Source organism: Podarcis pityusensis (genome assembly GCF_964106645.2).
Source record: "Podarcis pityusensis genome assembly, chromosome: 4".
Classification (NCBI taxonomy): domain Eukaryota; kingdom Metazoa; phylum Chordata; class Lepidosauria; order Squamata; family Lacertidae; genus Podarcis; species Podarcis pityusensis.
In genome coordinates, this window is record NC_138027.1 from 96679152 (window position 1) to 96738759 (window position 59608).

General features: G+C 44.3%; 2 long non-coding RNA genes across 2 annotated transcripts; both read right to left on the reverse strand.

Moving 5' to 3' along the window:
• Positions 1-10018: 10018 nt before the first annotated feature.
• Positions 10019-44563, reverse strand: LOC308475940. The gene is made up of 3 exons (XR_013985562.1): positions 44352-44563; positions 12590-12762; positions 10019-10309 (listed from the first exon to the last, which is right to left on the reverse strand). It is a non-coding gene; the product is annotated as an uncharacterized lncRNA (long non-coding RNA).
• LOC308476006 lies at positions 22661-23528 on the reverse strand. Its single transcript, XR_013985634.1, has 2 exons — positions 23421-23528; positions 22661-22950 (listed from the first exon to the last, which is right to left on the reverse strand). It is a non-coding gene; the product is annotated as an uncharacterized lncRNA (long non-coding RNA).
• Positions 44564-59608: the final 15045 nt, after the last annotated feature.

Sequence of the window (59608 nt, forward strand, 5' to 3'; positions counted from 1 at the left end):
GGGTTTTGGAACTTCTGCCACTAGGCTAAAGCCCTGCCCGGTTGATATCAATGGGATTTAGTAATACCTAGCTTTAGCCTTATTGAGCCCCATCATTCAGAACTTTCACTGATTTCACTAGTAGATTAATCTACTAAACCTTTAGTTTATTCATCAATGGGATGGTTTGAGATCATGGAGGCACATATTTCTTTGAGGCTATTTTTTTTTTGTCCCAGTGCACTTCTGTACTAGGAAGTACACATTTGTACCACTAACCATTCGTCGTAGTTTTTATTTGATGAATTATGATTAACCACACACTTATCCCAGCATCTCAGGGGACGCCTATATTGAGATTTTGGTTATATGCAAATTTGTTTTTATTAAGTAATCAATTGGTTAAAAGGAAGGTGATTAATCAGCTAAAATTATTTAATCAGAACATGTTTATAATCTAATTGCAAAACTGGGTAAGAATTGGGTTGCAATGCCATATTAATGAATTAATGCAACTATTACATAATTTTTCAATTAGCCATCTCTTCCCCTGAGTTTTGTTTTTTTTTTTTTTAATAAAATATATTCCTTCCTGTTTGTGATGTTCTGGTTGAGTTCTCCTAATTTCCTCCCATCCTACAGTTGTTCCTAGAAAGAATCAACCTTCCAGTATTTTTAATCAGGCAGTTGCAAATTATTCCCTAAACTGAGTACACAAGGCTAGCACAAGGGAATTCTATATTGGCCGTCAGACTAGATTGCAATATTAGTTACCGGAAGACGAAAGCATAATTGCCTTTTCTTGTGGTGTGTGTTTTATACCTGCGCTTTAAAAACATTTGGCTAAATAATGACCTACTCCTTCTGTATCAGTGCATTGGCTTTCTGTTCCAAACGATTCAGGAAAGGGTTTATTTTGTTTTGTTTTAAAGAAAGCTCTGCAATAAGGCAGCCTCTCTATCTTCCTATCCAGCTTCAGAGGACAGAATCTCAGCCTGGCTTAAATATCCAGGTGTCTTGAATGCCCACGGTAAGGACTTTTCTTATCATGAACTGATATCTAGCTTGCTTCCAGGCAGTTCCTATTTTTGGAAGGGATTCAGCCACATACCAGCAAATACATGTGCAATTATGGTTTGGTGCTCTTGCACAGCAAACTCGCTTCTCCTCAAAAATCAGACCTTTGTGATATGGAAAGTAATGGGAATAACTGCACTAGAAAATGTGGGGTAACAATTATTGGACATGTCATTGGTTAATTTCCCAGTAAGTTAACCGCTCAGTAAATATAGGGCTGCCATACGTCCGAAATTACTGGGATGTCAAAGACGGAATTGACGTCCGAAAGGTGGCGCTTTGTCCTGGAACTTAGTCAAGTCAATTGAAAAAGCGTGGCTATTTTGCCATTTTTGTAAAAAAATAAAGCTCAATCATTTTGGAATTTTTGGGTCTTCCTAAAAAAAAGCTCAGCCACCCTAGTAAATAGCCAGAGCCCTCTAACCTCCTTGCTGGCTGACAGAGGAGAGAAGTATCCTCTTCCACACCCAGCATAGAGAATAGTGGGCATTTGGGGGATGGATAGAGCTCAACATCCCTCACCTGTCAGTCCCCAGGAGGCAAGTGAATTTTGCTTTGCTTTTGTGAATTTTGCTTTTGCTTGGAGTCAAGTGTGAATTTCATGTTCTTTATTCAGCTCATAGTAACAATGAATGAAACTTTCCCCAAAACATCTAGCTATATATACATTATTTACACAATGGGCCCTGTGTGATTGGCTAACTCCAGGCTGCTCCTGTAGGCCAATCAGGTTGCAGATTCACCTCCTCCAGAAACCTGATTCGCTGCTCCTGCAGGCCAATCAGGTCACTGATTCACTTCCACCTGGAGCTGGATTGGGTGGCTCCTGAGGACCAGTCAGACTGCTGCATTCTGGATCCTATTGTTCTAGGATTCAGCTCAGTACATAACAGCAAGGTAGCAACTTTTGTGGGTTTATTGACGGGGCCACACTATTGCATCACTTCAGAGTCAGCCCTGTTTGCTGCTAGCAAGATCATGCTATAGAGGTATCTCTGGTGGTGATCAATCTTCTGTGACATGCTGCCTATTCTTTAAAAAGTTACCTTTTAAACCTGAATATCATACTCACGTGCCTGCTAATTTAAGAAGGAATGAATGGCATGATGCTACTTAACTTTAAAATGAAGGATTCTGAATGTTGCCAAAGTACCAAATATATATTGCTGATGTGTGACTCTGGTGCAAGATCCCTTTGTCTCAGTACAGCTGCCCCTGGGAGCCTGCAAACTGCTGTCAGGGATGGGGTGATTTTGCCCATTTATACTTGTCAAAGCCAAGGCAATTTAAATGTTGATATCCCGCTTCCATTTCCCTCTTTGGAGATCCCAGTTTAATCCTTCTTCTACGAAAAGGGGTGGAAGAGACAATGACCCTCCAAATGGACTTTCCCTAGTAAAAAAAAAAAAGGATTAAAAAAGCAAAATTACTTACAGCTTCTAAACATTTTATGAGGACCTTTCAGTTCTTCTGTGCTCCGTTATTGCAGTGCCTGAAACACACATGGTTATAAAATTAACACAAAAACCAAGGCTGAGTTTGTGGCTTTAAATTGTGCAAACATTTACACTCAGTGTAAATGTTTAGTCCAGTCCAAATCCACAGAGAAGGCTGCCTACTGCATCTGTGCGTACTTTGTAGCCTGGCATTATTCATTTTTATCTCATTCTTCCTCGCAGTAGCTCAAGGTGGCATACATAGCTCCTTATCCCCCCCTCTCTCTATATATATTCTGATGTAGGTTAGCAATGACTGGTCCCTGATGGAGAAATTCACATCTATACTAAACATTTCTATTATTCCCAGTCTTAATCCAACACTCCAACCACTCAATACCTCATTGGTCATACCTATTTCCTATCACCCTGAGCTGGATTATTCCGCTAGTTTGGTACATATATGCAGTAGATGAACAGCTGTCAGAGTTTTCCCAGTGCATCTCAGCATGAGTTTCTGTATGCTCCATCTCTCTTTCCAAGGAACAGTTCCTATTTTCTGATCCTTCTCCCTGGGAAATCAGGGTCAAACTAGAAGTTATGGCATTCCCACCCCTCATTACAAAGAGCAGGAATGAGGTACAGCAGGCATAGACAAACTCGGCCCTCCAGATGTTTTGGGACTACAACTCCCATCATCCCTAGCTAACAGGACCAGTGGTCAGGGGTGATGGGAGTTGTAGTCCCAAAACATCTGGAGGGCCGAGTTTGCCTATGCCTGAGGTAGAGGGTGGGTCTCTGACTGGAACAGTACTGGGGCAAAGAATTAAAGTCCCTCCACAGCCTTCCTTCAGAGTATCCAGAGGTATCCAGAGGTACCACTGTACTGATTTCTAGGTGGCAGCATAGCCCAGAATCCCTGCCCTGTGAGCATCCATCTATTATGTTGCTGTGACCATAGATTTAATGACCTGTTTTGACACAATTGCACCCCTGTAGCTCTTCTCATATTCTTGTGCCAGCATCTGGTTTGGGTACTGTGTTTTTTTGGTTTGCCGGTGGTTTTGCTTTGTCTCATTCATCCTGCCTTTTTCTCTTGTTGCTTTTTATTCACTACTTTCACGCCACTGCATTGCTCTCTTCAGACAGTTCTTGGAGAGCAGAGTCCCAGGTCACCCCTTCAGCTGCAGAAACTTCTGCTTTGCTCTTATGCACACCTGATGTTGAAGCTATGCCACTCTCAACAGCCTCTATGGCTCACTGTGTAACCTTGTGGCTCCCCCTAATTCCCTTGGTTTCTCCTTTGCAAAGAAAGAAATCTGTGGGGTCTAGAAGAACTTGTTTTAAATGAACACAATGGATCTTCAGTTGTCAGATTGTTCCAATCAATGTCCTCCTCCTTAAGCCTGGGAATTTCAGGTTGAGGAACTGCATCAAGACTCTTCGCCATGCTTTTTCCGCAAGCCACAGTCCTCCTTCACCCTGTTCTGTGTCCACCTTGAGTGCTTTTGTCTGGCTGGAATGTCTCCTTGAAGGGAGGAAATGCCTCTTGCTTGCCAAGATGGGAGAGAGAGAGAAAGAGAGGAGAGAGAGAGAGAGAGACCACTCATAGGGAGTGTGCAGAGACCCCAGACTTTAGTATGGTTGGCATGTAGCTACTGTCACATTGTTCTGCCCATTTTTGCCTCCATTCCACTTAACATTGGCAGGCAGCTGCTGGCTCTGCAGATGTTGCGTTCAGGAAAGTGATTGGGAAATGCACCAAAGAGTTTGGCATGAACGAATGATTAACAGATAGATGCATAAACAGCCAGCAAACAAATCAGGATGATGATGATGATGATGATGATTATTTATACCCCGCCCATCTGGCTGACAGTTCACTGCTGTATCAGCTTTCTGCAAACAAATCAGAATAGCAGCAGCAGCAATTTATTACTTATACCCCACCCATCTGGCTGGGCCTAAAAGTCAGATAGTTGTTTATTTCCTTGACATCTGATAGGACGGTGTTCCACAGGCTGGACGCCACTACCGAGAAGGCCCTCTGCCTGGTTCTGTGCAACCTCACTTCTCGGAGGGAGGGAACCACCAGAAGGCCCTCGGAACTGGAGCCCAGTGTCTGGGCTGAACGATGGGGGTGGAAATGTTCCATCAGGTACACAGGGCCGAGGCTGTTTAGGGCTTTAAAGGTCAGTAGCAACACTTTGAATTGTGCTCAGAAAGGTACTGGGAGCCAATGTAGGTCTTTCAGGACTGGTGTTATATGGTCTCAGTGGCCACTCCCAGTTCCCAGTCTAGCTTAAGGTTACCAGACACCCTGTTTCCTGGGGACAGTCCCTGGATTTACAAATCAGTCCCCATACAAAATCCATTGAAGTTGGAAAGTGTCCCTGGATTCATTGAAAAAAAAATCTGGTAACCTTAGTCTAGCTGCCACATTTTGGATTAATCGTAGTTTCCTGGTCACCTTCAAAGGTAGTCCCACGTAGAGAGCATTGTGGGAGATAACCGGAGCATGCACCACTCTGACAAGACAGTCCATGGGCAGGTAGTGTCTCAGCTTGCAACCTGCCCACTGAACATGTGTTCATTTTTTTTTTTTTAAAAAAAGATATAATCTAACTTCTGCATGAACTTTGTGAAAGCAAATGGTAAATTAATAAATAAGTAAGTAAGTTTCCTGGAGGAGCCCTATATAGCCTCTCAGTCTCCCCTGAACTTTTGCTGAGTTAACAGCTCCCTTTGGAGCTCATTAATGCTCTGGCATCCACACTCGGCGATGGTCATGAGCAGAACCAATGCAGACATTGCACTATGCTTAAAACGGGCAATAAACTGGAATGTGTTTATTTATTACAATTATGTACAGTATATCCTGCTTCCACATATTCTTCTAAGGCAGCTTACAAGTGACATTAAACAACAATAACATATTATAAAGTTGCCAGAATCCTTCCCACGGGGCAGTTGATGGCAGGTCATCCTGTTAGTGCCAGTACTAACCAGCTAAATGAAAATTGGGTTCCTGGCATATTGAGAACATCACCAACCATTTCAGAGAAGTCATTTGTAATAAAAACAGTAAACCTAGCATTTTACAGCCCTGATTTCATTTTCTGAGCAGTCCCTTGGGAAGAAGCACCATAAAAAGAAAAGGTGCAGGAAGATTCCCCTAGAGATCCTTCAATGGAAGGATGCAAAAAGTTGCAGAAAACATTTTTTAAAAATAAAAAAAATCCACTGTTCAGAATTTTAAAATACTTTTGAATGAAAGAGGAACTAGAAAAGAAAAGAAAATGTCCCTTGGATTCCAGCACTGTTTATGAAATAATAATTTTAAAAGGAAGCAATTTCAAGAGAAATGGCAGATCCCACCTTTCTAAGATCATTGGACAATGGGGACAGAGAGAATCCCCAAGATTCATTGTGGTGTGATGGTTAGTTTGGACAAGGACGTGGGAGACCAGAGTTCAAATCTCCACTCAGCCATGAAGTTCACTGGGTGACTTTGGGCCAGTCTATGTCTCTCAGTCAAACCTAACTCACAGGGTTGTTGGGAGGAGAAGACGGGGAGGGGTACATATGGAGGACCTTGTGTGATCCCTTGAGTTCTGTGGAGGCAAGAAGCATAAAATCATAGAATTGTAGAGTTGGAAGGGTTGGACCCCTGGGCAGTTAAATCCAGTCAAAGGCGACTACGGGGTTGTGGCGCTCATCTTACTTTCAGGCCGAGGGAGCTGGCTTTTGTCCATAGACAGCTTTCCGGGTCGTGGCCAGCATGACTAAACTCCTTCTGGTGCAATGGGACACCGTGACGGAAACCAGAGTGCACGGAAACACCGTTTACTTTCCCGCTGCAGCAGTACCTATTTATCTATTTGCACTGGTGTGCTTTCGAACTGCGGAAGCTGGGACTGAGCAATGGGAGCTCACCCCATCATGGGGATTCGAACTGCTGACTTTCTGAACGTCAAGCCCAAGAGGCTCGGTGGTTTAGACCACAGCGCCACCCATGCTCAAGGGTCACGTAGTCCAACCCCATGCAATGCAGGAATCTCATCCTTCATCCAGAGCATCCAAGCAACTGACATTTAAAAAACATTGCACCATAGAAAATAAAAAAAAGAAAAAATTGTATAAAGTATTGACATCCCATGCAACCTATAAAAAACAAAACCACACTCCAATATAAATTTAATTTTTTTAAGTCAGTAAGTATATCCTGGGGGGGGGGGGTCATGTCAGGACAACAATGGTGGCATCTTTGTGCCCTAGAGATGCAGCCAGGCAGCTGAAATCAGTGGGGGCAAAAAAAATTCACTGAAAGGGAGACCTTCAGCTACCTTGCATTTAAAGCTAGGACATCTCCCCTCCTCCCTCATGAAAATTTGACTGATGTAACGCAGGTGGTGCTGTGGTCTAAACTACTAAGCCTCTTGGGCTTGCAGTTCAGAAGTCTGCGGTTTGGATCCCAGCGACGGGGTGAGCTCCCGTTGCTATGTCCCAGCTCCTACCAACCTAGCAGTTTGACAGCACACCAAAAAAAGTGCAAGTAGATAAATAGGTACCGCTCTGGCAGGAAGGTAAACGGCGTTTATATATAGGTAAAGGTAAAGGGACTGCTGACCGTTAGGTCCAGTCGTGGCTGACTCTGGGGTTGCGGCGCTCATCTCACTTCATTGGCCGAGGGAGCCGGCATACAGCTTCCGGGTCATGCGGCCAGCATGACTAAGCCGCTTCTGGTGAACCAGAGCAGCGCAACAGAAATGCCGTTTACCTTCCCGCCAGAGTGGTACCTATTTATCTACTTGCACTTTGAAGTGCTTTCGAACTGCTAGGTGGGCAGGAGCAGGGACCGAGCAACAGGAGCTCACCCCGTCGTGGGAGTTCGAACTGCTGACCTTCTGATAGGCAAGTACTAGGCTCTGTGGTTTAACCCACAGCACCACCCATGTCCCTCTGTATATCTATACTGGTGTTAATAAAACAATCCCTTTAGTAAACAGTTATTGCAGTGCAAGTCTTTTACAATGTTTGATTTAAAAACCGGACCAATTCAAGATTCCATTATTAGCTTATAAATAATTTGTCGTACTGTATTTTACCCATGCTTTTGAGCACCAGCCTGAAAAGTCCCCTTCAACGACAAAAAAACTACTCAGCGTCCGTTGCTGTGTCACTACTGTATTAGTCTGACTCAGTGCAAACATAATAATAGCGGTATAATATAGGTCAGCTTACATAATCCTAGACCTATAAAAAGTAGCAGATGAGAAGCAGAAGATGAAAAAGTTATTTACACACGGATGAATTAAGCTGTAAAAAGACTTTTCATCTAACCAAACCTAGGGTCAACAGCTTATTACCAATAGGAAGGCCTGTTAACAGACTGTAAAAATATAATAAAATAGATGAACATCAGATAAATGCACTGATGCTGTTCAGCTGAGCTTGAGAATTTAAAGTGCAAGAACGTTTCACACATTTTGTTCCAGAAAACAGGAAACTTTGAGGGGAAGCGTTAAGATAACTGAGAGGGGTTAAGTCAAGACACTTCATTTTAATTGTTAAGACTGCCAAAGGCTCTTTAAGTAAAGGTAATCTTGAATTTGAAATAAAAGAATATTTGAAATTTTGGGTGATCAGTGAAGCAGCAGTGACCTGGCTTATTCTTTTGAGGTCCTCTGATAGTTGGAGTATTCTATTTAATTGTAACCAGTGCATTCAAACTGTTAAAACATTTATGTTTTAGCAGAGATCAGCAAACCTTTTCAGCAGGGGGCCGGTCTACTGTCCCTCAGACCTTGTTGGGGCCAGACTAGATTTTGGAAAAAACTATGAACGAATTCCTATGCCCCACAAATAACCCAGAGATGCATTTTAAATAAAAGGACACATTCTACTCATGTAAAAACACGCTGATTCCCAGACCGTCTGCAGGCCAGATTTAGAAGGCGGTTGGGTCGGATCCGGCCCCTGGGCCTTAGTTTGCCTATCCATGTTTTAGAGGAACGTGCCCTAGGAACAACTGGCATCTGATGCTCACCTGATTGGCAAACTGAAAAACCCTGAGTTTTTGTGGGTGGATGAGTCAGTGAGATTGCACACTCCATGAATCTCTGAGGTCTGCTAAGTGCTCCAAGTGTCCCTATTTTCCAGCGACAGTCCCAGATTTACTGAAGCCGTCCCAGTTTCTGATTTGATCCAGGAATATCCCGAATTTTCTTAGGACATCCCTATTTCATCAGAGAAATGTTGGAGGGTAGGGAGTTATGCGACCCCTGAGCCAAGGAGGTAAGAAACTATATAACCTTTAGAAGACATCTATACTACTTTTGGGAGACATCTGTCTAGGGAAGTTTTTTCAATGTTTAACATTTTCTTCCATTTTTGTATATGTTGGAAGCTGCTCAGAGTGGCTGGGGCAACCCGGTCAGATGGGTGCGGTACAAATAATAAAATTATTACTATTACTATTACTATTATGGAATAAAGGTAAAGGGACCCCTGACCATTAGGTCCAGTCGTGGCCGACTCTGGGGTTGCGGCGCTCATCTCGCTTTATTGGCCAAGGGAGCCGGCGTACAGCTTCCGGGTCATGTGGCCAGCATGACTAAGCCGCTTCTGGCGAACCAGAGCAGCACACGGAAACGCCTTTTACCTTCCCGCCAGACCGGTACCTATTTATCTACTTGCACTTTGACGTGCTTTTGAACTGCTAGGTTGGCAGGAGCAGGGACCAAGCAATGGGAGCTCACCCCATCACGGGGATTCGAACCGCCGACCTTCCAATCGGCAAGCCCTAGGCTTAGTGGTTTAGACCACAGCGCCACCCGTGTCCTGTTCCTATTATGGAATAGGACGTCCCTATTTTCATCAGAGAAATGTTGGTGGGGATGTGAGATTCCTTTGTGAGGAGGTTAGATTACCCTCTTCACAGGTGAAGGGTGGAATTTGTTTCCACTGCAATGCAGAACTTGCTTTTATCTGATAGAACGAAGGTTGGAAAATGTAAAATAATGCACCTGGGCAAAACCTGCTAAATTAGGCCATTTAATTGCTCTCATATTATCACTGAGAATTAGCGCAAGTAACTGCATGAGGTTTCCTGTTTATCTGCATTGCTCACTCCAGGATTCACTGTGACGGTCACACTTGAGTGTGATCGGATCTTAAGACGTGCCTTCTATGTGCCTTCACAGATGTGCATGTTTACTTTGTGAAACTGCAGTATGTAGAGCCCTTGACTACCAATGGATGTATACTAATGCAATGCAATGAACAGTTACTAGAGATACAGTGTAGATACCATCACATTCTCCCTTGCTTTTAAAAAATACAAACCTTTCTAGTTTATTGTGATTGATAATGGTCTGAGTCCCTGGAGGCAGAAATATTCCAGGCATACAAATGCTTCCAGACATTGCCAACATAGTATTCACTTGCTTGGTTTGATCGGTTTAATGTTCATTGCAGAATTTTGTTTCCAGGCAAAATATACACTTTGCTTTGAAGGGCACCCAATCCTTCTAACAACGAGTTGTTTTTTAAGGCAATGAAATGTAAAATATCTCAAACATCTGTACCAATGTTTTGGTAACCTCCTCCCCAGAGTTCTTTCTCCTCCTTCCGGTTCAAAATTCACAGTTTCTGCTGTAACTCCTGATTCCTCACAATCTGTAATAAAACCCAAGTGTGTTTATGTTTTTCCTCACATTCATCCTGGCTGCCGCCCCAGCCTCTTCTAAGTGCCTCCTCTCGTACCCTACTTCCAGCTCAGTCAAAATTTGATGGGGAAAGGAGCTGCAAAATGCCTGCAAAAAAAAAGTACGTCATTGGTGTTGCACATGCACACACACACACACACACACACACACAATTTTTATATATTACCATACTTTTCTGTGTATAAGACAAGTATTTTTTACTGTAAAATGTTTAAAAACTTGGGTCATCTTATACACAGGTAGTGCATGTGGGGGACGTGTGATTGGTTGCAGCTGTGAGCAGGAGCTTGTCAGCTCAACAACTCCGGGCCATCTCCCCCCATTTTCTTAAATTTGAGTCCCCCAAAATAGGGGTAGTCTTATTCACGGGGGCATGTTATACACGGGAAAATACGGTAATTACTTCTTTACAAATTAGTACTGTTTACAAGTAGTACTAATTACTTGTTTACAAGGCAGAGTTATTAAGCTCACACTTCTTTAATCAGCAGAAAAGCTGAATGTGAGTGTTTTGTTTTTCACATCCGGGGGACATGTTTATTTTAAAAAAATAAAAAGTACAATAGAACAAATTTTTGATAATATAATGGCTTTATGTGCAGGGCTGAGGGTGAGTTTGTGGCAATACTCAGTGGTACATAGTACCAGCTCCTCTTCTTTTTGCTGCCCATTTTACTGGCACCTTCCACGCTTTTAGCAATATATGGATACCAGCAGCACAATCTTTACACACACACACACACACACACACACTTACACACACTTTCTCTCTCCCATTTATTGTACTGCAACCTGGGCTCACCCAATGAAATGAATGGTGGCAGTTTGAGGGCAGACAAAAAGCTTAGTACTTCACACTGTATATTTTTAAATTTTGTTTATTTTATAAAAATGTCTTGTAAAATCAAATAGTTGTTTATGTGTTTGGCATCTGGCGGGAGGGCGTTCCACAGGGAGGGTGCCACTACCGAGAAGGCCCTCTGCCTGGTTGGTTCCCTGTAACCTCGCTTCTCACAATGAGGGAACCGCCATGCAACAATATTATATGCGGCACACCTTTAGTCAGCTTGGCGTGGGGTTTTGTTTAAATTAAACATGTGTTTCTGAATTAATAATTGTTTCCATAACTTCTCCGTCCTTTGCTTTTTGCAGTTTTGGTTAAGGATACCCCCTTTTGTAGCCCCATGTTTTATTTATTTATTATTAGTTTGTTATCTACCACCTTTATCTTGCAGCGATTTGCAATGAGAAGGCCTGCATGCTGAGACATTGGTTCATATAGTTGGCACCTAAAGCACCTGGCTAGATCAGTTGGTTAGAACATTGGTGCTGATAATGCCAAGGTTGCAGGTTTGATCCCCATATGAGACGCGGGTGGCGCTGTGGTCTAAACCACTGAGCCTCTTGGGCTTGACATTTGGAAATTCAGCAGTTCCAATCCCCGTGACGGGGTGAGCTCCCGTTGCTCGGTCCCAGCTTCCGCAGTTTGAAAGCACACCAGTGCAAGTAGATAAATAGGTACTGCTGTGGCGAGAAGGTAAACAGCGTTTCCATGTGCTCTGGTTTCTGTCACAGTGCTCCATTGCTCCAGAAGCGGTTTAGTCCTGCTGGCCACATGACCCAGAAAGCTGTCTGTGGACAAACGCTGGCTCCCTTGGCCTGAAAGCGAGATGAGCACTGCAACCCCAGAGTCATCTTTGACTGGACTTAGCTATCCAGGGGTTCTTTACCTTTTACCTTTACCTGCATTGCAGGAGGTTGGACTAGATGATGCTCAGGGTCCCTTCCAACTCTGCAATTCTATGATATTGTTAAAAAAGGTAAAGGGACCCCTGACCATTAGGTCCAGTCGTGACCGAGTCTGGGGTTGCGGCGCTCATCTCGCTTTACTGGCCAAGGGAGTTGGCGTACACCTTCCAGGTCATGTGGCCAGTATGACTAAGCCGCTTCTGGTGAACCAGAGCAGCGCACGGAAACGCTGTTTACCTTCCTGCCGGAGCAGTACCTATTTATCTACTTGCACTTTGACATGCTTTCGAACTGCTAGGTTGGCAGGAGCAGGGACTGAGCAACGGGAGCTCACCCTGTTGCGGAGATTCGAACTGCCGACCTTCTGATCGGCAAGTCCTAGGCTCTGTGGTTTAACCCACAGCGCCACCCGCATCCCATGATTTTGTTACAACCTCAGAAATTCTCCAAGGTTGAGTGTGTGCAGATCTCCAAATGTCTCAGCCAGGCCTTAGCAACAATATTCACAAGGAGCCAGCATAGAAGAAATGGTTGGTTGCTGCTTTTGTAGGAAGGCTGTGTGGTGGAAGAGATCTTGTGGGGTCAGAGGGTAGCTATATGAAAGCATATGGTGTTCACCTGTGGCTTCTGGGGGAAGAAGAGAAGATTTAGCCCATGGATCATTCGATTCCTGATGCCCAGGATTCTTCTAAACGGGCCTGGAGCAGGTAACACCTCACTTTTTCAGCAGTTGACAGTCACTTCCTTCCTGCCCTTTTCTTCCAAGTGGCAAATCCATTCATCTGCAGCATCTGAAAAAAAGAAAATGGCTTTGGGAAATTCTCCTTAGTCGAGGTAATCTTAACAAGACAAACTGCTTTTCTTTCCAGAGTGCAATGAAAGGAACCTCTTCATTCCCCAACCCTGCTTTGATTGACACAAAATGGTTTCCAAGCACTAGTGTGGCTGTTAAAAGATTAATTTTAATGGCTGAGAATAATAATAATAATAATAAAAGCATGGCTCCCAGATATGCTATAAATCAGTCGAGTAACAGGTTTTCAAAATAGCTAAATATAAAAGCTGCGTACATGGATAAACAAACAATTCCTCTTGAAAAGGCATGGCCTGCACTTGGTGGATTTTATGCAAAATGCTCATCTGGGAATCCCTGCTAATGTTTGCCATTGTTGCTTCATTCATCTTTTACTGCGCCAGATTTATTAAGTTCTATTCTAATCTGCTTTTTGAGAAACAGTCCAGTTTTAACGTTGTCTCGTGGGTATTGTTTTCTAGTACTAGAAAGGATCATTGCATTTCAGGGGGGTGGGCTAGATGACCCTCAGGCATCTCTCCCAAATCCACAATTCTATGTTTTCAGGTTTGTGCATCGCATGTAAGTATTGTCAGGGTTTGTAAAAAGCAAAAAAAAGAAGGAAAGCGTTCTGACCTCCCTTTGTCTCCTCAGCCTGGTCCTCGGACCCTTGCCGGCACAAAAGAGTCCACGAGAATATCCTTGCAGAGTTTAATTCTTAAAAGTCTTTGTGCAAAACACGACTGAATAACTATACACACCAGCACTAACCAACCAACCAACCCAAACACCAGCCCCAGTCTCAGACTAACATTTCTCACTATATATATATACAACCTGCTGCAAGCCGCTGAGTCTTGCTGACCCAGCTTTATTCGCATTAAAGAAACAGCAGCCATTTTAGCCGTGACACCCCTTCTGTTTCTTAAATGCGAAAAACCCCAACAGAAACAATACATACAATACATTCATACATTATATACATAAACCCAGTTTTGTCATCAATTCATTATGACATGTTGCTGGCAAAGGCTTGGTAAACAAATCAGCAATATTATCTTGTGACTGACAATGCTCCAGTTTGATCACCCCATTCTGTACACAATCTCTCACATTCGCATGACGGATAGCAATATGTTTTGATGCAGATTTCATTATTTCTGAGCCCGCTAATGCAATGCACGATTGGCTATCTTCATACACTTGGATAGGCAAATCTACTTTACAATCTAGATCTTTTAGTATCTGTATAAACCACATGATTTCATTGCATGCTAGCGATAGGCTCCCATATTCTGCCTCACAGGATGAGGTCGCAACAAATCCTTGTTTCTTTGACCTCCATCCAATTATGGAATTGGCAAACATCATGACCATTCCACTTGTAGATTTTCTGGTAGCTACACAGCTTCCCCAGTCCACATCAACAAATACTTCTAGTTTTTCGTCTTGTGTACTAGATATCTTTAAACATACATTTAATGTCCCCTTTAGATATCTGATAAGCCTTTTCAAAGCACACCAATCGGCAGGACTGGGTTTAGATACACGTTGACTCAGAACATTTGTAGCACATGCAATGTCTGGCCTTGACCACTGGCTTAAATACAACAGTGATCCTATTTTTGAGTGATACAACTCAGGCTGATCAAATTCATCATCACACACTGTCTTTGGGAAATCTGGTGTCATGGGAGTCTGGACTGGCTTGCAGTTTTCCATGCCAAACTGCTCCATCAAATGAAGAATTTTCTCTTTCTGGCTCAATAGGAAGCTTCCATCTGCTTCCTGCCTTACTTCTTCTCCCAAGTAATTGCTTACAGGCCCTAAGGCTTTAAGCTTAAACCTCTTTTCCAGTTGACTTGTGAGCTTCTGGATCTCATCTGTGGAACTCCCTGCTACAAGCAAATCATCAACAAAGACTAAGAGCATTAAATATTTGTTGCCTGTCCCCTTGGTGTACAGGCATGGATCAGCCACACTCCTTTTAAAACCAAGTTTTACAAGGGGTTCATTTAAACACTGGTTCCAACACCTTCCACTTTGTTTGAGACCATAAACAGCCTTTTTCAAATGCCAGACTGTACCATTCCCCTCTTCAAACCCAGGGGGTTGTCTCATTAACACTTCATGGTCTAAATTTGCATGCAGATATGCAGCATCAACATCAAAATGGTGCATTGCTAGTTGTCTTACAGCAGCAATGGAAAGCATTAAACGAAAAGTTTCACTCTTTACAGTGGGAGAAAACACTTCATCATAACTCTCCCCTTTAATCTGAGTGAACCCTCTGGCTACTAATCTGGCTCGAAAACGTGGTTCCCCAGATGCAAGGGTTTTCCTTTTGTAAACCCACTTGCATGACACCACTCTGCCACCAGGTGGCGGCATTATGACCTCAAACACTTTGTTACATTTAAAAGATTCCATTTCTTCTTTCATAGCTTGTTCCCACAAAGCACGTTCCCCAGGGGGTAAGTCTAAGACTTCATTATAACTTTGTGGTTCCACACAACTCACATTGCATACTCTCACTCCTCCTAGGGTCAAACGCTGAGGAGGTACGCCCTTGTTTGACCGCTGGGAGTGTCTAGGCACTACTTCTTCTTCCCCCCTTATCTCTGGCTCTTCTTCCTCTTCCTCTAGAGAAGTATTATCTATTGCCATGTCTTTTGGGGAAATCTGTGCCTCCTCCTCATTCTGCTCCTGTGTTGCCAATGGCTGAGAAGAAGCCTCTTCTCTTACTTGCAGGGGCAGTAGGCAGTCTGGGTTGGCATGGATCGCAGTCCATCTGTCCTGGTCAGCAAAGTCTGCACTTCATGACAGAACCACGCATCCTGGGCGTAAATTGAAACGCCACCCTTTGCCATAGGACTGATATCCCACAAACCGCAGTTTCTGTGCTCTAGCGCCCCCTTTCTGGCGCTGAGCTTTGGGGATATTTACATGTGCCCAAGCACGCCAGTTATGGAGCATTGTCCACTCTGGTTCTTTCCCAAACAACACACGATAAGGAATATCTTTTATAGAGCTAGACCAGGTTCTATTAATCAAAAAGTTTGCTGTCAGAAAAGCCTCGCCCCACAGCCTATGGTTGTGACCCAATCCTGCATCCACTAGCAGGCAGTCCTTTACTGACTGTATTACAGCCCCACGTCTTTCACACAGACCATTTTCAGCAGGGCTATAAGGGTTAGTCAAGTGATGAGTCGCAACCATGCCCCAAATTGTTTGTTCAGAAATTCTCCGCCCCTATCTGTTTGCAGCTGCACAACAGGCCGAGCGAAGAGCTTTTCAGCTTGGGCAACCCATTCTCTGAATGTGGGGAAACACTCAGATTTCTGCTTTAACAAAAACAGCCAACTAAAACGTGATTTATCATCTATTACCAGAAAAGCATATCTGGCGCCCCCTTCAGTCTTCTGTGGAAAAGGGCCTATCACGTCACAATGGACAAGTTCTAAAACCTCTTTAGATACTCTGTCACTTTTAGAAGCCACAGGCTTCCTCTTAGATTTGGCCATTTTACATACATTGCAATCTAGGAAACAGTTACAGCTATTTACTTTTAGGTTCTTGCACACCTTTTGCATCTCTGAAAGCACACGGAAATTGGCGTGACCCAGTTTTCTGTGCAGTTCATGTACACACCCCTTATGAACCATCCTGAACCACCTGGGCTGCTTTAACAGGCTTGTCCTGCATTACATATAACCCATTTTCCAACTTTGCATGGCCACATACCTGAGTTCCATTCTTTATCAGACAACCATCCTGTGTGAACTTAACACTATACCCTGCATTAATCAAACAGCTTACAGACAGTAAACAATAGTCCAAACTGCTGACAAACAGAGTTTCTGGTAGAGTAGTGTTCAAGCACTGCAGGAAACATGTTCCCTGGCCATCAATCTTGCTTCTACGACCATCAGCAAGATAGATTGAGTCTTTTCCATCAGCTGGCTTCCCCAGGGTCTTAAAGTCCTCCCAACTGTTGCAGATAATCCTACTGCTCCAAGAGTCCAGCAAGCATGTTCCTCGAGGTATCTTCCTCTCCTCTCGAGAAAATGCAGAAACAAACTGAGCAGAACGCGTGTTCTTCTTCCCTGAAGAGAACCCCTTCTGCTTACGTTTCTGCGTCGATTGCTGTCTCTGCTGCACGTCGTCTCCTGGAAGTCTTGCCCTGCATTGACGTTGGAGATGCCCGGGTTGGTTGCATCTATAGCACCTCCTCACCGCCATTGCCAGGTCCAAACCTTGGCGTTGCTCCACTGGCAGATTCTGCTGCTGCCCCCCTCGACTGTAACTCCTCCGCTCTTGGAGTTCAGCCTATCTGACCTTCTTTCTGCTTCTTCGGTCAATCTTCCAACCACATACTCAAGGGTCAGATCTCGGGGACACATACTCTCCATGCTGTTAATCACAGGCAACCAGCTTTCAGGCAAACTTGAAAGGATAATGTATGTTTGGTCAGTCTCATCATAATGCTTACCTCTCTGCTGTGGTTGAAGAAACAGAGATTTCAGCGTTTGAAGATGAGTTGCCAAACTCTCACCTTCTTTCATAACAGTCCTGAACAGCCTTCTGGTCAGAGAAATTATAGTTCCAGCAGTTTCTCTGACATGCATTGCCCTTAATAAATTCCAGCACTCAAACACTGTGCTGGCATTTGCTACATGCAATAACTGAGAGTTGCTCAAACACAGCATAATTTGGGCACGAGCCCTTTCATCTAGCCGTTTTTTCTCAGCAGAGTCCTGTCTCAAAACCTCAGTTTCAACACAGTCCCATAGTCCATCTGTCCTTAACAACTGCTGCATTTTAATTGACCAACTCAGCCAGTTGTTTTCTGAGAGAAGTTCAAAAGGCATGCCTCCCCCAATATTTACAACTTGGGAAGACTGGAAATCTGCCATCTCTGCTGGTGCTTGCTGAGCCCCTTCTGTGGGGCCTCCAGCAATCTCTCCTGACTCTCTCTTTAGAGTCCAACTGGATGGTCCTGGCTGGCACTCACCGGCTTCTAGCTGCTGCCTCTGTTGACCCTCAGGTCCCGCCCGGCTCTGCAACTGGTGTAGCCACTCTGTGAGTCGCCTACTGTGGTCCTCTAGCAGTTCAAACTGTTCCAGTAGCCGACGCTGAGTGCTTTCCTGATCCTCAGATCCTAGCTGCTCCAGCAACACTGCAGACAGTTACAGCTTGCCACCAACTGCTCCAACGCACAGCCACTGGCTCCAGGCACCACCAGGACTCACCAGCTCCCTGCTCAGATGCTGTCAGTCGTTCTGCACTCTGCACATGCTCAGAAACACTGGGCCCATAACCTGTCAGTGTTTGTAAAAAGCAAAAAAAAGAAGGAAAGGGTTCTGACCTCCCTTTGTCTCCTCAGCCTGGTCCTCGGACCCTTGTCGGCACAAAAGAGTCCACGAGAATATCCTTGCAGAGTTTAATTCTTAAAAGTCTTTGTGCAAAACACGACTGAATAACTATACACACCAGCACTAACCAACCAACCAACCCAAACACCAGCCCCAGTCTCAGACTAACATTTCTCACTATATATATATACAACCTGCTGCAAGCCACTGAGTCTTGCTGACCCAGCTTTATTCACATTAAAGAAACAGCGGCCATTTTAGCCGTGACAAGTATGACTGGTTTCAAATCTGCTTTAGTTTTTAAAGTTTATTAAGGTTTTGTTTCGTGAACAGGAACAGATAAATACCTGTAAGTGTTTCTTTTTGTTCCGATAATGGGTTTTGAGTGCCTTTGTTTTTTGGAATAGAATTCCTTTTGTCACAGATTTGTACATAGTATATATAAGATATCTCCGCACACATCCTACACTCCCAATTGAAGTAATAATACTTAACCTCCTTGCGCTCAAGACTTGTTAAACCTGCTTGGCATTAACTTAATGCTGGTATTCTGTGGTGGCTGGGGAAAGTTTTTAACTGCGTTGGTGATAAATCTTCAAATATGAGGAAATCTTTGCTGTGTCGAATGCGGGGGCACAGCTGGGTTCCAGGCCGGTGTGTTAAAAGCTCAGACTTCAGTGCTGGAAAGTGGGGGCTGTCAAAGGCCGGGGAAAGAAACAAAGTTGTCAAATCTTGGCATGCTGCCTTTGAATTGAGGGTTTCTGAGCAGCTTTGTCAGCGGTGAATGGGGACTGAAAAGAGTTGATCTAAGGGAAAGAGCGGCTGTATTGATCTGGGCGCAGCAAAAGCAAAATAAGAAGAGCCCAAACCAAACAATAGAAAAGAGGGTCAGTAACGATTCCATGGAGAAGGTGATCGTTAAAATAAAACCTGTTTTTGTAAAAAAATCAAAAATCACTGCAAGGTCTGAAAGAGAGGGAGAGACCAGGGTGGAGGACAGATACAGTCTAAATGAAAAGCCGTATGAAAGAATAGATCAGGATCAGGCCATGCGGTACCATCCTGCGCCAAGGGAAAGGGAAAATATTGGGCAAGGCTGAACCTGGTCCAGCTTCAAAACAAAGTGGGAAGGGTGTTTAAAACCCTTTCAGTCCTTTCCCGATGTTTGTTGGCTGCTTCCTGCCTCTGGGTACCTGGAGGCTTCAAGTTCTCAGACACCTCAGTCTCTTGGTCCCCTCTTTCATCCATTCCCCATGCTCTTTTATAAGGAATGGTTCAAGCCAGTCACAGGAGCTGCACCTGCAATCTCAACAGGAGCCCCTTTCCCCAAATTCCCTGAGCTAGTGCTACCTAGCCACACGGCCACATGCTGCAACCTCAAGACCTTTTCTAGTTCCCTTAACTCCTCCTTCCCACTGGGAAGCCTTGGCCTCTTACAGACATACTTGGGAGTAAGACCCAGTTAGTTCAATGGGACAAACTGGAGAGCCAGTGTGGTGTAGTAGTTAAGAGCAGTGGACTCGTAATCTGGGGAACCGGGTTCGCGTCTCCGCTCCTCCACATGCAGCTGCTGGGTGACTTTGGGCCAGTCACGCTTCTTTGAAGTCTCTCAGCCCCACTCACCTCACAGAGTGTTTGTTGTGGGGGAGGAAGGGAAAGGAGAATGTTAGCCGCTTTTGAGACTCCTTCCGGTAGTGATAAAGCGGGATATCAAATCCAAACTCTTCTTCTTCTTCCTAAAGATCGCTTACTTTATCAAAACTGAGCTAAAGAACTGATATCATTCAGAGGTCCAGTCATTATTCCACACTTCTGACTGGCACTCTTCTTGTTATAGTGGAGGATCTGGGGCAAATAGTGAAATCTTTAACTCTTCCTCGAAGGGGTATACGTGGAACAGGTTTTATGAATCTCTCTTCTAAGACTATTTTCCTGTTCCAATCACCAGTTACCAGCTGTGCTCTGTTTGAAATTAAGATGTTAAATACATCACCATGGGAATTTTCTCTGCCTACAGATAACACTGTTGTTAATATCTATGTGGTCTCCACACCCTAAATTTATTGACAACGTGCTGTTCTTGTAATGACTGAGGAAGACCAGAAATCACTTGTGGTCCCAAAACAGACTCTGCAGAACAACTTGGCTAAGGTTGGGTGTAGAAATGTTCACCATAGTGCTGGTTTGTAATGGCATGTCATTCCTGTTATTGTTATGAGCCGTGCGCTCTAGGAAAATGTGAACCCTCTCATTTATTTGCACAGCCATTTCCGCATTGCCAAAGAGGACATTACATTTCAGGACACTTGGTACTGCTTTATGCAGCAATTTTGTTAGCTGCAGATGCGCCAGTGTACACCAAAAAAGCATGCAAAATGGCCAGGAGATATGCACATTCTTAAATAAGCAGCAGGCCTACGCTGAGGAACAGCAGCCTCTCAGCTTTGCTAAGAAGGACATCCTAGGAAGGCTTACTAAGATGTACCAACCCTTCATAATTTGCATCTGTTCTTCCGGAAAAGCTGGTGCAACACTGCTATAGTTGCAGCAAACATGGCCAGCGCATGAAGCGTGAAGCAGCCCATACCCACAAAATTAAACAGGTTTGATTGGATCCAGAGACATGTAAGCAGGGGGCGGAAATCTGCCAGTATCGTTGTTCTGCAAACTGTTGCACAATTACTAGTGGAAGATTTTGTACAACACAGACTTAGGGCAAGCAAACTTCTTTAAGCCATTGTGAAAAACCTGGTGAGACCAGAACAACAGTGTTCTATTTTCTCACACAAGGATCTTGTGCTGTGTTGGCCCAAGTCCTTCCACACTCATTCCAGAAGTCTGCCTTCAGGGCAGCTCTGAAGTGAACTTGGTTTTTTGTTTTGTTTTATGTTTATAGAAGAATAGGTTAAAAGAAAGCGTGACTTCGTCTGATATTTGGCACGGCAAGTCCAAACTGTGCCAATTTGTATGCCTCTGAAGATACCATTGCTCAGTTTGATGTGATATAGCCAAATCTGACATGATGGTTCTAACCAGTGCCGATTTGGATGCCTCTAAAGATGTTGTTACCAACAGCAGATGACTTCTGAGGTGGGGGAGGTGGTCTCTGTTTATGTTTAGATGCCAGATGCCATGTTGACTCAAGATGGTGGACCAAACAAACCATAATTCAGCACTAGTAGCCCACCACAAATTGATTTGAGGCTAGGTCAAATGTTCCCTTGGTCAGGGTCAGGTCTTGGGTTGGTTGGTGTGTGGGTGAGTGCATGAACAGCCCTGAAACTCACAAATTACTGTATCCATATAAAAATCGCAATGTTGTTGGTTTCTTCAAATTCTCAGGCAGTGCCAGGCATTTCCCACTAGTAGATGAATAAATGACCCTAGTCTTGGCTTGGCTCTCTATGGGACATTAATGGGCAATTAGGCTGCCTAATTGACGCGGGTGGCGCTAGGGACGCGGGTGGCGCTGTGGGTAAAAAGCCTCAGCGCCTAGGGCTTGCCGATCGAAAGGTCGGCGGTTCAAATCCCTGCAGTGGGGTGCGCTCCCGTTGCTCGGTCCCAGCGCCTGCCAACCTAGCAGTTCGAAAGCACCCCTGGGTGCAAGTAGATAAATAGGGACCGCTTACCAGCGGGAAGGTAAACGGCGTTCCGTGTGCTGCGCTGGCTCGCCAGATGCGGCTTTGTCACGCTGGCCACGTGACCCAGAAGTGTCTGCGGACAGCGCTGGCTCCCGGCCTCTTAAGTGAGATGGGCGCACAACCCTAGAGTCTGTCAAGACTGGCCCGTACGGGCAGGGGTACCTTTACCTTTACCTTAGGCTGCCTTCAGTCCTGATTCCTGAGCAACCTTGCCATTTTTTTCCCCAGAACGCTTCCCAGCATGGCAGGAACATGCTGTGAAACTGTGCCTTCTAAACATGGCAAGCGAAAGACCTATGCTATTTTGAATTGACCGGCAGAAGATCTTACCCATTTTGGGGGTGTACACTGATTTCCAGGAACTAGAACTATTTATATACCATACATTCAAGCACATGACTTCCCCCAAAGTATCCTGGAAACTGTAGTTTACCCACACACAGAGCAACAGTTCCCAACAGCCAGAAGTCAGGTGCTTTAAATGTACAGTGCATATGCAACATAGATTGAGCTCCCTCTTAATGCTCGTGCATGTGCTCGCTTCTGCAATTCTGTGACATCTGCTTTTACATTAGTAAAGAAACAGATTATTACAGAATCATTTGAGTTTCCCGTGCTATGTCTCTAAAGAATATTGAATAAAGGAAGGCTGCCCTGAACTTCCTATCAGTAGTGGGGGGTCATGAAACAATATATTGGGCGGAGTGGGGAATGAGATGAAAACTGCAGATGTCTTCAAATGTCTTCCTCTCCCAGGAAAGCAAATCTGACAAATTCCTTATATAAGCTTTCAAGTCTGGGTGGCGGATGTTTAATCATCCAGCTGCATGAGACACACTAAGACATTTTCTAGTGCTTGTGATTAATCACTCAAAATCAATTGTGACTGACAGGTTTATAGTGAGAATGAACCAAGGAAGGGAGGGAGGGAGGAAAATGTGACTTCGTTTGCCTAAGAGTCACTGTACCAACCTCAACAACCACAACATTCCCATTATTACTACCACTACTATTACTACTACTACTACTATTCCACTCAGTGTTGTTCCATCTGTAGTGTTGAGAGGCAGCAGGAATAATCCCCTCCTGTGCTTGATGGAGCTTCCTGCTGGAAGCACCAAAGGATTTGCAGCTTTTCCGGCAGTCCTCTTTTCAAGCTGCTCTCTCTCCCTCTCTTCCCCAGCGGCGTAGCGTGAGTTGTCAGCACCCGGGGCAAGGCAAGTAATTTGCGCCCCCTAACCCGGGGCAAGGCAAGTAATTTGCGCCCCCCCAACGCCTAACCTGCCGATCTGAGTCGAGTTGCTGCTGGCGCTGCCGCCCAAACCACGCCGCTTGCCCGGAGGAGGAGGGGGGCAGAGAGGCGAGGAAAATGCAACATGGCCCAGCAGCTGCAGCAGCAGCAGCAGCGGAGGCGGGGCTGTGAGGAGGGGCTGCCTGCCCTGACGCGCGGGGCTGAGAGCCGCTGCCTGCCGGACGCCTTCAGCCCGGGCGCGCGCACAGCTCGTCGGTTCCACGAGACATGGGGCTCTGCTACAGCCTGCGCCCGAGGCTCTTCGGCGACTCCGGAGGCAGCGAGCGCGCCCCCCCAGATGTTGCGCCCGGTGCGGCCGGCCCTCCTGGCACCCCCCACGCTACGCCACTGCTCTTCCCTCAAGATTGACATCACTTTTCCATCATCATGAAAGCAGGCAGATCTTGCCATTGTGATTTCAGGCTCTCCACAGCTAGCCAGAAGCAGACCATGGCTTGGATCCTTAGAAAAGTTAACAAAAGGAAGTTTGTGGAAGAAGAAGAAGAAGAAAAAGAAGAAGAAGAAGAAGAAGAGGAGGAGGAGTTTGGATTTGATATCCCGCTTTATCATTACCCAAAGGAGTCTCAAAGCGGCTAACATTCTCCTTTCCCTTCCTCCCCCACAACAAACACTCTGTGAGGTGAGTGGGGCTGAGAGACTTCAAAGAAGTGTGACTAGCCCAAGGTCACCCAGCAGCTGCATGTGGAGGAGCAGAGACGCGAACCCGGTTCCCCAGATTACGAGTCTACCGCTCTTAACCACTACACCACACTGGCTCTCTAGCAAGGGTTACTAGTGTGGTATGGGGCAGGGGGTTTGGATCCTAAGTCAAGGAATTTTGCATAAACATTTCCCATTTCCTCCCCACCTCAGCAGGCCCATGTCTCATCTCACATTGTTTTGGAGGTCTTCTGACTCTCCCGGGAGACTTCGGGGGTTGCAGGAGGGAAGGTGAGGGGGTCAGTAAACTTTTCTTCCATAAATTTCCATAAGCTAAGAAGTTCTAAGCCATGATTATATTTGCCACTGCTCCCACTGCCTATTTTCAGTCCAGTTTTGAATGCAGGTTTTCAAATTTACATTTTGACATTTAACAGCTTACCTAAATATTTAAAATGTCTCTGCTTTGGTTTATTCCACAGGCGTCAAATATAAAACATCATAAGCTGTCAACTAGTCATGCAAAACAGCATTACATGTCAATTATCAAAAACAGTCAAAATATTAAGCTATACCACACCAATGCAAATTATCAGATACAAAATATTGTCGCAGTTCAGCTATCATATCTTGCCAAACATCATCTGTAAATTATTTAATAGCGAAACTGTATATCACTGGGGTAAAACACACTGAATATTTGGCAAACATTCACCAATAATTTAGAGAATTGCAAGTAGAACTTTTCACAGCAAACTTGAACTGCGGTTCAAGTTTCTCTGTTCAGAACTTTTGCATTCTGATTTGCCAAGGCTGATCTCTTTCCCCTTTCACTGCTATCGAGGAGACGTATGCAAGAGTTCCAAAGAGCAATTTCCCACTAAGATAAATTTAGAGCAAGTGACTAAGTTGATGGCTGAGCCTCAAACACCCACCAACTTGACGTGTCAGATGGTTTCCTTAGTAATGTCTACCTAGGATTCCTGTCCCCAGCTACCAGCAAGAGGCTGCGTGAGACAGCGGATTCCTCCAGGCCGGCGTTTCCTTGGTGATGCCATTCCAGAAGCCAGCCACACGCTGCAAGTCTCCTTTTTAAAACATAGGAACGGGTTAGACTATAACCCTGTGCTAATGACTCTGGGGACTCCTCCAGACATCCTCTTTATTGTACATTCATTACGATGGGTGCTCCTATGATAGGATAATCTTTATTGTCATTGTCCCATACAGAACAACGAAATTGAAAAAATCTACATCAGACATTCAAAAACCAACAAGCCTGCTATCCCAGCCTGGTTAACCCCCTAAAAACTCTGATACCTCATAATTAAATACAATATACTCCCACAGAGACTACCTAACACTGCTTTTAAAACCAAAATTGCATTTGGATAAAAACTGTTTCTCAGGCGGCTAGTCCTAGTCTTTATAACCCTGTACCTTCTTCCAGAAGGCAGAAGCTGAAAGAGATTGTTTCCGGGGTGTGCACTATCCTGCACTGTCTCTGCAGCTTTCTTGTGGCACCTGGAAGCATAGATTTGATCCAAGGTGGGAAGAGTGCACCCAATTATTCTCTCTGCAGTCTTTACAACCCTGGACAGCATTGGCTTTTCCCTGACCGTGCAGCTCCCAAACCACGCACACAGACCATAAGTTAATGCACAATGGTAAAATGCCATCAACAGGTCCTTTGAGAGATTATTTTTCCGGAGGATTCTCAGAAAATATAACCTCTGCTGTTCTCTCTTCATCAGGTCTTTACTGTTTTCTCACCAGATTAGGTCATCTCTCAACTCCATTCCCAGAAATCAAAACACTGAAATCGAAATACAGATTCTCCATGTGAAGGAGAACACTGATCCCTCCTCATGCCAAGAATTTCTGCATGTGTGTACCTTGGTATGGGTGTAGAGTCTCTTCTAATGCAAGGCACCTACACAGACCTGTGGTCCTCCCTTGAGTTTGTGGTGGACCTTAAGTCATTGGAGGTTTTGAAGCAGAGGTGGGAGGGGGCGCATTTGTCCTGGATGCTTTAGTTGAGATTCCTCCATTGCAGAGGGTTGGACTAGATGACCCCTGGGTCCCTTCCAACTCTACAGATCTATGATTTTATGATTCTCAGAAGGGTTGCCTGAATATGCTTTCATTTACTGGGGCTTTTTTTCAGTACTGGCCCAAACAGAATATCCGTTCTGATTTCAGTGTTACCAGAACTCCAAGGAGCTGCCATGATACCACACTGCCTCAGACGAACCCAAGATGTTCCAGAGAGCAGCATTCAGCTGCTCCCAAGCTCCTTCTACTCTGCCACTCCTAGCTACTGCAAGCAGAATTTCACTGACAGAAATGTGCCAGGACTTTGGGCTTTGATTACTATTAATACAGTGGAACCTCTACTTACAACCATAATCAGTTCCGGAGGTCCGGTCGTAAATAGAAACGTACATAAGTAGAGGCGCACTTTTCCATAGAAAGTAATGGGAAAGTGAATTGATCCATTCTAGACAAGGAAAAACACCCTCTAAAACAGCAATTTAATACGGATTTTGCTGTCTAACGAGACCATAGAGCCATAAAATGAAGGCAATAATCAATGTACTGTACTATAAAATAAATAAGACAGCATTGTAGATGGAAAAAAATTAACCCCCCCCCTTATGTGCACTGAGGATGAGTGGGCTTACCTGGCTACTGGGGCAAGGGTCAGTAAAGAGCTGATTCACTTTTTTTTCTTGCCAGGCCAGGTTCTTCTCTGGGCTTCCTCAGGTTAGTTCCTCAGTGGGGTTTGGGGTTAGGTTTGGGGCTGCAGTGCACCCTGCTGTGCCTCTTGCAGGCGGCACCTCTTCCACAGCTTTGCGGGTGGGATGGGGGTCCTCTCCCCAGCAGCAGAGGCCTCAATGCTGCCCTGCAGCCGGCCGGGCAAGCTCTGGGCTGCTGGCAAGGCCTCTGTTCATATTTAGAGGAAAGTTCATAAGTCAAAGCATCTACTGAAGGTCATAACTGGAATTGTACGTAAGTAGAGTCATACCTTAAGGTCCATGAATAACCATAGTTTAGAGATCCCGGGCCCTAAGGAAGTCAGACTATTCTCCACCAGGGCCAGGGCCTTTTCAGTGATGGCTCTGACCTGGTGGAATGCTCTGTCCCATGAGACCAGGGCCCTGCAGGAATTAAGCTCCTTCCATCGGGCATGTAAGACAGAGCTATTCCACCTGGCCTTCAATTTGAATTCAGCCTGATCTTTTATTTCCCTTCCCTTCCCTTCTCTTCCCTCCCCCTCCCCTTTTATGAAGATCACCCACTCTGAGACCCCACAGCTAATTCTCCCCTAGCCTCCTCGCTGGCCCAAGTAGGACCAATTCAGCCAGCCAGCCCTGGGGATTATCTCCCCTAAAGTGATTTTTGAATTTTGAATTTTATTGTTATTCATGTTTTTATACTGTATTTTATGCTGCTTTTGCAATTAAGTGTTTTAAATTTGTTGTTAGCCGTCCTGAACCCGGTTTTTGAACTGGGAATGGCAGGGTATAAATAAAAATTATTTCTTCTTCTTCTTCTTCTTCTTCTTCTTCTTCTTCTTCTTCTTCTTCTACGTAAGTCAAGGTTCCACTGTAAATTACCGTATTTTTCGCTCTATAAGATGCACCAGACCACAAGACGCACCTAGTTTTTGGAGGAGGAAAACAAGAAAAAAAATATTCTGAATCTCAGAAACCAGAACAGCAAAAGGGATTGCTGTGCAGCGAAAGCAGCGATCCCTCTTGCTGTTCTGGCTTCTGGGATAGCTGCGCAGCCTGCATTCGCTCCATAAGACGCACACACATTTCCCCTTACTTTTTAGGAGGGAAAAAGTGAGTCTTATAGAGCAAAAAATACGGTATAAAATTACTATTGTTATCTCTATCATTATGGCAGCAATGACAGAGCGGATGGAAAGTGGGACCATCCAAGTCCTACTTCCTGACAACGAGAGAGTGTGTGGTTCATCTAGCTGAAACTAGACGTAATGGCGGACTTGGGCTTCCCAATTAAAACAAGCAGTATTTCCGTTCTGCAACATGCAATGTATTTTGAGCTTTGCCAGCGCAGGCAGGCAACAGTCAATGAAGTGGAAATGGAGGAAACACGGAGCAGGATGATGTCACACAACACCTTTCTTTTTATATTATTAGATGTTCCTGGGGGAAAGGAGGGGAAAACCTAGGGGCGGCTGAGTTCAGAGGCAGCCACATGCCTCCTACTATTTCTAGTTCTGACTTGTGAGTTCCAGAAGTGAGTGAACAATCGTGTTTCACGCCACCCCAATCTCTGAGCGGTGCAAGATCCCAAGGGATCCAGAGCCTCAGCCAGGGTCCGTGTTTCCTTTTGGGAATGAGGCACAGTGGAGAGCGCGTTGTCTTTATGATACATGGTTTATATACAACCTGAGCCTGCGGTGGAGAGGTTCACAGTATTAACACCCCAAAAGGGCCTTGTTTCTCACCTAGCCACAGGCTTGGATTCAAGCAGAGATCAGCCACAGCCCTCTCTCTGCCTTTCCAGCCCACTGGTTTTTCCTCCAGCCTCTAGCTTACATAACTGCTCAACTCTGGCTTTTGTCCTTCCCTCTATCTGCAAGTTGAGGGAGGTGGTCCCACCCTCGCACCGGGCCCGTAAATCCCCCTTAATGGCTCATCACCCAGGCAATTGCCTCATTAGGAAGCGAGCCTGGCTTGATTAGCTTTTAACACATGCTGGATCCAGGAATTGCAGTCGTCTGGCTCCTACAAACTCATAGCACTATATTTATTTGCCCTTCTTGCGGTTGTACCTCACCTTTCTTGCCAGTTGGCTTCGGGTCCTACTTGTTCCTTCACCTGGAATTTTGTTCATCTTTCCATCCTTAGCAGATCAAGCATCTTTGCTGCAGTAGCAATACAGGCTATGATTTCTTGGTCTGGAATTTCTTTAATTTTTACCCACCCGCCCCCTGATCCAGCTAAGGATTGTACATGCTGGACAGGCAAATAGGTTTTGTTCCCCTTCCTGATCCAACAGATACCTGCTGCCTAGCCTTGCAAATAAGTTGCAGACTATGAAGATCAGCTACTCGTGAGAAGAGCAAAAGGGACTGGATTTCACCTTCTGCCTGCTCTCCTATTTCTCACCAGAGAAGATAATCAGCCTTTTTTTTCACAACTCCCACTGCTTTCTTTGTGTGCTTTGTTGGATTGGGGCTACTGTGTGCATTAACAAAAAAAGATAAATGCTCTCAGATTCTTGTTAAGCTCATAATTTTATTAATCAATTGCCTGATTTTCATTCAGTAGCCTTGTGCTCTTATGTCTCTAGAAAGACAATTCATCATGCAGTCATTTATTTATTTGTTTGTTTGTTTTCTTGCACCGCTTTTCATACCTAATTACAAAGCGATATCTAAAAATACGGTAGAATGACAACATTCAGAATCAAACAGCAGCTGCTAGGTCAGTCGCAGGTGGTTAAAGGAATCCATCTGGTATGAGTGGTCAGGGAAAGCCTCCAAAAATAAATATGTTTTCAGCAAGTACTGAAATTGCATCAGCGTGGGCACTCGCCTCAGTTCAGAGGGGAGGTGGAGGTGGTTAACTGATAAAAGGGGAATTTATGAGTGAAGAAAATAAATACAACATTTTATGGCTGGGTGGCAACAAGAAAGCTCTAATGGATATTTTTTTTAAGGCAACAACTAAGACTTCTTTATTCATATTTTAGTGACTGCCGTGGGAGGGGGGTAAAGCAAATCTTGCAACAATACTTTGAAAACAGCATGTTTCATGCAATGAAATAAATGCATGCGTGTGTTGGGCCTGGGAACTGCAACCATCTGATCTCATAGGTGGTGATGTCAATTAATTTACTTTCAATCAAATCTCTCGTGTAATTTATGGCTTTTAGATAAGCCATCATTTTTGGGTCCTCGGATGTCACAACGATGAGCTTCTGACGGAAAGTTACGTAGATTAACTGGCTGCAATTGACCCACATGATGATGTTCTTCTTTATTCGTTTATCTATAGATGAATGCCAGCCTAGCTTTTTTAACCAATGTTAGAATCAAAGAGCAGGAGATGCTGTGCAAGATCTGAACATAGAGCCTCTTGATTTTTTCCCAGGAATACTTTGTGTGAAATTTGCTAGGCAGCCCAGAAGTCTTATGCAAACTTAGACCCAGACCCTTGCCTTTTCCCCATCCCTGCCACCACCATTGTGACGTTTACCGTAGACACGGTCCCTCCTTTTCCGCCTCCCCCTTCTTGCACCCCTTTTACCCGTCTCTGAAACCCTGCCTCCACCACTAGCATAGGCAATGCCTTCTTTGCTCTGCTAGGGAGCTTCCCCAGACAGACAGGAACCCAATGTGGCTGCCTGCCCAGGCCTGCTTACTCTTTTTGGTCCTCCACCTTCTTGCCACCCGCTGGCTGCTTCTTCCTGTAGCCTTACTGGAGTTCACCGATTGGGTCTGCGTTGCTCCTGGACAGGAGGAAGGAAGTCAAATGACACCGAGGTGGATTCAAAGAAAGAGTTTATTCTGCTCTCCAGATAGCAGAAGGCACTTGCGTGATCAAGTCCACAACAAGTCCAAAGAAATGAGGAGTTTCATGCAGTATATATATCCTCCAGGCACCCTCTCCATTCCTTCATTCCTGCCTTGGGAAACAGCCAATGAAAGCATCATGAGGATGCTTTTCCATTCTTGTTATATTGTTATGAGTGCCAGACCTCTATAATCTCCAGATCAAGCTAAAATAAAGGCTTGGGGTGTTAAAACTGGGTGCCAGACCTGTGTGTATTAAATTGTGTGCTAGATGCTTCCAATCCCCCGGAATCAGCAAGTATTGAAAACTCATTAAGCAAGGATACGTTCCTTATGAGGTAATTGCCTGAGGTGATAAGTCATTAAGAGAACAGAGGAGCAAAGGACTCTGTCAAATGGGCAGACTGATAAAGGCAGAGTTTACGGGGGGGGGGCAATGTAAGTTGTGTGACCGAGACACAAAGCAGCAGAGAGAACATGATGTTTGATGTCTGCTGGATTCCAAGACTGCAGCTAGGAGAGAAGCAAGACCCTCTGGGAGTGATTATGCTGTGAATCCCTCCATCGTAGGCCCAGGTTGTATATATGTGTAAATAAACCATCTATAATTAAGACACTAAAGTCTCCGCTGTGCCTCGTTCCCAAAAGGAAACATGAACCCTTAGAGGTTGCAACAACATGCGTGACATATGCAGTTAACTGGGATATCCAGACCTTGCAAGACGCACGAAGCCATGTTTGTTGCAGCTGCTTCCCTGCTCCTCCCCACACTGTGCACAACTGAGCACTGTTGGGCAAAGAGGAGCTTGCCAAAACGTTAGTTTGAGCAGGTGGTTTTGAGCTTCACTTTTCCTTTCCATTTGCTCGAGAGGTTCCTACGACAACAGAGAGCCTCATACGTCTGTGTTGGCAAGTGTGCAAGCCGAGAGGCAGATGTTCTTGCAACCACCCATTCAAATCGTGTTGCCAAGCTAGTTAGCATGAGAACTATTAGTTAGCATTTGAACTGGCCACCTGGGAGTAGAGTTGTAATAAGGCAGTTTTAGGCCATGTGCTGCTACTTTATTCCTCATCTCTCTGCAGGAACGGGAAGCCTAAATTAGTTTGGAGAATGCTGAGTTTCCTTTTCTGCTTTTTCGGCACGTTGCTCATTAGCCCAGAGACTGAATATCATTCCTCCTAGCCATGAACGGATGCAATGAGAAAGTAACACAATGGGCCCCATCCCCATCTGAGGGAAGATGGCCTGTGATCGGTTTCAAATTTGCAGAATATTTATTGTTGTTTGGTCCACACAGGACCATCCTCAAAGTCACAGACAAGATGATAAACAACGAAACAAAAAACGCCATCCCGATGGTGCCACAAATTAAAAAATGACACCAGCCCAAGTGCTTGGTGTGGCTTCAGACAACTTTTCACAGGGCATTCACACAAAACTATCATCCAGTTATTTCTGTGGTTTATCTGCCCTTCTTCCACCTTTTCTCAGAGCGCAGAAAGTCTCCACAGGTGTAGGAACCCCTTATGCTACTCTCCCACCTTCTTTTTTAAGAGGCAAGGCATATCAAGTGAATGTATCACAGCTCAACACACATTCACTATGACCTTTGCAGTGGCTGCCATTTTATCATTCGTCTGACCATCTGCCATGGATGCTTTAGTTGAGATTCCTGCCTTTAGCTGAGATTCCTCCATTGCAGGCAGTTGGGACTAGATGACCCTTTTATTTATTTTCAGCTGACCTTTTGATTAGTGCTAAAACACTTTTCCAGCTATCTTAAAAAAAATACCCCACACATTGCAATGTTAGCAAAATGCAGCTGAAATGAAAATTGGACTGATATTTTAAAATGGTTTAAAAACACAAAAACTCTTTCTAATAGCCGCCATTTTGGCAACTTTCTCCCCCCTTCCCAATGATTTGTGACCTAAATGGCTGTCCCATTTTACATGTGTTTTGGGGTAACCACATCACACCCTCAAAAATTTCAGAAGGGCACAAGCCACAGATTCATAATTTTGATTAACAAGACGATGATAAAATCCTATTGCAGGGAACCTTTAATTATTTAGTTAGCTTCTCTCTTTAGCATCTTTTCTATATAGTGATGTTAAATTCTCGAGAATAATCTTTTGGAGAATATTCTTGATTAATGAGAATATTAGAGAATTTTCATTTAAAATAGGACAATATTCCTTTAAATGCATTGAAAATGATATAATTTTAATGCATTGAAAATGATAAAATTATACATGTTTATAAATGGGTAAACTTGTTCAGATGGCAACCAAAAACTGTACAGATACTTTTATTCAATGGGGCAATGCGGTGAATTCACATTCTTTGATTTTTTGCACCAAACTTGAAATTGAAAATATTTCATGAATGACTCACGTTAATCACTAAGCCTGCCACTAACTGTATATTTCCCATCAACTTTGAATTCTAATTATGTTGCCAACTGCCAATGGTGAATGACACAATGCCCAGTAATGTAACTGGATTTTTTTAAAAAAATCATTATTCATTACTTACACTGGCAATATCACAGCTTGGCTTATTATTTACTAGATTTTTTAAAATGTGGGTTGTAAAACTGGTTCTTACATTAGAATTTACAGTTTGTGGAGAATATTCTCCAGAGAATTTTCTAGCAGAGAATATTCTCGAGAATATTCTCATTCTCATTCTGGAGAATATTCTCACCTCACCTCACTATTCCCATACTGAATCCTTCCTCCCCTACTTCTCCATTCCCCAGTTCTAGCCTTCACTCCCTTGCTTATCCTGATCTTTCTCCCTCTTCCTGGTTGTAGCTTCCTTTGAGGAGGGAGCTGTTCTGGCCCATAAATGCAGTGGACAAGCATCATTAATATCTGGTGCCCTTGGGTAACTGTTTTAGGTCAAGTATTTCAATAACCACCACCTCCTCAGAGAACTGGCATTTTTGTCTCCTTTTAGTATTACAGATTACATATATCAAGTAGAGCCATGGGGTCTATTAAGGGCTCACAGGGGAGTGATGCCACTACTTTTGAGTGCCAGCGCTTCACTTAAACTTATGAGCGTACATATATAATGAAGCCCTTTTCCAGGAGCAGCCAGCAGCAAAACTCTAAAAGAAATTAATTTATGCCACTTTCCTTTGTACTTACCTTTACTGGCTCCTCACTCTGAAAAGCTTTGGATCAAACGCACCTTCATATTTTTCTCCCTTCCACTGGTAAATAAGGCTGTTAACTAAAAATCTATCCTTAGCAATCACTAGTTTTGAAAATGACCGTCGAATCACCAAGCAAATGAAGGCCGATACTTCTATTGGAGAGTTTTATGTTTCTTAAATGTGGTTGCGTGGAGAATTGGTCTTTTCAGACCACTACATTTGCTTAGCGCATGACCTCCTTCTGGAAAGATGCTTAGAAGATTTCTGAATTAAAATTTATCTGTTGCATTTGTTATAAAGGTAAAAGATCCCTGAACAGTTAAGTCCAGTCAAAGGTGACTATGGGATTGCAGTGCTGATCTCACTTTCAGGCTGAGGAGCCAACATTTGTCCACAGACAGCTTTTCGGGTCATGTGGCCAACAGGACTAAACCGCTTCTGGCACAACAGAACACTGTGACAGAAACCAGAGCGCATGGAAACGCTATTTACCTTCCCGCTGCAGCGATACCTATTTATCTACTTGCACTGGTGTGCTTTCGAACTGCTAGGTTGGCAGGAGCTGGGACAGAGCAACGGGAGCTCAGCCTGTCGCTCAGATTCGAACCACTGACCTTCTGGTCGGCAAGCCCAAGAGGCTCAGTGGTTTAGACCACAGTGCCACATGTGATATCGAGTCAACAAAGCTATATGTGCATTGGGGTGGGAAGGAGGGAGGGAGAAAAGAACTGTGCGTGGATAGCTCAGTTGGTTAGAGTGTGATGCTGATAACCCCAGGGTTGCAGGTTTGATCCCCTGATGGGATGGCTGAATTCCTACAGGATTCCTCCAACTCTACAAATCTATGATTCTAAGTGTGCCCACAGCCAGGGGCCTCTTTGAAAGTTTCGAGTGTAGATGCCAGCACTGCTGAAGAGGCAAGGTGCTTTTCCATTTCAAAATTCAACCTTTCCCTTCAGTTATGTCCGTTGTGTTCTTGGAGGCTATTCAAAAGTGCAACAACGACCCTGATTTAATCACCTCTACGCTGTTTGACAGGAAGGGTGTGGGGGGAAGAGAACGTCGAAAGGTTATGTCAAAGGGTGCTTTACGCCTCTGAGCAAGATTCATGAGGACGTCCCTTTTGCCCATCTCCTTTCCCCTATTCTTCCTAAGAAACGGCAGAGATGCAGGAAGGTTCCTCCGGATTTGGTGAAGGAAGAGAGGGTGGGAGTCAGGGGAAAGTGTGTGTATCTCCAGGCAATCGCTGTCAAGGGAGAGAGGCAGAGGCAAAGTGGCAGTGCTGCTGGGGTCTTCGAGAGTACGTTTATGGGGGTGGGAGATGTGGTCTGACCCGGGAAGCCGGCAGGGAGGCGTGGTCCGTAGAGTGACAAGCACAGCCCAAGCTGCGAGGGACAGAATGGCTGTGAGGCACCGCATTTATCAGATTATTTTAACACCCTGATCAGGGAAGCAGTTAACCTGGAGAACTGAAGTGCCAGGTGTTCATGGACTGAAAGGGATACAGGATTTTGGAAGGATACAGTATGTTTGTTTGTGTTTATGGTATACAGTGGTACCTCGGGTTAAGTACTTAATTCGTTCCGGGGGTCCGTTCTTAACCTGAAACTGTTCTTAACCTGAAGCACCACTTTAGCTAATGGGGCCTCCTGCTGCCGCTGCGCCGCCAGAGCATGGTTTCTGTTCTCATCCTGAATCAAAGTTCTTAACCTGAAGCACTATTTCTGGGTTAGCGGAGTCTGTAACCTGAAGTGTATGTAACCCGAGGTACCACTGTACATGTGTATATATGGATCTGTGTATAAATAAACCTATTTTGCAACCCAAAATTGAATCCCTTGTAGATAATCAGGGTCTGAATTACACTAAAAGGGGAAATCACGCTTAATGGGCCAGATGACTTTATTAGAGTGTATATAGGAAAACTTCTGCCCTTTTGGTCATAAGGGTGATTTCTCCTTTTGGCTTCCAAAAGGGCAGACTAGGTTCTGTCGATCACTGGGCCCTATGGGGAAGTTTTGTTCCTTCCAATCGACCGTTTCACCATGATGGGCTTCTTTCGCCTTTAATATGAATTATGTGCCCATGTGTGGTAGGGATGGAGGAGCTGCTCCATTCAGTTTGCCTTTAAAGATGAATCTACCGAACCTGCAATTTCCGTTACCATATGAGACGACAAATGCAACCATCTTTCGAAAGTCACACTTCTCTGAATTTTGCAATGCAGTTTTCCGGCCAAGTAGCATGTAACATTTATATACTGGGGTAGAGCATGCGTAAAAATGCATGTATTAGTGAAAGTAATGTACAAATGATATGCATCATCTTAGGGGAAATGGCTTTTCAAAAATGTATATATTGGAGGGAATGCATACAAGTTTTAGGAGAAATTTGCACTAAAATGCCGATGACTTAAGTCACAAACTGTCATGAGAAATGTGAAGAACTGACCTTAAGATTGGAAAAATATGGAACTTGGAGAAAGATCCACCCATTCCTAATTTGAGTGGGGGGAAGAGAGGGAGAGCACTATGCTCCACCCTTTTCATAAATCCATGTTTTTGGGTGTTATGCATCAGATCATACTTGCACTTTTCTTCCCCTTTGTCTAAAGGTCAGCAGGGCTACCTGAGCTCTGTGTAGCATGCCTGGACTTTTTCCCTGAGACCTTCCTACAATCAGGAGGAAGATGCGCAGAGCAGGGAGGTGTTCTGCAATCTCATGATCTGCAATTAAATAAATCTACAAATGCTCCAGCTTAATGACTGGCCTTTTGCGTTACCTACGTTGTTTTTATTGCTTCCCAGCGCCTGCATCTGCTGCGTTATTTTTAATCTGCGCCAGCAAATTACAGTGACCCTCTTTATCTGAACTTCTGATCGGAGGCCGCCTAGTTCTCCCCAGGTCTCCCTCCCTCCCCTTTTCCTCCCCCCCCCCCCCCGCCTGGAACCAGGGAAGCAGCTGCTGAAAGCAGAACAGTTGCCATAGCAACCTCCTGGCAGCTTCCTCCAAGTATCTGACTGAGCAATAGTGTTGATTCCTGAGGCTGGGTGGGAGGAGGTGGGGCTGGGAGGAGGTAAAGGAAGGTTACTGTGCACTTAGTTAATATGCAAAACCACTTACTGCAGTGTTGGATGAGCAGGGAATCAATGCAAACAAAGCAACGCTTGAGCTCCTAACGTAGGATTGACACACAAGTTACTCTGTCCAGGGAAAATTCAGGTGGTTTGTCTAAATAAAGATGTTTTGCAACCAGACCAAAAAAAGCACTGAGCGGATATCCTGAATACATTTCTTAGCAGGGCTCTGCCCCTATAATGTCCCCTCCCCCCCTTAAAATAAAGGGTGGTGGGAATGGATGGGGAATTGGATATAGCTGGGTGCACAGACACGCAGGCACGTTCACTCCCCTCGTCGTGTCAATGCCTTTCTTCTTTTCAAAGGAAAATCCAGCGCTGAATCTCTGTGACATTGTCTGCCCTGTGGAGCCGACGCTCACAGGTTCAGGTTTGCATCGATTAAGCCGCATCGGTGACAAAACCAATGTGTTTGGATGTGAAGGAAGGCAACGCGATTCAGATCCTAATTCCAGGACGCAGTTCAGCAAGTCCATCATCACAAAAACCACCAAGAGCCCTGCTGCACCTTTTGAAAAGATGCAAACTTATTCTGTCGCGAGCTTCCACGGACTATAACTCACTTCATCAGACACAGACAGCTCACCTTAACACAGATCATATTTATACCAATCGTAAGACTTAATAAGGCGTAGTTCCCTGAGCAAAGTCATGAAGCCCAGGAACTTTCAGAGACCTTGTTTATCTCTTGGGATGTTGTCTTGCTGGAAATTGGATTCTGGAAACTGGATTCTGCTCTTGCATTGCTGCCCTGACAGAGGTCTTGGGGATGCAGAAAAGTCCCTCATTTAAGCAATCTTTTTTTAAAAAAAATGCTTAATCTATAATATCATTATGGGGTGTTTTTAAAGCAATACAAGACTGCACATGGGCAGTCTCTTGTACAGTGGTACCTCAGGTTACATACGCTTCAGGTTACAGACTCCGCTAACCCAGAAATAGTACCTCGGGTTAAGAACTTTGCTTCAGGATGAGAACAGAAATCGTGCAGCAGCGGCGCGGCGGCAGCGGGAGGCCCCATTAGCTAAAGTGGTGCTTCAAGTTAAGAACAGTTTCAGGTTAAGAACGGACCTCCAGAACGAATTCAGTACTTAACCCGAGGTACCACTGTATTGCAAGACAGCCTTGTGGGATGAAAGTCAGTCTACCTCAAGCTCACCAGCAGGTGCCATTGGGAATGTGAAGCAAGCCTTGTGGGCCTGGGAGTCACCATGGTGCAAAAGCAAATTGTACTTTGGGTCCCCCTCCCTTAAATATGGGGGAGGGGAGAGTTGGACTGGATAGCAGTGACCTGCCTTTCACAAGGGTCTCTTGCTAGACAAGGAGAAAGGGGTTGACTTAATTAGTCGTGGACTTTCCCTGGGGGCTTGGTGGGAGGAAGAAAGAATTTAGTGGAACTAAACTCCAAATGATTATTCTTCTTGGCTACATTTAAGGTTAATTCACAGACAAATTGTGGTGTGTTAGGTTGTGATTTAGTTTTGGTTTCATGCCTCGGAAGACCACGGTGGTGCTATCTGCACACTGATTTTTACTGTAAAAAATATTTTCTTGGTGCAATTGTTGGGTAGGCCAACGGTGATGATCTGGTGTAGAGAACTGTTGTGCTGGTCAAAGTGAAAAGTCTCCCAAGAGGTCCCATGCAGTTCAAAATACACTTCCCACTACAGTGAATGTATAAAAATACGCCCAATACTTGTTGGAAATGTAAAACACAGGAAGGGGTATTTTATCATGCTTGTTGGACATGTTAAAAACAACAACCCAAAATTGATATGGAGAATTTTGAAGATTAACTTTTAACTGAAGCCAGAATTCTTCCTGCTGGGATTTAATGATATACAGTTAGTAAAGAACTATGGAACTTTGCTTCAGTATATGATTTTGGCAGTGAGACTTACATGCACAAAGATGGAAGGGCTCATCACTTCTAACAATGGAAGAATGGCTGTTAAAATTAATGGACTTAGCTGAGATGGCAAAACTGACATGTTTATTCAGAGAAAAGTCATTGTTAATGTTTATGACAGATTGGAAAACTTTCATAGACCTTTTGCGCAAAAAAGAAAATGAAATGATGACATTTGAATTTGAGGATGGAAGATTAGGTTTGTTTGTAGAAAGTGGCTTTGGAGGGTGTTATACTGGAGTGGATATTGTTTATATACAGTGGTCAGATGAAGAACTTGGAAGTTCTTTAACTTCTGAACTTTCTTCTCTCTGTCTATCTTTTAATCTCTTGTATATTGCTTCTTCTTTATTTCTCTCTCTCTCTCTCTCCTTCTTTCCCTTTTTTCTCTTTTTTCTCTGTGATCTAATTGTATTCAGATCAATGCTTTAGTTTTGGACAAAAAAGGACATATGATATTAACCTTTCTATTTCTCTTTATAAAAAACTAATAAAAAATTATTTCAAAAGAGAGAAAGAGAAACACTTCCCAATATTTTTGCCGCCCATGTCCTTGTGTTCTCCGTCTCTGCCTGAAGGAGCTCTGCCCTGTTAAGTGACTATGCCCTTTCTCTCTTGCTGCTCACTATACCTAGAATTCTGTGCCAAAGCACTTACATCATAATTTCGCCTCTTCCTCTTCAATTTCCTCCTCACAGACAGTGTTTTCTGTGAATTCTTTGGCCTACCGCCTCCTCCAACCAAAGCAAAACCAAGATATTACTAGATTTGCTCATTTCCTTCCACTCCTCCCCCTGTTGACTTCCCCATCACCCGATTTTAAATTGTAAGCTCTGTTGGGCAGGGGCCCATATCTTGTGATTATGTTTCGCTATAACACACCATGTACATGATTTATGGCTCTGTACAAACCAAGAACAGGAAGCCTGAGGCCCTCAAGCTGTTGCTGGACTCCAGCTCCCCATCAGCCCCAGCTGGCATGGCCAGTGATCAGGGATGTTGGGAGTTGTAGTTCAACCATATCTGGGGAGCTGAAGGTTCTCCATCCCTGGTATAATCATCCAAATTCAAAATAGTCATAATACAGGGGGGATGTATTTTGCATGTTGCCAATCAACGCTTAATCTGGTGTTCTTGCAGCACAAACCTATACATATCTACTCAGAGGTAAGTGCAGTGGGATTTACTTCCATGTAAGTTTGTACATAATTGCTTTCCTATGCTCACTTTTGAATTATGGTGCTGGAGGAGACTCTTGAGAGTCCCATGGACTGCAAGAAGATCAAACCTATCCATTCTGAAGGAAATCAGCCCTGAGGCTCCAATACTTTGGCCACCTCATGAGAAGAGAAGACTCCCTGGAAAAGACCCTGATGTTGGGAAAGATGGAGGGCACAAGGAGAAGGGGACGACAGAGGACGAGATGGTTGGACAGTGTTCTCAAAGATGCAAACATGAGTTTGACCAAACTGCAGGAGGCAGTGGAAGACAGGAGGGCCTGGCGTGCTCTGGTCCATGGGGTCACGAAGAGTCGGACACGACTAAATGACTAAACAACAACAACAAATGCTTGCTTACCTGGGAATAAGGCCCATTAAACTTCCGTGAGATTTCTGGCTGAGTAGACTTGCCTTGGATTCCACTGCCTATCACTGTGAATGATGAGCCATCACAAGTCTTGCAATCATTTTGTACAATACATTTTTTTGCACTCCTATCTTAAACCTATATACTTATATACATGCCTCATCAAGTTCAATGGGACTTAACTTCCTCGAATTGTAGCCTTTTCTGAAATTTGTGGTTACCGCTGTGAGATACGCAGAAAATCACAGGAATGTTTTGTGTGATGTTTTCTTATCACGGCTTCTCTGATCTGTATCCTTCCTCGTTCTTCCTTTGCTTTATGTCCCTTAGTCGTTTGGCCACTTCATTGCAGTATTTCATTTCTCACCACTAATACAGAAACATTTCAAATCTGCGTTCCAGATGCGAAGATATAAAAAGAGGCAGGGTTTTCCTTTAAATTGTGCTTCTTCCTTAGAGATATATGGTTTACCTCCAATGCCTAGATTTCCAAAAGCAGTGGTGATGCGTTGGCTGAAGAGTTGTTAAAATGGATTACTGATATTACAAGATTGTCAAAACATGTTTTGCTGGTAAAGGCAAACTTCCTTGCACATTACATGACTGTGATGTATTTATGTGGGGGAAAGTATTCCTTTTAGTGCTTTTGCTTCTATCCATTTGTTCAGTTTGCCGGCTTCTTCCTGATTAAATGTCTGGCTTTGATCAGTGGTTTTCCTAGGGCCCTTCAGAAGCTTATCAGGGATTCCTCACCGAGAAGATCAACGGTGGTGGACAAGCATCTCTGAAAGGCAGCTTAACCTCTCCCATTGCTTCCTGCAGAAAGTGCGGCTGGGGCAGGCTTTTTGAACTCTGAATTCATGTACAATAGCAGTACAACGACCACTCAAGACAGTGCACCATATGAACTGAGTCTGCAACATATACCGTATTTTTTGCTCTATAAGACTCACTTTTTCCCTCCTAAAAAGTAAGGGGAAATGTGTGTGCGTCTTATGGAGCGAATGCAGGCTGCGCGTCTATCCCAGAAGCCAGAACAGCAAGAGGGATCGCTGCTTTCACTGCGCAGCAATCCCTCTTGCTGTTCTGGCTTCTAAGATTCAGAATTTTTTTTTTCTTGTTTTCCTCCTCCAAAAACTAGGTGCGTCTTGTGGTCTGGTGCGTCTTATAGAGCGAAAAATACGGTAATATGCCCCAGAATTCTTCACAAACTTCTAGAAAGCTAATGCAGCTAACATCAGGATTCCTTTTAGCCAGATGAGTCACTATGGAAAAGGATTAAAATAGCGTCCACCTCCCAACCCTTTCTACCTTCAAGAATCTCTGTGTTTTCTTGTCTGCACCATTGAACATCTTCCATGGAATTCCAGCATCTTGCAGAGGATTCTGGGAATGAAGACCAGCATTCTATATGTTGCAATGTTCAGTTACTGACTCCCTCTTTGTCCTAGGCAGCCCCAACAGAGGAAGGCACACATCTGATGGTCAATTCTTTGTTGAGAACAGGACGTACTTGGCAGCAACTCCCACGATGCCCTGGATACACATGCTGTCCCCAGGTCTGCACCCTGCGGAGCAGTTGCAACAACAGTGGGAGTGTGCCACCCCCCCCAGCTTACGAGTGTCATGGGCCAGGGGTCGGCTTTACCTGCTGAGCAGCAGCCTGAAGGAGCAGAAAGCGAAGTGACTCCACCTGCTGCTGATCAGCCTTCTTGCTCCTGATGAGAACCAGCTTTTTAAAGTAGGGTTTCCAGCCTCAGTCAGTTGCTAGAAACACCATTCGTCGTTCCTGACCAGACCTTGCTGCTTCTTGCTTCTTGCGACCTCGGCGTGCACAATCTCAGGCTTCTCCTACATGGAAGTTGTCACTGCTCTTGCCTCTTTCAACCCCTCTTGGTTCTGGGAGACATTGTGGTGGGAGATGGCAGGTATTTGACTAGCCAGTCCCTCTCTGGAACAGCCTCTTCCTCCGACACACCCTGAATGCCCACCTTTGCCTCTGAGAGCTCTGATCATTCCTCCGCCCCCTTCCCACCCTGGCTCCTGCCTCGCAGGTGGTGCCTGTTGGGATTTTGACTACGGGCCATTCTGTGCAGCTTCACACAGAGTCAATTAAGAGTTGGCCGAAAGCCAAGAAGACTGAGCAGAGAGGAGTTATTCTGCCTGGAGATATGAGACCTTGGATACAGCTCTACCATTGGTTGAGGTTTCACACAGGCATGATGACTTATGACCTTACTGACTGGAGTGTGTGTTGGTCAGTGTGGTGTTCTGAGAGTCGTCTGGAGTTTGTTAAGAGACAGCTAGTTAAGATCCGTATCTGTTCTTGTATATAGTAACTTGTAGAGTCTGCTGTAAATAATAAACATCTCTAAGTAACCAAGTTACTAGTAGCAGCATCTTGTTCCTGCTTCGTCCGTCCTGCCTGCAACTGATTGCTTTCTGGAACTCTGCGTATGCTCTGCTAAGGTCTGGCTAAGGTCCTGCAACAGGTCAAAGTTGCGAAACACTGATAACCCCCCAAATCACTAGCCCCCTCTGCTGGGTCAGTCCCCTAGTGTCCTACCTCTGACACACTTGCAGCAAGGCCCTTTCACATGCTTTGGAAGCGAACGGGGGCTGCCATAGCTTTGGTGCCCAAGCAAATGTTTAAAAGATAGTGGCATACAGAGGATCATGAATTTGGGGTACTGGTCCTTACACATGCAGCACACAGATTTATTTTGGCTGTTCATACACACACAGCCAAATTGGCCACAGATATTACTGTGCTATTGTGTTCGTTTCTCTCCCCCAGGAACTGACTCTTTCCCCCTCATTATGCTTTATTGATAATAACCAGCAACTTTCAAGTACGAATGTGTCAGTTGTCATTTAATTTCCCCGTTCTTCCGTTTGGAAGAAATGGACTGGAAAAAAGCTGCCCCAGCAAGAATCCTCTGTGAACTTTGGAACATACTTAGTAACATATTAATGTGGGGAAAAGGAAGAGTTTGTATATTCTGGAGTTCATTGTAGCTGCTGAAATTGTAAGCTGTGGAGTCCACAGTTCAGATCTCATCTTTGCCAAGAGCCAAATCTTTAGGCAGCCTTACGGGCAAACTATGATACATTACATGCCTTTGAGGTATCTGCCTTCCAACATGTTCCAAAGTGATGGCAGTGGGACGCAATTAGCATTGGGTGAACCTTGTCCAATATCGGCGCCAACAGCAGGTTAATTTTTGTCAGACATTAGCATGGCGGGGGATAGATTGATCACCCCTCCCAGTGCCCTGTGGCTCCAGACCTGATTGGTTCCCCATGTGGGTGCCATTTCCAAAAACAAAAATGTATGTTAAATGCGATGGCACCTTAAATGTAACATGTTGCTCGGCTGTTAGGCACAATAGTCTTCTCTTAGACATTATTTCTCAATCTGCAGTCTATTGCTGATCTTTCTTACTAGTTGCAGTCATGTGCAAACATCATTGGCCATTTATACAATGGATGAGATTGTGCAGAGCACATCATAAACAAAGAACTGCCCTGAACCTTCTTAAATGTTGCATAAATGCTCGAGGATATTTTTATGCATGCGTGTAGCGAGTGTCCAGATTCTGGTGGCTGTTGACAGTCCCACATGATTACTGACAACCCCAGTTTAATTTCATATATGTTCAAAACAGATCCATGCATTTCCATGTTTTTTAAAGACATGTAATAAGAATGGCTGTCAATCGGATTAAGGTTTGTGAATGTGTTGCCGAATTTTCGTACATTCATAAAACAGGTCAGGGCCTATTGACCTGCACAGCGCACCTAAATGTCCGACGTTTGCTTTAACAATCTTACGAGTGCCTGTTTTATTTAATAAAATTTAGATGCCTCAAAATGGTTTACCTGCACACACACACACGTGCTGTGTCTCCATTGCAATATTGGACACTGACCAATCTGGGATTTTAGAATAATCTCTTGATCTCTTCCTCTGTTCCCAAGTATGCAGAATCTTCCAACTGCAGTTCTCTAATAAGCTGTCAGGCCAGAAGATGAATATAAGCCAAGGGTTTTTTTTTTTATCAGGAAGGAAGCTCTGCTGACGGAGCCGTACTTCTATTTAACACTTAATTACGAAGCAGGGCACAAAGACAAAAGCCTTTGAGATGGTTGCCATTAGAAACTGAGCCACCGTTCTTAGGGCTCTGGTCACTCTGCACTTCCCCACCTGCTCTCCTCTCTTCACCCTGCCGACTCACCCCCTCCTCTCCTTTAATTGACTGACCTTGCCTTGCCCGGGCGAGCTGAACTTGGTGGTTCTGCTGTTTTCCATCGCTGCTAAGCTGAGCCACTGAAAGCAGAAGCTGGTAAAGGCTGGTGCCAGGTTTACAAAGAAGGAATTCCCCCCTTCCCGCTAAAGGAGGAGTCTTTGCAAATATGGATCTATGTAAAGAAAGGGCTGAGTGGGTGTACATGCGAATGCATGCGCCCTCTCCTGCAGAATTGCATACGGACATTTCCATTTACTCGAGGCAACTGTGGAAAGAAAGCTCTGTTGACCTATTTTGCCACCCAGCAAGGGAGGTGTCCGCATTAATCAGGAACCAGCTGACCATTTTCACTGCTAATCTCACATAGCCAACATGCTTCTACTTTCAAAGGGAAAGCCATAATTTGTTTGCTTGTTTTCTACTTACCATAATTTCCAGAAACATACTGGATTTAGCAATGTGGCATTTTATTAAATCAGTGGTTTTCAAATTGTTCTCCAGAGTTCTTGGAAGTTTGTATTGGGCTGAATGACAGTTTACCCACCACTATCAATCAGCCCCATTCACTGCAGAGGATTGGTGTCAATGTATTATTATTATTATTATTATTATTATTATTATTATTATTATATTTTATTTCTTGTATGCCATTGCAGCTTCCAATGAAATATAAGGAATACAACAACACATCAAATATTAAAAGGTTTCTGAAACAGGGCTGCCTTCAGATGTCTTCTCAAAGTTGTATAGTTATTTATCTCCTTAACATCTGATTATTATTATTTAAATTTGTATACTGCCCTATACCTGCAGGTCTCAGGGCAGTTCACAATATAAAATCACAATATAAAACACAAAATACATAATCGAAACAAAAACGACTGAATAATCCCCTTTAGTTCACATCACTGCACCGCTCAACTCCCAGCTCTCGCTTTGTCCTTCTAACCATTCATGAGTTGAGGGCCCCACCCCTTTGCCATCTCACCTAGAGCCCCTTTCCTAAATGGTGTCAGGGACCGTGCTGAGGAGGGCTGCACTGAGGAGGAATGGAGGGAGCCTTCCCTGGCTCTTGATCAGGATCCTGAATCTTCCCAGGAGCAGGAGGACAGTATAGATTTGGAACAGTGGTTTGCAGAGGGACATAGTTCAGAAGGCAGAAGCTGGGAAGTCCTGGGTGGTGAACAGCTAGGAGAAGAAGAACTGGGAAAGAGAGTTGACAGACTCACTGTCACTGGAAAGCATTCATCCACTCAGCCCAAGGTCAAGAAGAGCTGATAAGGTGGCAGCACAGAAAGCGCAGTGGTTATGAGCTCAGGTTACAAGACGCAGTAGTGATGTGGGTGACTAGGGAGGAAGTGGGTGCAACCCTTAATTGGGAGCACCACCATTCCTAGGAAATTGATTCTTCTCTTGCTGTGATCACTAAAGTTTCTAACTGGTAAGAAGACTCCTTTTCCTTTGTTATGCTTATCTACTGTCAAAGGGGGGAAGGAAGTTGATTCCCTGAAGCCTGACAAATGGCCCATCACCCAGGCGATCACCTCATCAGGAAGCTAGCCTCGCTTATATTTTAACACTTGCTGGAGCCAAGAGTTAGACAGGTTTGGGCATAAAGCCTACTTCCACCCACTGCAGACTCATAACAATACTGTCCCCTTTCTCTTCCTGAACTGAGTTGCTGTTCACAGCCACAGCAGATCCATCTGAAGGCTGAGAGGGATATACTTCAGGCAGAGGAGAGGCAAAACATGTTTTATGGACAGGGCAATGCTTTAGACAAATTCAGGTGTCCTCATCACTCTGCGACAACGGCTGTCAAGTCTGAAACTGCTCTCTCATAAGCAACTTAAGACTGTAAGAAAGAGCTTTAACAGGGGAGAGAGGTTGAGTAAATTCTCCTTTGAGGCAGCAGCAGCATTAGGATAGCAGCCGTCACCTGTGGATGGTTGGAGCCCTGGAAAGGGGAAAGGTTAATCTAAAAGTTAAATAGCAGAGAAATTGAAGGCAAGGAAAAGCCTGAAAAGTCGTTCTTCTCTCACCCTTACAGCTTATCTTCGTCAGATGGAGTAACTCTCCCTCGTCTCCTGTGGACCATAGTGGGTTTCTTAATCCATCTTGATGCAAAATATAATCCTTTCAATTAGACTTTCCCTAACCCTAATGCAATGGGCCATTAAAATCTGAAGAGCTCTCCAGCCTGTTTTTCTTATAACAAACATCCACCATCTTTGGCGTCAATCCTCTATACTGTATGTTGAATAGATTCTGTAAACAAAGGTCCTTTCTGCCATTTTAATATAGCCCTCATTTTCTGGGTGAAGACATGTTTGGAATAGATAGCTTCAGTCCACCCCCCTGTGTGAATACTGTATAAATGGAGGGGAATAATTTAAATCAGTACGGTATTTCGTTCTTGGCACTGGATCAGGTATCTTAATGCCCATAGAACATGCTCCACCAATCTTTCTCCGGCTCAGGCAGACTCATGGAGTTCCCAGTTGTGCCCAACTCAGGGACTGGTTTTTCTAGAAGAAACCTTTTCTGTGGGGAGAAACATGGTCAGCCATACCTGGTTCATGGGCCTTAGATTTCCAATTCCCATGTTTTCAAATTGTGATTAGGTTTATACAACTTTGTGCATGTAAACCACAGCTTCCTTTTCACCTCAGGAGCCAGAAACAAATAACAGAATGGAAGAAGCAAAGCAAAGCACAGTGACAAATAGATACAGCATTATGAAATATATATGGACATTAAAATATATCAGCTTGGACACTACGGTACAGGACTTTCCAATGGCAACCATTTTGGGGTTTGCGAGCGGTATTGGAATGAATATTGGAGGTTTGTCCTTCTAAGCAGTGGATGTAGCCTACCTTGATTTCAGCAAGGCATTTGACAAGGTGCCCCATGATATTCTTGTAAAGAAGCTGGTAAAATGCGGTCTTGACTATGCTACCACTCAGTGGATTTGTAACTGGCTGACTGACCGAACCCAAAGGGTGCTCATCAATGGTTCCTCTTCATCCTGGAGAAGAGTGACTAGTGGGGTGCCACAGGGTTCTGTCTTGGGCCCGGTCTTATTCAACATCTTTATCAACGACTTGGATGATGGACTCAAGGGCATCCTGATCAAATTTGCAGATGACACCAAACTGGGAGGGGTGGCTAACACCCCAGAGGACAGGATCACACTTCAAAACGACCTTGACAGATTAGAGAACTGGGCCAAAACAAACAAGATGAATTTTAACAGGGAGAAATGTAAAGTATTGCACTTGGGCAAAAAAAATGAGAGGCACAAATACAAGATGGGGGACACCTGGCTTGAGAGCAGTACATGTGAAAAGGATCTAGGAGTCTTGGTTGACCACAAACTTGACATGAGCCAACAGTGTGACGCGGCAGCTAAAAAAGCCAATGCAATTCTGGGCTGCATCAATAGGAGTATAGCATCTAGATCAAGGGAAGTAATAGTGCCACTGTATTCTGCTCTGGTCAGACCTCACCTGGAGTACTGTGTCCAGTTCTGGGCACCACAGTTCAAGAAGGACACTGACAAACTGGAACGTGTCCAGAGGAGGGCAACCAAAATGGTCAAAGGCCTGGAAACGATGCCTTATGAGGAACGGCTAAGGGAGCTGGGCATGTTTAGCCTGGAGAAGAGGAGGTTAAGGGGTGATATGATAGCCATCTTCAAATATATAAAAGGATGTCACATAGAGGAGGGAGAAAGGTTGTTTTCTGCTGCTCCAGAGAAGCGGACACGGAGCAATGGATCCAAACTACAAGAAAGAAGATTCCACCTAAACATTAGGAAGAACTTCCTGACAGTAAGAGCTGTTCGACAGTGGAATTTGCTGCCAAGAAGTGTGGTGGAGTCTCCTTCTTTGGAGGTCTTTAAGCAGAGGCTTGACAACCATATGTCAGGAGTGCTCTGATGGTGTTTCCTGCTTGGCAGGGGGTTGGACTCGATGGCCCTTGTGGTCTCTTCCAGCTCTATGATTCTATGATTCTATGATTCTATGATTCTAAGCAAATTCCTGAGTCATCTCTCTGGTTTGAACTATTAGAATTATTTGGGCATCTGCTAACCTTATTCTAGTCACTGATCTTCCTATTTGTTGTTCTACAAGAGCGCTTGCATACTTGATCCTCTGCTACTGATCCGCTTCTTCAGGATAAAGCTTTCTGGATTTCAGACATACAGCTCATCTCAAGTATTGACTACCTCTTGAACTGGAGGCCCTGACCAAATTATCATCTTAACTGACCCCTTCCACACAAGAGCAAGGCTTCATCATAAGCTTAAGATGGTGGCCCAAGTGACTCCCTTCCCCAAAAGTCGACAATGGACAAATGGCTACCAATTATTCTGCTGATGCCAAGATATCTGGGAGAGCTCTCACAAGCACAGCAGTTTGTGTTATTGCATTTGTGTTTCTTTAAGACACCATTGAGCCCTCAGACATCTGATTATGTCAGTAGTTGGGAAGTTGACAGAAAAGTAATGAAGCTTGCAAAGGTTAATTTGTGGAGGCAAAATCTTGTCAGGAAGCAGCAGTACAGAGCAATATTTTCTAATCTGTGAGACTTATGTTCTCAGATGGTGGAGCTAAAGTGAGGAAAAGGGGAAATTAAGCAAAAAGGCTTTGGGTTAAATTTGTTGTGGGAGATTTAGCCCAGGTTTTGAATGGATGTGTATAGGAGTCTGAGACTTCTTAAGAGATTGTTGAGCAAGTGAAATTCCTGGATATGTACCTGGAATTTGTCAAAAAATCAGATGAAAAATTATAATTTGAATATAATGTGGAGAGTCAAATAGATAAAACAACATCTGTCCCTTGATGGACTCAGGTTGGTGTTTGAAACCCCTAATAAGTGTGAGTGTGTGTGAATTCAACAGTGCTTAGTTTGATTTTGGTTGTTAGTTTGTTGGTGATGTTAATATTGTTTTGTGGATTATGAATGCTGTAAGGCTTTGTGAAGTTTGTAATACAACTTTTCTTGTGGTTGCGCTGTTTACCCTATTTTTAAGTTGTTCCGTTAATAGTGCTTTATAGAAGGTGGCTGTTTTACAGATGACTTGTTAATTATTTTATATGATTTATGTTGTAATTGTGATGTTCTACTATGTTATTATAGGGACACGGGTGGTGCTGTGGTCTAAACCACTGAGCCTAGGGCTTGCCGATCAGAAGGTCAGCGGTTTGAATCCCCGCGACGGGGTGAGCTCCCGTTGCTCGGTCCCTGCTCCTGCCAACCTAGCAATTCAAAAACACGTCAAAGTGCAAGTAGATATATAGGTACCACTTCGGCAGAAAGGTAAACAGCGTTTCTGTGCGCTGCTCTGGTTCGCCAGAAGTGGCTTAGTCATGCTGGCCACATGACCCAGAAGCTATCTGTGGACAAACACTGGCTCCCTTGGCCTATAAAGCAAGATGAGCGCCGCAACCCCAGAGTCTTCCACAACTGGACCTAACGGTCAGGGGTACCTTTACCTTTACCATTGCTATGTTATTATTTATTGTATGTAAGCCACTTTGTGACTCATGTAAGTAAAAAGTGTCATAGAAATATAACAACAAGCTGTTTCTGGGGAGCCCCAATGTTTCCCAGAACACAGTTTGAAAACTAGTATCCTACCTAAGGTTGGGGTAAACAATAGGGATTTCCTTGTGGAATGCCTTCACATCAGATGTCACGGTGATCTTTAACTACACAACTTTTAGAAGACACCTGAAGACATCCTTATATCAGGAAGTTTTTAATGTTTGATGTTATATATGTGTTTGAAGCTGCCGAGAGTGTCTGGGGCAACCCAAGGGATGATAATAATGATGATGATGATGATGATGTAATTTAGCATTCAGTAAATGGTCTTCTGTATTCAGCTGTACAGAAGAGCTATAGGTCAGTGGGAGTGCATCTGCTTCACATGCACAATGTTCTGGGTTCAATTCCTGCCATTTCCAATTAGGGTTGGGAGAGACTCCTGCCTGCCAGATGGATCACTGATTCAGGCAGTTTCCAGTGTTCTTTGTTCAGCCTCAATCCAGGTACGAACTAGAGATGGAGAGCCACTCAGCTGCCACGACTATTTAAATAAGCTCAGGCAGGTAACGATAAAAGAAATTCGGTTCCTAAAAAACACGGGCAAATTAGGCAAAGCCGAGACCTGTTAAGTCACACAATAATCCAAATGCCAATACCATCGTAACAGTCGGGAAAGGAAATAAGATTAAAAGACACGATATCTCGCCAAAAGTGGGCAAGCGCTAAAGGAAATGGCTGCAGTAAAAAGCTCTGGGAGCCTCACAGCCCATAGGTGTGTGGATGATGGATGTTAATTCAATTCCGTATAACAAGGCTGTTCCAAAATGTTATTGGCCCAATAAATTCAGGGCACTGCAGCATATTGCAGGCTATGGTGGCCATGCCAGAAACAAAAAAGGGAGTGAGGAATGCTATGCGAAGTGTCTTATTGTGCTGGTTTCCCTTCAGACTAGCCAGCCAACCATTTGTAACCCAGCAAAAGCTCATGGAAAGTTCATCTGACCAATATGGGTTGTTGTTGTTTTATATTACAGTGGTACCTCGGGTTAAGAACTTAATTCATTCTGGAGATCCATTCTTAACCTGAAACTGTTCTTAACCTGAGGTACCACTTTAGCTAATGGGGCCTCCTGCTGCTGCCGTGCCACTGCTGCACGATTTCTGTTCTCTTCCTGAAGCAAAGTTCTTAACCTGAGGTAATATTTCTGAGTTAGCAGAGTCTGTAACCTGAAGCGTCTGTAACCCAAGGTAGCACTGTATTTCATGCATTCCTAAATTACACATACATACCCTTTAAACTAAGTGAAGGAAAAGGCAGTGGCAACAAAAAAAAAAAAAACAGATCCACTCAAAAGTAATGATTATGTATCTTCTCAAAGATGAGGATGTGTGGGCATATCCATGAGGAATGCCATTGCTCAAAGCAAATAAAATATGTGGGTTGGGAAAATATATCCCTGTGCCTGCTGCACTGACCCGGCAATCGTACCCTTCAACAGTACAGGCAGGCAGGATTGGGCTGGCTCCAGGTTTTTATGCGTTGTTGGACAGTTCAGTTATGAGTCCAAGGGCATACTATTTTCAGGTGGAATTCAAGCACATACTGGCAAATTCAGGTTGCACAATTACAGCTGATTTGGAGCTCCTCTGCAACAACAACAGCCCACATCCCTCCCCCCACAGACTTTTTGTGACAAGGAAAGTGATGTGGAAAAGCCCTGGAAAGTATGAAATAGCATTTTCTTGATCATCTAAACTCCCTGCAAACATATCAGGATGGATGCTCAATAAACAGGTCTTCAGTGCTTTCCAAACGAAAATAAAGTTTTAGCGGAAATGCTTGATCAGTTTTCCTGACATGTTAACCTTTTTTATTGTCTTCAGTCACACCCCCAATGTAACCACAGCTTATGATCACTTAACGAAATTGTATGCTGATCGTTGTCATGGATAAGCCATTCCATGATTAAGGAGGAGCCAATACAGGTTATTAAAGTGATCTCTTGCCAGAACTATACTGGGAATTTCTAAAACCCATGGCCAATTGGATGAATGAGCAGATATTAATTGTTTTGAACTGCATGCTTACACAGACACACAAATGCTGTATTTATGTTCATTTCAACTGCATTTGATTAGAATTTTGGTAATTATATATACAGTGGTACCTCGAGTTACAGACGCTTCAGGTTATAGACTCTGCTAACCCAGAAATAGTACCTCAGGTTAAGAACTTTGCTTCAGGATGAGAACGGAAATTGCGCGGCGGCAGCAGGAGGCCCCATTAGCTAAAGTGATACCTCAGGTTAAGAATAGTTTCAGGTTAAGAACGGACCTCCAGAACGAATTTAAGTTCTTAACCCAAGGTATCACTGTATTTAGCTAGGGCCTTTACTGTATTTTCTTTGCGTAGTTTTTCTTGTACACATTTTGCCATGCAAATGTTTATATAATCTTGGTTTTTGTTTATATTGCTCACTGGGTGAACTTTTAAAGGCCAATTAACATAGATGTTCAGAGAGAGAGTCACTTCTTTAAAAAGAAAGAAAAGCACACCTGAGAGTGACTTCAGAAACTTAACAAATGATGCTTGATAAGGTCTAGGTGTTTCTCTGCACATGGTATTCAACTAGATTTTACTCAGAGTAGTCCTACTTAATATACCTAACTTCATCATGTTGATTAACTTCAGTGAGCCTACACATAAAACATCGTTGAATACCCCTGATGAAAGCACTTTCTGGAGACAATGAAATTATAATAACCATCAAAGCCAAACTGCCCTCTGCCAGGCAGGGGAATTAGAGAAAAACAGGCCTTCCAAGTTCCTTAAGTCTGAATGTTCAGGTCAGATTTTGGTATCCAAAGCCAACATTTGAAAATCCCAAAATTGGGGAGAAATTGTTTGAGCTCTCGTTGTCATGACTTGCTAATGCTACTGCAGTCTCTCTGCTGCCTTGTCCTGCTGGACAGCCCAGTCCCTAAAGCAGAAATGGAAGCTTGTTTCCTCTGAGGGGCTACTGACCCATGGGGAAAGTCAGTCAGGAGCTGGAGCTGATGGTGGGTTAGAACCAGGTGGACTAGGCAGATTGTATCGCTCTTTCTCTCTTTCTGCAACCTCATCATCCCTAAGTCTCAGGCAAGCTGTCCAGATGATGTTTTTGACGATGACGAGAGACACGTGAAATTAGGCTAAAGCCTGCGTGTGACCCTTGTGCCTGCAAGTTCCTACCAGTATCCCTAAAGAGATTTGACAACCCAGATGGGTGCCAAAACTAGAAGGAGCCCTCAAAGCTGATACTGGTGAGATGTGTCCCACTTGATCAAATGTTGCTATAGAAGACCTGCTGAATATAGAAGATTCCTAGTCTTGAAAAATGCTTTCCCACCTGAGCATTTTTCTTAGAAGATCCAGAAGGACGTTGTGGCACTTCAGCAAGTGTTACTCAAGCAAGTGCAGCCCACAGCCCATCTGCTGCTCAGTATTAAAGAATTATCCGTTCCAGGAGCAACCTCGAGATTTCTTTAAAAGTATGTTAATTAATGCTGTATAACAGAAGAAACAGAAGGAAGTGTTTTTAAGGCAGCACACAACTGAACAGAGGTGTATTCCCCATTGCCGGGGAAAAGCTAACGCTATAAATGAATTCGGAAAATGATTAGACACAACTTACAGAGCTTACATCCATCTGTTAACCAGGATGGAATTTGGGAGAGCCTCATGTTCATGAACTCTTAGTGCCAATTGTTTTGTATAGATGCTGCTGTTTCTATGTTAAACCCAAACAATACCCCCCCCCCCAAAGTGTAGCCATATAACTTCAGTGAACCAACATTTATAGGCGTAAGGAAAAAAGACTCTACGAAAGGCTCATGATGACACACAAAGAGATGACCAATGTGGTACTGTAACTCATGGGGCGGTGCCACTGTAAGGCTATGTGAGATGCAGCAAGGGAAGAACCCATGCATCGACAGGTATGATTGACAGGTGACATCTGATGACCTAAGTGACAAGTGGGTGTGGTTTGTCAGAAAGGCCTTGCTGGCCTTTTGAAGGAGTTCCCCCATTACTGGTGTAAAAGTGTTCAGGCTTTTATAGATGCACAGGTCTCTTTATCAGTCACCGTAGGAAGGTCGTGACATCATTCTCAGGTATTTTTCTTCGTTTGTTTGTCTGTTGTATTTATATCCTACCTTTTTCTCCAAGTTGCTCAAGATGGCTCTCCCCTTCCTCATTTAACCTCCACAACGGGTAGGTTAGGCTGAGAGGCAGTGGGGATTTGAACCCTGGTCTCCCAGGTACAAGTCCAACCCCCTAACCACTACACCACACAGACTCTCGATCGGGTATCAATCTGCTACGCTACTGGACTGTTAATATAACGCCTACACTGCATGATTTTCAGCAGTAGAACTTATGTGAGGCTTCTCACACGGGTTCTGAAATAGCATCTCACACTGGTTAAAAATGCCATAGTCAAATTGGACCTCACCCACCCAGCGTTACATTAACAATCATATTATGACCATATTGTGGGTGAATAGTCCCACATCTTACAGCAATTAATGCAGACCTTCCAAGTGTCCCTATTTTCCATGGACAGCCCCAGATTTAGAGAAGCCATCTCAGTTTCTGATTTGATCCCAGAATGTCCCATTTTTCCTTAGGACACCCCTATTTTAATCAGAGAAATGTTGGAGGGTATGGAGTTATCCGATCACCAAGCCATCTGAAAGCAGTCTTGTATAGGGAAGCTTCTTTAATGTTTAATGTTTTGTTATCTTTTAATATATGTTGGAAGCTGCCCAGAGTGACTGGGGCAACCCAGCCAGTTAAATTATTACTATTACTATTATTATTATTATTATTATTATTATTATTATTATTATTATGCAATAGCCCATGATAGTGAAAAACCCATACTAATGATGCATTAAATAGTAAATGTTGAAAATTGCGAGCACATTTTTGCAAAGATGTGTCTCATATAAGTATACCCATCAGATGTACAGTGGTACCTCAGGTTAAGTATTTAATTCGTTCTGGAGGTCCGTACTTAACCTGAAACTGTTCTTAACCTGAAGCACCACTTTAGCTAATGGGGCCTCCTGCTGCCGCCGCGCCGCTGGAGCACGATTTCTGTTCTCATCCTGAAGCAAAGTTCTTAACCTGAGGTAATATTTCTGGGTTAGCAGAGTCTGCAACCTGAAGCGTCTGTAACCTGAGGTACCACTGTATACTTGCCAGGTGCACACTTGGTGACAAATACAGGTTTGCCCTGCTACATCAAGGTGTAAAATGGTCTTTACTCGGGACAGAGGTTTATTTTATTTTATATAATCTTAGCTTTCACGGTTGTGTCTTATGTTTGCACGCTACTGGAGAAGAGCCATACAACACACATTGACAAAGATAGATTGTGCCACACACATGAATTATAGGGTGAGTGCAAGGGCTGGGGACCATAAGGCTGATCAGGCGGTAGGATAACATAAACAGCTTGCACTACGTTATGGCTGGACAGCCCATGTTGATCATGCATCCATCTCTGCCACAACGTTGACCTGCTTGGCTAAAAGACCCTCCTTGCTGGAACTGCAGGGGTCCAATATGTTCAAGCGGCGCCTCTAAATTAGCCATCTGGATGTGTAATCAAGTGGCACCCCAGTGAGGAAACAGAGGCCCCACGCCGATGCTCTTTGTGTGGGGAGGGGCAGAGTGACATTGTAGGTAGGATGATCTCAGCGCTGAGGCTCAAAATACCTCGTGGTTCCATCTGAGAGCCAGTAGAGAACCTTTTGCTTGGACTAGAGAGACCTGCGCTCAAACTGCTACTCAGCCCTAAAGCTCAATAAGTGACTTGAGCAAGTTACTGTGCATCTGACTCACCTTGCCACTTCATTTGGAGGGTTAAATGGAATAATCCCCTTCAAGGAAAGGCAGGATGCAAACGCTTAAAGCTGCAAGTCTATTTCCTCCAACATTTCTCTGATGAAAATAGGGGTGCCCTATTCCATAAAAACATGAATAATTTTATTATTTATATCCCACGCATCTGACCGGCTTGCTCCAGCCACTCCGGGTGGCTTTTAACATACACACATAAAAACCTAATAAAACATTTAAAAGCTTCCCTATACAGGACTGCCTTCGGATGTCTTCTAAAAGTTGTATACAGTGGTACCTTGGGTTACAGATGCTTCAGGTTACAGACGCTTCAGGTTACAGACTCCACTAACCCAGAAATGGTACCTTGGGTTAAGAAATTTACCTCAGGCTGAGAACAGAAATATGCAGCAGCAGGAGGCCCCATTAGCTAAAGTCGTACCTCAGGTTAAGAACAGTTTCAGGTTAAGAACGGACCCCCAGAATGAATTAAGTTCTTAACCCGAGGTACCAATGTTACTTATCTCCTTGGCTTTTTCTCTGATAAAATTAGGGAAAGCGGGACATTCAGAGATCAAATCAGAAACCGGGATGGCTTCTGTACTGTAAGTCTGGGATTGTCCCTGGAAAATATCAGACACTTGGGGGGACCACTTAGAGGATCTGATATTTACACTTGCTCAGGAGTAAGTCCCATTGACCTACTCAGGACTTACCTCTGAGGAGACATGCACAGACTTGCATGGTATGTCTGGCTTCTGACTAGCTGCATTGAAGAAAACTCTTGAGCCTGACTTAACAAAAGGTGGAATCATGCCGTGTCAGTAACCGGTGTCTTTAGTTTTTGCCGACTCTCAGCTGTGGAAGGATTGGATTCTGCGAGAATATTTATTTTTCTGCATTTTTTTCTATTACAACGTTCCCAGTGTTTTAAAAGTATTTCTTTTAGCACCAAGTGCTTTGAATAGCGAACTCTCTTGATGTTGCCTTGCCACTTATTGATAACCACGGCACAAGGCGGCTGCAGCATCAGATATGCTTATTCATACTTTCCATGCGCTGATGCAAATAGCCAGGCTGGGAGCTCACATTTCTAAACGGACAAGGGGCTGAACTTAGCCAAAGGCTCTTCCACTGCTGGAACTTTACTCGAAAACAATCTTGGATTTGCTGATAACGAGCAAAGAACGGTTGGCTCCATCTTCCCCCTTCCCTCCCGCTTCTGTCCTTCTTTTCCTGGGTAGCTTCAGAGGAAATCTATTTGTGAAGGGACATGGGGTTTATCTCACCCTGGCCTTTTATCAGCAGAGGCAGGAAGCTGCACAAATCCCTGGCAAGTGTCCATCTTCGGCTTACAGAGAAACACTTACTGGGTCCCAGACATGGTTCTCTTTAGGAAGCTAGACCTTGCTTGGGGGGGGGGGGGGAATCCCCACCAATGATGAGCGGTACATCATATTTCTTCAGCTCCCTTGACCTTTTAGAACAACAAAAGGCAAGTCAGGAAATACATTTTTTTTTACTCAGGTTTACTGCATACAAGTAGAAGGGAAGGGGTCGTGTTTATGGCAAAAATACTCCATAGTTCTGAAATATAATATAGACCAGGGGTGGGCAACCTAAGGCCCGGGGGCCGGATGCGGCCCAATCGCCTTCTCAATCTGGCCCATGGACGGTCTGGGAATCAGCGTGTTTTTACATGAGTAGAATGTGTCCTTTTATTTAGAATGCATCTATGGGTTATTTGTGGGGCATAGGAATTCGTTCATCCCCCCCCCCCCCCAATATAGTCCGGCCACATGGTCTGAGGGACGGTGGACCGGCCCACGGCTGAAAAAGGTTGCTGACCCCTGATGTAGATTGTTTTAGGTTTGCCTGCCACTTAAATAACTTTAGTTCACCTGTTTAACTGCTTTTATTTAAATGTATTTGCTTGTTTTCATGATCATAACCTTGGTACACTTTTATAAAAGGGAGCTCGTGGAAACGGAAGTGCTCAGTGTTGGAAGGAAAGGCCATCTTTTTCCCATGTGTTTCATATTTCAACATCACAGAAGAATTTTTGATATATTTATGTTCATCCTGTGTTCTTGTAATCTGCGAGAGCAACGCTAGCCTAAAAATAACAATAATGAGGAAGTAGGCATTTAACCCTACGGTGTAAATGTTGCCCTCACTTACTAAAATTAATCCCTACTAATGAATCAACTGAAGGTTACTAGGCAGTGAGAAACCGGGGCTAGTTGGAAGGTCATATGAGGCACAGCCCTACATTGTGGGATGCTCCCTAGTAGTCCGATGGGCAGCAGGAAGGATTACGGACTGCAGAAATGAAATGAGCTTTGTGTTCTTGCTGGACTTGTGTGTCACATCAGTTGCCTAGAAGGCCTGCTTCGTGTCTATTCTGCAACACCCATACACTTAGCTACTTCTAGGGGCACTGGTGGTCTTTATGTTCATTTCCAGGAGAAAACAAATCATTACAAGCTTGCGACAGCCTCTCCGTTAATGGCCTTCTGAGGTAGGACGGTTGCCCATTCCAGACAGTTTCCTCATGGAAAATCTGGGCAGGAAGAGGTCGTTGACAACATTCCTGGGGACTGAGGCACTGAGCTTTAGTGCTACGAGGGGATTTGCAAGCTGGTCTTTTGGAAAATGCAACTTTGAGAAGGGATTTGGGAGTCTGAAACAAGACCAGCAAGGACGTGAGTCAGAATATGCACAGCCCTCACCATGGGGGATGTCACCAAATCAGGAAGCTGCATTCTCGGTCTTTGTTCTAGTTGCAATGGCTAGTTAGAACTATGCGATATGAGACTTATGGCATTGTGGCACAAGTCGTTTGCAATTCTGGGATGTGTCTGAGCAATACAGAAACACGCACATGAAATCTATGTGGAACTGCCTTGCTGATTTTCCCTTACAAGTTAAACCATGAGCAAACTTTTAATCACACACTGGAGGGCCTCTGCAGGGCCACAGATATCTGTTCCAAGGGCCCAGCTGGCTGGGCCCCCGGATCATCAGTTTTTGAAAATGAAAATGGGCTTTGATCACTGCTCAGTAGCACCATCCCATTGTGAATGCAGATGAAGGTAAAGGTAAAGAGACTGGTGACCATTAGGTCCAGTCGTGGCCGACTCTGGGGTTGCTCATCTCGCTTTATTGGCCAAGGGAGCCGGCGTACAGCTTCCGGGTCATGTGGCCAGCATGACTAAGCCACTTCTGGTGAACCAGAGCAGCGCACAGAAACGCCGTTTACCTTCCTGCCGGAGCGGTACCTATTTATCTACTTGCACTTTGACGTGCTTTCGAACTGCTAGGTTGGCAGGAGCAGGGACCGAGCAACGGGAGCTCACCCCGTCACGGGGATTCGAACCGCCAACCTTCTGATCGGCAAGTCCTAGACTCTGTGGTTTAACCCACAGTGTCATCCACGTCCCTGAATGCAGATTACTTCTCTATTTTGCTTCCTACTTTGTTGACTGTTGCTAAATCCTGTGACAGAGGGTGGAACTAGCACTGCGTGACAAGAGAGGAGCAGCAGGGAAACTTTTGCTATATCTACCTGCTCTGTGTTTGATGCTGCACCAGCTCCCTTCGCTTCTGTTTTGCAGCTGCTGGCCATGACACTGGACTTCGGGGTGGAGTAGGGAGATGCCCAAAAATGCTGGATTAAGGACTTCTGGCCTTGGCTAGGGTGGGTGTGAGTGTTCCGGTTTTTGTTTTTCACAGCTGGTTAGTGGGTGGGCATATTGTTCCGTTTTATTTTTGTTGTTGTTGTTTAGTCGTTTAGTTGTGTCCGACTCTTCGTGACCCCAT